At 31.0% G+C, this 72089-nt stretch overlaps 5 protein-coding genes and 1 long non-coding RNA gene across 9 annotated transcripts in view; 3 read left to right on the forward strand and 3 right to left on the reverse strand.

The window, feature by feature from the left end:
• The window catches only part of LOC125854423 (uncharacterized), a 24391-nt gene extending 18365 nt beyond the window's left edge, over positions 1-6026 (reverse strand). Inside the window, exon 1 of the long non-coding RNA XR_007445402.1 lies at positions 5903-6026. This is a non-coding gene — a long non-coding RNA (uncharacterized LOC125854423). The remainder of the gene's footprint in view (positions 1-5902) is intronic.
• A 10180-nt stretch (positions 6027-16206) lies between these two features.
• On the forward strand, positions 16207-23414 carry LOC125854420 (1-aminocyclopropane-1-carboxylate oxidase homolog 1-like). Of its 4 annotated transcripts, XM_049533962.1 has the most exons (4): positions 16245-16551; positions 19758-20032; positions 22078-22399; positions 22941-23414. In XM_049533962.1, exons 1-4 carry the CDS (start codon positions 16306-16308, stop codon positions 23202-23204), a joined length of 1107 nt encoding a protein of 368 aa, XP_049389919.1. In that variant the 5' UTR covers positions 16245-16305; the 3' UTR covers positions 23205-23414. The 4 variants fall into 4 exon arrangements, with proteins under 4 accessions (XP_049389921.1, XP_049389920.1, XP_049389919.1 ...); XM_049533964.1 differs by lacking the exons at positions 19758-20032; positions 22078-22399; positions 22941-23414 and adding exons at positions 17067-17388; positions 17719-18167 and having other exon boundaries at positions 16207-16826; XM_049533963.1 differs by lacking the exon at positions 19758-20032 and having other exon boundaries at positions 16243-16826.
• Positions 23415-23668: 254 nt separating this feature from the next.
• On the reverse strand, positions 23669-28030 carry LOC125854422 (uncharacterized). Its single transcript, XM_049533966.1, has 5 exons — positions 27912-28030; positions 24957-25029; positions 24797-24845; positions 24341-24464; positions 23669-23961 (listed from the first exon to the last, which is right to left on the reverse strand). The coding sequence occupies exons 1-5, from the start codon at positions 27912-27914 to the stop codon at positions 23857-23859; spliced, it is 354 nt and encodes a 117-aa protein (XP_049389923.1). The 5' UTR covers positions 27915-28030; the 3' UTR covers positions 23669-23856.
• An 854-nt stretch (positions 28031-28884) lies between these two features.
• On the forward strand, positions 28885-36478 carry LOC125854421 (SWR1 complex subunit 2). The gene is made up of 11 exons (XM_049533965.1): positions 28885-29084; positions 29227-29296; positions 30947-31018; positions 31185-31228; positions 31315-31573; positions 31839-31914; positions 32011-32130; positions 32877-32945; positions 33096-33138; positions 35088-35153; positions 36090-36478. Exons 1-11 carry the CDS (start codon positions 29017-29019, stop codon positions 36286-36288), a joined length of 1086 nt encoding a protein of 361 aa, XP_049389922.1. The 5' UTR covers positions 28885-29016; the 3' UTR covers positions 36289-36478.
• Positions 36479-46649: 10171 nt separating this feature from the next.
• On the reverse strand, positions 46650-52041 carry LOC125855141 (GRF1-interacting factor 1-like). The gene is made up of 4 exons (XM_049534823.1): positions 51629-52041; positions 48465-48541; positions 48082-48166; positions 46650-47312 (listed from the first exon to the last, which is right to left on the reverse strand). The coding sequence occupies exons 1-4, from the start codon at positions 51707-51709 to the stop codon at positions 46914-46916; spliced, it is 642 nt and encodes a 213-aa protein (XP_049390780.1). The 5' UTR covers positions 51710-52041; the 3' UTR covers positions 46650-46913.
• A 13728-nt stretch (positions 52042-65769) lies between these two features.
• Positions 65770-72089, forward strand: part of LOC125855607 (protein PELOTA 1) — an 8165-nt gene continuing 1845 nt past the window's right edge. Inside the window, exons 1-13 of the mRNA XM_049535345.1 lie at positions 65770-66001; positions 66137-66219; positions 67407-67482; positions 67938-68012; positions 68095-68151; positions 69865-69910; positions 70365-70440; positions 70650-70725; positions 70814-70846; positions 70923-70991; positions 71148-71254; positions 71554-71626; positions 71747-71785. Of these exons, the coding sequence (XP_049391302.1) occupies positions 65951-66001; positions 66137-66219; positions 67407-67482; positions 67938-68012; positions 68095-68151; positions 69865-69910; positions 70365-70440; positions 70650-70725; positions 70814-70846; positions 70923-70991; positions 71148-71254; positions 71554-71626; positions 71747-71785 (861 nt within the window). The 5' untranslated portion in view covers positions 65770-65950. The remainder of the gene's footprint in view (positions 66002-66136; positions 66220-67406; positions 67483-67937; positions 68013-68094; positions 68152-69864; positions 69911-70364; positions 70441-70649; positions 70726-70813; positions 70847-70922; positions 70992-71147; positions 71255-71553; positions 71627-71746; positions 71786-72089) is intronic.

Here is a 72089-nt window from a genome sequence, read left to right on the forward strand (position 1 = left end):
CACGTGTACAAGCCTCTAAGTATTACAATTGATTCAAAAGAAAAAACACAAGTCTCAAATGACCTTGTTTCTAGAATAGAACAAGATCATAAATAAGAGTAAGAAGATCTGCTGAGATGACAAACAACTACCTCACAAATCTCCAAGAAGCCTCGGAAAAGGAAGAGAATATATCACAAAGGTCCGGACTAGTAACCTACAAAAAAAATGTAGTAGCAAGGGGTGAGTACCAAACAACACGATACTCAGGAAGTAAACCTTTAAACACAAGCTAAGGGGATAGAATACGAGTACTCCTTACACCCCAACCGAACCTCCATAACTACAAACTGCATAAAACCAGCCCAGCCTAACAGTTCACAAGCACATATCTCAACAACAACATTCTAACAATCACATATTCTCAACAACAAGCTCAATATTCATCAATTACAACCTCCACAACTACAATCTGTATAAAATCAGTCAACTTAACAGTTCATAATTCACATAGGATACAACTCAATAACAACACTCTAACAATTACATATCTTCAACAACAAGCTCAATATTCATCAATCAAAGTTCCACAGAAAGGCACTCACAAGATCAACAAAACACAATATCAAGTTCACTAATGATAAATATGTGCAATGCAATGGAATGCAATGTCAAGTATAGTGATGCATATCTGACCTAGTGATACACACCCGCTGTCTCTCAGTCGGGGACCCATGGGGGACATATCGGTCCATGCATCCATCGCGGCGCACGATACGACCCTCGATAATAGTAACCATCGTGGCGCACGATAAGTCCCTCGAAATATAGTATCCATTGCGGCGCGCGATACGTCCCTCGAAATATAGTATCCATCGCGTCACGCGATACGTCCTTCGAAATATAGTATCCATCGCAGCGCGCGATACATCCCTCGAAATGGTACATCCTTTTTAATTTCTTATTCTTTCACAGTTCACATAACACTTGTCACAACCATGTCTCAGAACAATACAAATGACATGTTCACACAAATAAAGAGGAGATGACCATTTTCATAACATTGCACAATTCACTACAACACAATCATGATTCAACAAGTCTTTCAAACCATTATCAATTCTCAACACATCACACACAAACAATTATCACATTGCCTTTTATTACCCCTTTTTCATCATTAGAATTAATCAATGTAGACAAGTCCACCCATCACCAAGTCTCATTACCCCAAACACATATTACAAGGAAATACACAAATTTCATACACTTAACAAGGGTTTAGAAATCCACTTGCCTCAAATAACCGAACAATCACTCTGAGACTTAAGCCGTTGAGCTTCCAAATCAATGCAATCTATTCAAGTACTTATTCACAATAAGATTTAGAAACTAACAACACTCACATTACTATAGGTTTAGCCTAGACCCAAAAACTCACCCAAATTCATAATCAAGTTTCTGAGTTTCAAGCCTAGGGTTAAGCTTCAACTTCTCCAATATCATAAGTCTAATGATATTTATATAGTTCGGTATCCCAATATTTAATTACCTATCTCAATATATTAAATATATAATTTATAATATGATACTTAAAATAAGAACAACTAACTATGAAATCTAATCGGTCACTCAAATTCATGGCAGAACCATGAAAACTCACGAAATCCCAACAAATTATCCATTCCTGACAATGATTGAATACTGCCATTAATAACAATCACACTCACCATATTTTCACTTCAAATTTCCCTTCTGTTAAACCCCAATAACGTATTGACAACTATTCAATTCTCACCCTTTTGATTTATTTATTTAATTTATGTTTTCAACCCAATTAACAAAACTATACTACATGTTCTATTCCATTTCAATCCCACTATAGAATATAATAACCTAAATTGTAATGTAACAATAAGAAAGAAAATAAAAGAAGAATCTAGAATCGATGATTTACGAAAAAATAAAGTAATTTGCAGACCTACTAGTCTGCATCCAAATTTTCTAATGTATATTGGATCATATCCCCAGGCAATCATAGCCCATGATTAGATTTTTAAAGCAACCAAATAATTATAAAATAACAAATAATCCTAAAGTAGGTAAATCAATTAATTTCATGACTTCAAATCAATTCCTCTTTCTCTTGCTACCCATCATATACTAACATTCCTATATATATATATATATATATATATATATAATAAAAGGGAGTTTAGGCCCAAGTATAATATATACAAGATCGGGACTTTTCCCAATCTTGAATATTATTTAATATACTTGTGGGACTTTTAAAAGGAAGTTTATACCCAAGTATAATATATAATATTCAAGATTGGGGCTTTCTTGAATATTATATATTATATTTATTATATAGTAGAACTTGGGCATAAACTCCCTTTTAAAATAATATAGAATGTATATATATATATAAATGGAAAAGTCTCAATCAAGGAAGCAACATATATCATTTACAAATGACTTTAAAAGCTTTAAAATATTTAAAAGCTATATAATAAAATACACATATCATTTTAATATTACCAAAAAAGTATTATAAATAATAATAATTAACAACTTAAAATATCTGAAAGACATTTTAAAAGGGTTAATTTTGTAATTTTATCCATATCACATAAATTAGGATAAAGTGAATAGTAATGTACATTATTTCAAAGTTACATAAAAATATTATAAATCACAATAATTAATAACTTCAAACATTTTTAAAAAAATATGAAAATTTGGATGACTCTTCAAATTTCATTTGTGTCACATAAATTGAGACAACAAAAATAACATATATTGGGTCCATTTTAATTTATTTGTCTTATTTTTTTTATATTTAAAAATTGTATAAAAATACTATAAATCATGATAATTGACAACATAAAATATGTTTTGATAAAAAAGACAAAAAATTCCACTGATTCTTGAAGTGAATCTATCGTAAAAATACTATAAATCATGATAATTGACAACATAAAATATTTCAAAAGTGTTGTATGTGGGTAGTCTTATTATGCCTTAAATAGCGTCAAAGAAAGTACAGGTTTGTGATAAAAAAACTTATTCCTTTATCCACACAAACAATCGCTTCAAAAACTCGGTTATTAGCCTCAAAATATACCATTTATATTATTGGGCCCGTGCATAGCACGGGCAACATTATCTAGTATATTTATAATATTGAGTGTTCATGCAGGTAATCAATCAACAATTTTCCATTTATGAGAATCTCATACCTGCACTCGTTCGTTGACGCCGCCACAGGTCAGTTTTCTTTCCGCTCCTCTTTTATGTATTAAAAGTAACATTCCTATTCACCTATTTTAATATTTCAGATTGGGTCACTGGGGTCAGGAGTGGGTGGTTGGGAGGATTGAGTGGTTATGAGGTGGGGGTTGGAGCCGTTTGTTAGACACTCAATGTTGATCCTGTGCAATATGGATTAATTAACTATATATCGAGCTTCTTCAACTTCAAACAACATATATTATTTTTATTAACATTTTGGTTGGTAGCGCTATCTCTACTGCAGTAACTCTATCGCTTAATTTTGAAGAAATAAATTCGTTAAAATGGATTTTTCTCGAAATCGACTCATCTAACATGTTCATTACGTAGGATCGAGCTTCCAACGAATTATCTAATTAGGCTTTGGTGATAATAACAATGTTGGTACATTTTATTTTTAATTCTTGTTCAAAAGTTATTTTTAAAAACAAAAGAATCGTGATACATAATAAATTCACTCACAATAATCCTGAATCCATCCAACCACAACCAAATCTAAGACTCGCAAAAAAAAAACATATAAAGGGAGACTCGCTCTAACTTATATATAGTGATTGCGAACGTGGTGCTTATGCGAGTGGAGTTACATCTCTTACAAATCACTAATTTTCAACCCTTCTACATTTGTATTTAAAAAATTAATCTAGAACAAAAATCTACCTTTTTCAGAATTCAAAATTTATAAATTCAAAATTCTAGTTTCACTAATCCCTGTCAACTCATGTTCAACTTATCGGTGTTGATGTTGGTGGTGGTAATGGTATTTGCGGAGATAGTGGTGATGATGGCGGTGGAATTGGTGGTGGGGGCTTCATAGGAGAGGCCGGACGCATATGAGATTGCTTATTAGATTGTGGTGGTGACAATATTGTTATTTTGCCTCTAATTAAACCAAAACCTCTTAGCTCTCTAGCAATCTTGATTTGAGAAAATAATTCCTTGTAGGAATTATTATATTGTTGCATGGATCTTGATGCTACTAATTTCACACAAACTAATTCATGAATAATAAAAAATATTATAAGAAATGAAATTATACTTACTCTCCTCATTTTCTTTCAAATAGTAGTTTTATGAAAACTAGGTCATCACAAAATGCCTATTTATATTACTTTTGTGCATTTTCTATGATTTTTTTTAAGTATTGATAAAATAATACGCTAGCTAATCGTGACTCGTGAGTCAAAAAGGGTCAAGAAAATCAATGTCATAGACTCATAGTTATATTCTTGAACAACTAAGAATGTAAAATAATTAGTGCGTTATATACTAGGTTAAATCCACTAACAATTTAATTTATATTTAATTGTTCCATAGTTCCAACTTGTTGAATATTTTTATAGACGATGAATAATAAAATATATTTTTTATGCTATAGTCCTATCACTTTCCTGAATTAATTAAATGATTTAGTCAGAACCCGTGACTTTTATTAGCAACTTGTTTTTTGAAAAGTTGACTCTAAAGTTTTTGTCATTTTGCTTGTTGAATAAAAAGGAAAAAAATATGACTTTTGAATTTAACTTCTTTCAAGGGAAAATAAATTAAAATAATTTATTGTAACACACTTAAACCTTACGGGGTTTTATGAGCCCATGGATTACAAATCAAATCTTTGGTCTCTCATTTGTGATTTGTACACACACATTGATCAAAAGGCAAAACGACAAAGAAATTTTATCATTATCACTTTCTATTCTTCGAACAAAAAAAATTGAAAGTGTAAAAATAGATGTCGTGTGCGTCTGATTATTATTATTTTTGCTAAAAATAATGCACTTTTTCTTCAAATATCATGTAACGGTTTTTCTACTAAAAATCGCTCTCATATTATTGGTGTTGATATCACTTGTTAGAATCAAACGCTTAACTAAGTCTGTCCATAAGCATCATATTCGATTAAAAGTCCGACTAGAGCCATGCCAGGCATCATATTCGATTAAAAGTCCGACTAGAGCCATGCCAACACCCTCGTGAGCGTTGTCATAGATAGAATGTTTGTATACATTACCCAAAAGCAACTACGTTATCTCATCCTCAATCTTTTTTATTACAAAATATATGAGTTTATGTTAATAGTACAAAATACTAAGATCAACTCCAGTAAAATAATTACATAAACATAAAAAAAAAAAAACACACACACACACAAAAGCACATGCTTTATGAAACTAGCCTTTGGGTGGTCATGGAGGATAATTAGGCTTTGATGGTAACAACATTTATTATATTTTGCTTGTTCATAAGTAATACATTTAAAACAAAACAAAAAGATGAATCAAAATACATAATGTAATAATAATCCTCTTACAAGCATCCTTAATCTTTTATTACAAATCCAAGTATTTTATATTAAATACAAATTCAATAAGTAAAATTTAGAATTCATAAATTCAAAATTCTAGTTTTGCCCGTGTAAGCTCATGAATAACTTGCTGGTACTTTTGATGGTGATAGTGGTGGTGGTGATTTATAACGATAAGCAGGAGGGACAAGCATATGACTTGCCCTAGTAGGATCTGGTGGTGGTGATGGCGCTTTTTTGCCTTTTAAACCTCTTAGCTCTCTAGCAACTTTAAATTGAGAAAATAATTCCTTGTAGGAATTATCAAATTGTTGCATGGACCTTGCTTTTGCTTCATGGATGATCAAAAATATTAGAAGAAATGAAATTATACATATTGCCCTCATTGTTTCAAATTCTCAAATAGTAATGAGTTTTCTTGAAAATTAAGCTATCATAACATCCCAATTTATACTCCCTATATTTCAATTTAGTTGTCTTGTATTGACTAATAAATACAGAATTTAATAAAGTAAAAAAAAATTGAATCTTGTGATTTTTAAAGTGAAGTTATATGTATAAATGTACCAAAATGTCTTTTAATCTTGTGGTCTTAGATAAATTACATTGAAAATCAAAATTAAAGAATTGTCAAACAAAAATAGTAGGACAAATAAATTGAAACAAAAGAAATCTTACTTTTTTGCTCATTTTCTAACAAATATTTGAAGATCGACTAAGTGTTGCGTTATTCTTTTGTTCTTATTTTATTTTTTTTCCCTTTGTAAGATGGTGAAATAATAATTCAAACGATTTTTCAAAATAACTGTTGAAATTAAATTAAATCAATTAAGTTAATTTTTTATCGAAAAAAGATTACAAATCAAATTCAACATTAAAAATAAAGAATTGAATTGCTATAAATGCAATCTAGATTTACAAATCAAGAGTGCAAAGTGCAAACTATTAATATATATATGTAGTAAAATTTTAAATTCATCATATATGTATATGTAATTATAATTTTTAACTGGGTATTTATATTGTTGGGTTGAATCATTTTTTTTCAGTTTTTTTGCTAATCAAAACCAAATTAAAAAAGTGTAAGGAGTTTTTCTTTTATCAGTTTTCCTAGAACACCGCTAAGTTAAAAGTACTTGCTTCACCCCCTTGCATTATTAACACGAATGAGTTGTGGTCCCTCTAAAATGGTGAGGAAACTAACACTACAAACAAATAAAAAGGCTAGCTACAAACTTTATCGTTAAATTACTGGTAGCTAAACAATTTTATATTAATCCATCACAAATTAACCATAAATTTTATTTTTTACAACAAAATCTTACTGACATTGCTTCTTCTTTTTTATTTTATTTTTAGTATAACTTCCAACAAATAGCTGCCATAATAAAAGTGAGCGAAAATCTAGAAGTATTTGTCTTACGTCTTTGAACTATTTTATATATGAATGAATTAAAATTCAACTAAGTCGGTAAGAAAATTAACTTTGAAAAAACAATTTTTGCCTCGAAAATTACCTAACGAAAAAGTGTTGATGCAACGCGAAAAAACACCAGACAAACTCACCAAACTTTTAGATTTTTTAGTATATATATATCTATTCTAGTCTAAATTAATCCAAATAGCGTACATCTAGAAGTATTTGCCTTACTTCCTTGAATTATTTTATCTATGAATGAATTAAAATTCAACTAAGTCGGTGAGAAAATTAACTTTGAAAAAAAAATATTTACCTCAAAAATTACCTAACGAAAAAAGTCGATACAACGTGAAAAAACACCAGACAAACTCACCAAACTTTTAGACTTTTTAGTATATACATCTATTCTAGTCTAAATTAATCCAAATACTATTAGCAACTCCTTTTCTGAAAAGTTGACTATTTGACTCTTCAAAGTCTTCGTCACTCTGCTTATTGAAAATAAAATCTTCACCAACTTTTTCTCTTTAATTGATCTTTAAACTTATATATTTAAAGTTACACATAAGTTTTAAATTAAATATAAGTTTTCGTGAACGTTTGATTATGAAAATTTTTAAAAAAATACTTTATTTAAAATTTCAAACTCAAATTCATAAAGTTCACAATTTGAATTTACCTCATACTTTGCAAGATAAAAAAAAATAAACTACCCTCTCAAACTAGTAGTGGTGGAGGTGTTGGTGCTGGTGGTGATAATGATAGTGGCGGCATAGATATGAAATTATACTTGCACACTCACTACTATGTGGAACTAAATGAGTTTTTTATTATAAATAAGTGAGAATTATATATGATTGGTGTTTGGAGTGGAAAAAATAAGGATGCGGATTTCGAATTTAAAATTTATAAAGTTTTATATTAATTTTAAATTAATGCAATATTATTAGATTCTGGTGAACCTATATATTGTATTTTAAATGCACTTCCGGAAAAAAAATTGGAAGGGAAATATACTAGAATACTTGCAATTAAGAAGTAAATATGGGTTTGAAAATTCTATTATTTGAATTAGTCATGAAATATAACATAAGTTAAACTAAGAAATTATATGTATATTGAGGTATGTAATCATCCTATGTAGAAGTCTAATAGTTAGATATATACGAGTGATGTAACAAAATTTACAAGAAAAAATGCGCAAGACATAAGTTATGTCTGATAAGATGTAAATTCAGTTTCAGAACATTATGTTTTAGAATTTTCTCTAAATTTATGTCTTGCAAATTTGATATTACACACCTTATGTCGAACAAGACATCACAATTAGATATAGTTAAGAGTACTTTGACTCATAAATTTTTATTAAATAAAAATTAAGGGCAAAAAAAAATTAAAGATCACCCCAAAATAGAAATCGGTCATGCAAAAACATGATATAAGTACATATTACAAAGGAAAACGACTGATCCAACTATAGACAAATCCAAGCATAAACATAATATTACCACATAGCGCGGTCTAAAATGTTGCCTTTGGCCAATCATATCATGGTGGATAACTTTTTGATGATGTCAGTGATGGCGGTGATGGTTTTGGTGGTGGCTCAATAGGCTTCCACGAACGAGTTCGTCTCAAATTAGGATTTGGTGGTGATGGTGTTGGTACACTTCCTCCACCCTTACTCCTATCCAAATATTTTAGCCCTCCGGCTACGTCCACCTTGTCTTGAGAATTAAACAATTCATCGTAGGAAAATCATGGTAGGGACCTTGGTTCTACACTATGGATGACTAATTCATGGATGAACAAAAATATTAATAGACATGAAATTATATGTGCCTTCATATTTGTGAGAATTATTGTAAAATTAAAGGAATGTTCCTTTGCTCACTTTTTTGTCATTTTAATTAGTTTATTACAACTTGTGAATATATAGTGGACTCTAATATTATTTTTTCATTTTCCAGAGGATTATTTAATTCATAATGGAAATGTCAAAATAACGCGTTAACAAATTTCTTTGCTTCTTTACTTGTTATAGTCATGGTAGATTTCACACTAAAATTTTGGAAAAACTTGACAATCAAGAGAGGGATGGAGGGACATAAATGTTGAAGAGTCACGTTTTGAACGTTCGATGAAAAAGGGATGGATGGTTTTGTCTTGGACAATTTCTTCCTTTCAAGTTGAGTTAAATTCGAGATTTACTTTTTTAACAAGAACTAATTATCGATGAACTATCTAGAGTGTGTTTGTATGGAGGAAATTTCTTTTAAAAAATGATTTCCAATTTTCACTTTTGTTTTAAAGATAAAATAAGTTCTTTAAAATTCAGGAAAACGACTTTATTAGTCAAAATAAAAAAATAATTTTAATAAATGACATTCTGCATTAATTGTCTTGTTCCCACGCCCCCACCCAACCCACCCCGTCCTGACCCCAAAACCAACCCCAACCCTCCCGCTCATAGTGTTTCCCTATAATGTTTAAATGTTTTTGGGATAAAATTCTATACATATTTTTCAATTTGTACCAAGTTTTATGGGAGTATTTCAAAGTCATGGAATATATTAATTAATTTAATTTTCGAAAAACAAAACATAACAATTATGTTGGAGAAAAAGAAATATCATGGTTTTAAGGGACCTAGCTACCTCTTGAATATTGACAAAGACCTCAATTTCAACAAAAGAATGGCAAAGACGTTATAGCCAAACAATCAATGTACAAAATCGTATGTAAAAATACCTTTGAAAATATTGATCATCTCAATTAATATTACAAATTATATATCTCACTCCCATTGTAGGAAAATTGGCTTGCTTCCACATAAAGGCTACTAGATGATTTGTCCACCATGACTAATAATTCATCATAGATGAACAAAGATATTAGTTGACATAAAATAATTAGATGTATCTTCATCCTTCCAAATATTATGAACTACTAAAGGAATAGAATGTCCCTTTGCTACAACTTGTGAATATATATAATTAGTCTATCATACTTTTGTTCATTTAATGGAAAATTAGTCAAAATACGCGTTAACAAAATTCTTTGATTTTGACCTTATTACTTGTTAGTATTGTAAGACACTCTTGTTTGTCATAGTTTATTTCACACCTTAATAGATTGGACAAAATTTTCAATAGAGTGATATAACTATCAAGATAGGAAGGGTCCGGGTGTTTGGTACGATAAAAAATATTTATTTTTTAAAAATTTGTTTTATGATGTTTAGTAAGTAGCAAAAGAAATATTTTCTTTAGGAATATTTATACGTAATCTAGAAAAAATAAATATGAAAGTGGGTTGAGGAGTGGAATGGCGGATCAGGAATGGGACGATGGTGTGGTTTGAAGGGGGTAGGAGGAGACAATGAGCATAAAATGTTGTTTATGCGACTTTTTATTATTTATTTATTTTATTAAATAATTATTTTTTAATTTTTTAAAGAAATTTATTTTCCTAAAAGTAAAAACCAATCAAATATAAAATAAAAAATAGAAATGGCACATGCTAGAGAGACATAAGTTAATTTTAAAATTTTGACTTTGATATCGTATAAATAGTATCATCAGACACTAGTTTAATTTGTCACTGTGACTTCCTAAATAATCAAGTGTTAATTTATTCACCACTAAGGAGTAAGGACTATTCTAAATATAATTATGTTCTATATCAAGAGACCAAAGTATAACATACATTTTTATAAACTGATAAAAAATAGAATTTATCGATAACTAAAAATTGAAAGTTTTATTACAAACGCATCCTCCAAAAATCAAAATACAAGCACTCATACAAAAAGAAACAAAACAAAACCAATTAATAGCTACTAAAAAAACACAATAATTGAACCTACAAGCTTCAAATCCTGATTTCACCTCTCTGAATCATGGGACTATTAACAGCATAGTGACGACAATCATGGTGGACTATGGGTAGCATCTTGTTGAAGCTACCTTAGTTACTGAAATCACAATTAAATAATTATACACATGTTCAATATACTATCTAATACAAATACAATATCTTAACAAAACTATTGAGTTCATTTGAATCTGTACCTAATATTGTATCTCCGACCCTGGTGGTGGATGTTGATCAAGAGGAGGAGGGGGACTCCAATGAATTTCCACATTAGGTTTTGGTGGTGATGGTGTTGGTATGATTCTTCTCTTTAAACCTCTTAGTTCTCTAGCCACCATGTGTTGATGAGATTTAAACAATTCATTGTAGGAAGAATATTGAAGGGACCTTGCTTCACCACAAAGGCTACTAGAAAATTCATGGATGAACAAAAATATCAATAGACATGAAACTATAATATTTGGCCTCATAATTCTTTCAAAAAAATTGTAGTGTGAAACTAATGAGTTTTCTGAAAATTATAAGTGAGAATTATGTATTGGTGTTTGGTGAAAAGAATTATGGATCACTTATTGCATTTTCTTTTCTCTTTAGCCTTTTTANCACAAAGGCTACTAGAAAATTCATGGATGAACAAAAATATCAATAGACATGAAACTATAATATTTGGCCTCATAATTCTTTCAAAAAAATTGTAGTGTGAAACTAATGAGTTTTCTGAAAATTATAAGTGAGAATTATGTATTGGTGTTTGGTGAAAAGAATTATGGATCACTAATTGCATTTTCTTTTCACTTTAGCCTTTTTATTATTTAATTACAACTTGTAAATATAATTGTCTATATTTTTGTTTGTTTTCATGTGGATATTTCAAGATAGTCAATATATTCCGCGTTATTACTTCTTGATATTAAAGGAATATTTAAATTAGTCCAACAAAGTTTTATTGTATTTGACTTCTCTTTTTTTACTTATATGAGTGTGTTTGGTACTCCTATTAATTTGATATATAAACATAAAATATTGTCTTTAACAGTATCAATATATATTTTTGATGTATATTCAGTATATAACAAATAAAAAAAATTGCGATAATTATTTAACAACAGTAATAAATATGAATATTTTATATAAATGTCAACAAGAACGTTAGCGACTTCAGATATGATGACATAATTTAATTGTTGTTGCTAAATATTTTTACGACAATCAATATTATCGCTAAAAAGAAATATTATTGCCACTAAATATCTCTTTTGTTGTAATTAATGACTATACAAATAGAGTGAGGCGATATTGGAATTGGAGATGACGCCAGGTTATATAAACATATATAGAAATGACTGATTCATCTGAATTCATAACTCTCTACTAGAAATAGAAATATATATCTAAAAAAAAATATTACAATTTACATTTGTCGAGTCTTACCAGAGTTGTTTAATTTTCGTTGCATACGTAGTAAACTGAAATTTTTGGCCACATAATGGATAGTCAAATTCTAATAAAGTTTTCAACCTTTGCGGCATATAAAAAGAAAAATACAATTTGGAGTATAGTACATTTTTCAAAGGAAATTTTAATTAAAGTAGAGAAATTCTAGGTCAAAAGTAGACTTTGGAACATTGAACATATTCATCATTAATTTTATTTTTATTTAATAATAATTTTCAAAAATATTTATTAGATAAAGTTTGGGGCTAATATTAACAACTTCTTCTTTTTTATAGTTTTTTTTTTTAATTTAATTTTCTTTTCTTTTTTTTTTCTTCCTTTTTCCTTTTTTTTTTACCCTCCCTAGGAGCTCCCACCCATTTTGCTCTCTTGGTGACTTGAACTCGCAACTTTCGGATTGGAAGTGAAGGGTGCTTACCATCCGAACAACTCCCTCCCGTCTCTTCTTTTTTATAGTTAAAGTTAATATAATATCTCTTTTTTATAATATTTTTAAATCTAGCGAGTTTGACTTACAAGAGCAGAAAAAATTGTTTTTATTAACACTGCTATTAATTTCCACCTCACCTAACTTCCAACTATAAAGCTCATGACATATCTTCTAAGCTAATTTGTCAACATTATTCTCATAGTTTATCTTCTCGTGTTTGAAGGTGAAATTAAGATTTGAAGTTTATGAATTTTATATTTATTATGAAATTTAAATTTTATTTTGGTTAACTATTGTTGAAAAGTATGTGATTATCTCATTTCAAAGCAAGTTTATATCAGAGTAGGTAGAAGTTCTGAAACCAAATTTCACGGATACTTATTATCAAAAAGAATTTTTCCTTGTTTAGCTCATGAAAAAAAAATCAAACATGTATCTGGAACGTATTGAGAATATAATTAAGTAAATAAAAGTGCTCTTGCTTACATCCTCAAGTATATAGATCTAGGTCTTGCGATCAAATCTCATTGCCCCGATACTCATTATCAAAACGAATTTCAAATGTTTGACCCATGAAAAAAAAATCAAGTCGGCACTTGATGGCCTATATTAAGAATATAATTAAGTAGAGAGAGGTTTTGAAAATACCCTTGAACTTGACGCAAATTATTAGTTTCGTCCCCGAACTATTGACAGTCTTAAAAACACTCCTCTACTCAACTAACTAAATTTAGATACACTGTCGATCTGCCACTTGACATAGCAAGTGGTCACAAACTCTCGTAGGAGCATGAGACTCTTAATAAATAAAAAAATAGAGAGAAGTGTTGAAAACACCCTTAAACTTGTCGAGAATTTGAGGATGTATTTCACTCATGTTGCAAGATTGAGGGTTTATTTAAGTTTAATTAGTCGAGTAAAAGAGTGTTTATAAGGCTGTCAATAGTTCGAAAATGAAACTAGTAATTTACGCCGAATTTAAGGATATTTTCAATGCTTCTTCTCTTAAGTAAATAAAAACATGATCTCTCTAATAGTTTATTCTAATATAAATAATATATCTAAACAAAAGTTATTGAATTCCTACGTATCCTTACCTAATATTATAGCTCCACCTCTTCTAGTAGGTCACTATGAAAATAGCTCTCCACTTTATTTTGCTTCTTTTGATTCAAGATTTTTCTTCCTCATGGAAATTGTGCAACATAAACAAGAAACCCTTGGGTCCTGCAGTTGTGTTTGGCCGTCCACCACCTTACCGGCCACCACCGTCTCCGAAACGTAATCCGCCAATACGTACTTATAAGCCACCACCATCACCGCTGCCTCCACCACCACCACCGTTGTGTTCACTCGTAACGCCACCGGCACCTTATCCCTAGCTAGGTCATCTTTACTATGATTACTTAATCGTGTATGTATATGATCATACACTAGNCCTACGTATCCTTACCTAATATTATAGCTCCACCTCTTCTAGTAGTCACTATGAAAATAGCTCTCCACTTTATTTTGCTTCTTTTGATTCAAGATTTTTCTTCCTCATGGAAATTGTGCAACATAAACAAGAAGCCCTTGGGTCCTGCAGTTGTGTTTGGCCGTCGACCACCTTACCGGCCACCACCGTCTCCGAAGCCTAATCCACCAATACGTCCTTATAAGCCACCACCATCACCGCTGCCTCCACCACCACCACCACTATATTCGCTCGTAACGCCACCGGCACCTTATCCCTAGCTAGGTCATCTTTAATATGATTACTTAATCGTGTATATATGATCATACACTAGTTATTGTTTTGCTATTTAAATTTGAATAAACTAATGTGTATGTCGATCTGTTTATGAGATAAGATCAAAAATAAAGATTTCAGGGCTTTGTTATATTATGATGAGAATTATTTGTATTTTTTCTCAATTTGTATTATTGTGTATCGATTGTACGTCTCAAAATGTTATATACTATTTGTTGCTGATATTTATTTTTTAAAATCATATAGCTGAAATGGAGGTGTACGTTATCGATGTTATATATATGATAGAACTTAGAAGCATACTTATCAAAGTGAAAGATAAGTTATATTGAACAATTATAAGATGAATTATATATATGGTGGTTAATTGTTAGGTTACAATGTAAAGATACGAATGCTAAAATAGATATCCTTTCATACAAAATTAGATAACTAAGATTAAAATGATTACATTCTCAGGAAGCTATAAGTAGCACACATTGAATCTAAAATATGAGTGATCGTCATTTGAATATTCTGAACATGTCTTGTGTCGACCTACAAACTGATTCATAACTATGAAAATTGTAAGTGAACGATCAAGGTGTTAAAAAGGAGATAGAATAAAGCTATAATCACGTAAAAGAAAATTGTCTCGAAAGACCTATAAATAATTGTTATCAATGCAAGACTTAAATATAACGATAAAAAAAATAAAAAAAAAATAAAAAATCCACATAGGTGCATGTGATATCTACTCATTATTAATTGGTGTACTTCTAATAATTATTACAAGGATTTCGTAATAGGTGTCTCATTTGAGTAATTGAGTCAATGTCACTAAAATAATTATTAGTGACATATTTGTCCCTTTTGTAGTCTATTATCTTCTACTCCTATTTTACGTCTACAAAAAAGTCAAAATTAAAGCTTAACCACTAGATTCAACATCTCTCTTTTTAACAAAAATGGGTGACTATGATCGAGCAAAAGAGCTCAAGGCCTTCGATGACACAAAAGCCGGCGAAAAAGGACTAGTCGATTTGGAAACAGATCATATTCCCGATATCTTTGTTATACCAATACTTAAAATAGAAATGAGTTCAATGCTAAGAATTTTAATTTACGTTCAAATATAGTCAAACATTCAAATCCCGATTATATATGTCGAGGATATAAATGGAGACAATTTTCGAGTAGGAGAATTGTTGAAGAGGTAGGTGAAGTAGGTAAGAAAAAGATATAGGAACTCCTAGAAAGTGATAAAAAGAAATTGAAAAAAAAAACTATTATTTTAATATAACCTTAGGTCTAATTAAACAATCTCACATTTAATTATCCTTTTTCCAACTAATCAAACGACCCCTTAATTAAATACTCCCCCTTTCATTTCATCCAAAACCCTTTTCTTTTAACTCCGTCCAATAAAAATGTCACCTTATTATAATTAGAAGAAAAAAAAAACTTTAAAAATTCTCTTTTTTTACTTTGAAATGATTTACAATCTCACAAATATGTAAGAATTGTTTCAAATCATAAATTTCAAAGATCTTTTTTTTTTAATATTATGTCAAATCAAACGTTGCCACATCAATGAAACCTTAGAAATTTTTGCTTGGCCAACAAGTCCAAAGAGCTCAAATAATTTTAAAATATGCTACATGTGTCTCATTCGAATCAACGTGTAAAAAGAAAATTTGACACATGCTTGTCCTTTTTGTCTTCCCTTATCTTATACTCCTATTTTTAGATCTACATCTACAAAATAATTAAAAGCTTAATATATTCACTAACTTTTTGGAAGAAAAAAAATGGTAGACAATAATCGAGCAAAAGAGCTCAAGGCCTTCGATGATACAAAGGCCGGTGTAAAAGGACTAGTCGATTCAGGGATAGTTCATATTCCCAAGATCTTTGTTACACCGGCCTTAACAGAAAATGAGTTCAGTGCTAAGAATCTTGATTCAGACTCAAACATAGTCAACGTTCAAATCCCAGTTATAGATCTAAAGGGTATAAATGAAGACGATTTTCGACGTAGGAGAATTGTTGAAGAGGTAGGTGAGGCATGTAAGACTTGGGGATTTTTTCAAGTTGTGAATCATGGTGTACCTCAACATGTTATGGATGAGATGATTGGTGGAATTAGAAGTTTTCATGAGCAACCAAATGATATAAAGAGGGAGTTTTACTCAATGGATCCTATGAAGAAGGTGATGTTTAATAGTAATTTTGATCTTTATCAAGCTAAGGTTGCAAATTGGAGGGATACTCTAGCTTGTCTCATGGCTCCTAATCCTCCTACTAATGATGAATTACCACAAGCATGCAGGTAATTTTCTACTAATTATACCTTCTTTGATATTTATCGTAATATCAATAGTCAACGTGAGATATTTTGTGCATTGACTGTATTTTCTGGGGTGAAACTTCCGCAAAAATGTTTATTTTTTGGAACTTCTAAGGAAATTCGTAGTTACTATTCTTTGGATACATATTGGATAAACGTAAACCCCTCTTGTGCAATAGCTCGCAACCCATACATTTCTCACTTTTTTTGTCCTTTTGTTAGGGAAGAATTACTTCAATATTCTCAACATGTTAGAAAGTTGGGTCATACAATATTTGAGTTACTAGCAGAGGCACTTGGGCTTAAGCCCAATCACTTATTGGACATGGACTGTGCAAAAGGCCAATTCATAATTAGTCATTACTATCCACCTTGTCCTGAGCCCAATAAGACTCTTGGAATCACTAAACATACTGACCCAGATTTCTTCACAATTCTCCTACAAGATCAAATTGGTGGCCTTCAAATTAATCACCAAAATCAATGGATTGATATTCATCCTGTGACTGGAGCTCTAGTTATCAACCTTGGTGACCTTTTGCAGGCAAGTATATCTAGTCGGACAGATTTACTGTTTACTTTTTTAAGTTGGTATACATAGATATACATACATATTATACATGAATTATACATTCACTGACTTTTTTACAGGTAGTATATCTAAAACAAATTACATATAGATCACTAGTGACATGGACTGATTCTAGAGTGTTGGTAGTGAGCTCGATTTGACGTATTATTTCTAGCACACGCTATAAGTATATATGCGATAAATCGTGAATAATAGTATATACTATAAGGATATCTCTTCTATGGCTTAATGGTATAAGAAAACTATATTGAACGATATATATAACTTAAACTCATTTTGCAGCTTCTATCGAATGACAAGTTCAAAAGTGCAGAGCATAGAGTATTGGCAAAACATATTGGGCCAAGGATTTCAATTGCATGTTTTTTCACAACTCAACTTTTGCCATTTGATACACTTTATGGCCCAATAAAGGAATTGTTGTCTGATGAAAATAGTGCTTTGTACAAAGAAACAACAATAAAAGATTATGTGTTATATTACAACTCCAAAGGACTTGGTGCTCTTCCTTCACTTCTTCATTTAAAGCTCTAGGATGGAAAAGTGGATATTATTTTCACTTGCAAGGCTACCATGTCTAATTCGAGTTTTTAGGGTTCGTTTGGACATGATTTGTAATAGAATACGATTTGAGATATGACGAGCTTTAATTAAGTTATCTTGTAAGTTTTTAAGATATCGTATTTAATAAAAAATTATGTCCTTGAAGGACTAGACTGCATGATTTAGTACTCCATGATTTGAAATGAATGTTGAAATTGCTAAATTGGATAAGTCTTGAACTTTGCTAAAATATTTATGATTCTTATATGACTCCTTAACTACTTGTGAACCGCAGCACCAGGCTCACAGAAATCTCATATGTTTACGGGCGAATTACATTATATTCTGAAAGTTTCTTCAATTACACAAATTCTGAATTTTTCATCGCTATATGATGAATACATTCATTGATTGTCCGATACAATGCAAATGATACATTACTTAATGGGAGGGATGTATTCGAGAGGGAATATGGATGTATCAGAGAGGGGACTTTTGTAAAAAAAAATGATAGAGAATTTTAGAGATTATGATATCTTAAGTTATGTATTTATGTAATTTTTCCATATTGAAATGTTTCTTATAAAATGTTGATTATAAAATTCAAGACATGTTTTCAATGATTATATTGTAACTCTTTTCTTTTGATTTTACACGAGACAAATTGAGATAAACTTTTATTTTGAATGGATAAAAGGGAATTGTTCAGATGATATACACCTCTCATTTTTAATCTTAAGATTATGAATTCGAGTCATCAAAAAGTGAAATCCCGAGTAAAAAAATATTTAAATAAAGCTTATATTTTAATATATAATAAATTAAATAAAGTTTTGATCTAATCAAACAATTCACATTTAATCTCAAAATTAGTATTCTTTGTCCCACTAATCAAAAGACCCCTTAATTAAATACTACTCTTTACCGGATTACAAAGTAGATGCTTCATTTTTAAGTCAATATGACTAAATAAATTAGTCATATATTTGTCTTTTATGTCATCCCTTATATTATACTCCAATTTTAAATTAACAAAAATAAAGTTAGAGATATGGTTACGTGAGAGTAAACTAAAAATATAATTACATGAATATAATATTCTTTGTCTCAAAAATTGTTATATTTTGTTTTTTCGAAGGGTCAAACAAAAATAAATTTTGATCGATATTTTAAAATATATTTTTTCAGTAAATTGACATGAAAAAAAAATTATAACAAAAAGTATTTTTTGTTTAAATTTGAATATATAAATTCTAATATCAAATATTAAATTAATTTTATTTCAAAAAGTATTAATTTTCGAAAAGCAAAATACGACAACTAATTTGATTCGAGATACAATAATTTTATGAGAATTACAATATGAGGAATCGAACCTTTACAAACAACTAAAATTGAATCAATTACGTGTGTATAAATAAGACACATGCTTTGTCCATTTTGTCATCCCTTATCTCCTAATAGATCTACAAAATAATCAAAAGCTTAACATATTCTAAAACTCTCTTCTTACCAAAAAATAAAAATAAAAAATGGCAAACTATGATCGAGCAAAAGATCTCAAGGCCTTCGATGACACAAAGGCCGGTGTAAAAGGACTAGTCGATTCAGGGATAGTTCATATTCCCGAGATCTTTGTTACACCAGCCTTAACAGAAAATGAGTTCAATGCTAAGAATCTTGATTCAGACTCAAACATAGTCAACGTTCAAATCCCAGTTATAGATCTAAAGGGTATGAATGGAGACGATTTTCGACGTAGAAGAATTGTTGAAGAGGTTGGTGAGGCATGTAAGACTTGGGGATTTTTTCAAGTTGTGAACCATAGTGTGCCACAACATGTTATGGATGAGATGATTAGTGGAGTTAAAAGTTTTAATGAGCAATCAAGTGAGAAAAAGATGGAGTTTTATTCAAGGGATAATTTGAAGAAAGTGAAATTTAATAGTAATTTTGATCTTTATTCATCTAAAGCTGCAAATTGGAGGGATAGTTTAACTTGTGTTATGGCTCCTAATCCTCCTACTCAAGATGAATTACCAGAAGCATGCAGGTAATTTTCAGCTAAAACCCTCTTTGATGATATGATGTTGGTTGTTCTAAAAGAGGAATATAATTTTACTTCTCCGTCTCAATTTACGTGATATTGTTTGATTTTCAAAATTTAAACCATGTGAGCTTTAATTGATATATTATGATGGCGGAAAGAAGCTAGCAAATAAAAGAGTCTTTCCCTCCTTGATTATGGGTTTTCACATTGATATGAGCAAACTTATAATTTTTATATATATATTATTATTATTTTTTCAAAAATATTTATTTAATTTTGAAGATTGAATAAATTACTTCTCGATAATCAAAAAATGTACTCAAATTCAAATGGGAAGAGTCTAAACTCTAAGCTGTGCCACTTAGGTTTCCTTTTTTAATTAATTAATTAGTGGAGAAAGACAAAGTGGTTCTTTTTTTCTCCTTTTGTGGCCTACCTCTTAGTAAAATGATTAAATAAATAATTGGTCTCATCACGATAAAAAGGAGCTATCTACTTTATTAATGGTTATATATATATATACTAGATACGACCCCTTGTCAACACGTGCCTAATATATATAATTGGAAAAACTATATAAATAAGTCATAAAATTCAAAATAATTACCAAACGTTCATACCCAAATCCAAAGTAATTTCTGAAATACTCATTCTCGCAAAAATAATTATAGCTCATATCCCCAGTCATTAAGACTGATAACTTTCGATAACTGATACTAAATTAGTATCATATAATGTATTGGTATCATTAAGGCTGATAATTTCGCTTAACTGATACTAAATTAGTATATATATAATGTATTGGTATCATTAAGGTTTCTTGTTCAGAAATTACTCATTAGTCAATGATACTATAAGAGTATATGTATATTGTTATGACATCATTAAGATTTCTTGTTCAGAAATTACTCATTAGTCAATGATACTATATGATTATATATATACTCTTATAATATCATTGACTAATGAGTAATTTCTGAACAAGAAACCTTAATGATATCAATACATGCAATATATATATTGATCTAGTATCAATTGAGCGAAATTATCAGCCTTAATGATATCAATACAGTATATAATATTGGTTTAGTATCAGTTAAGCAAAATCATCGGTCTTAATGATACAAATACAATATATGATACTGATTTAGTATCAGTTAAGTGAAACTAGTTGGGGGTATATAGTGTAATTATTTAGTGGGGGTATGAATGTAAAGAGGTATATGTTTGTAAGTATTTTACTTTTATGGGGTATTTGCTTAGTTTCTCCTTATTTTTTTTTATCCTAATTAATGTGATACAGATGGAACTTGAGAAGTTATTTAAATTTTAATATGCTTTTTAAAAATATTTTAAGTTATTAATTATTATGATTTATAATTATTATTATTTATATAACTTTGAAATAATATATATTATTTCGTTGTCCCAATTTATGCGGTACGACTAGAATTTCAAAAACTAATCATTTATATGTATTTTAAATATTTCAAGTTGTTAATTATTGTAATTTGTAGTATCTTTTACTTTTTATGTCCCAATTTATGTGACATTGATATATTTTAGAGAGTCGACCAAATTTTTTATGCCTTTTGAAATTCTTAAGTCATTAATTATTTTAAATTTTATTAGTTTATTAAATTTTACATGAAAATAATATATTTTTTCTTCAAACGCAACAACAAAGAAAGCCCAAAATAAGTGAGTATAATATTACAAAACATTACATCTGATAGAACGTGTAGGTCCGAGTAAGTCTTAACATCACCAATATGCCTTTTTAGGCATTGAAAAAAGGGCTCAAATTTCAATATATTTACTAATGCAAATTACCCCAGACATGTTGACGAACAACTGCTTCCTAGACTCTTCTATATATATATATATATATATATATATATATATATATATATATATAAAGAAAGGTGAGGTGAGGTTGGAAATTTAAGTTTCTTTTAAGTTCGTTTTAAAAGAATGTCTTTTATCTTTTTTCGTAACAATTCTTTAATTCTAACTATTTATTGTTTTTTTTTTTGTTCTTTTGTTAGGGAGGAACTACTTCAATATTCTGAGCATGTAAGAAAGTTGGGCCATACAATATTTGAGTTACTAGCAGAGGCACTTGGGCTTAAGCCCAATCACTTATTGGACATGGACTGTGCAAAAGGCCAATTCATTATTAGTCATTACTATCCACCTTGTCCTGAGCCCAATAAGACTCTTGGAATCACTAAACATACTGACCCAGATTTCTTCACAATTCTCCTACAAGATCAAATTGGTGGCCTTCAAATTAATCACCAAAATCAATGGATTGATATACATCCTGTTACTGGAGCCCTAGTTATCAATCTTGGTGACCTTTTGCAGGCAAGTATATCTAGTCGGTCAGATTTACTGTTTACGTTTTAAAGATATACATACATATTATACATGAATTATACATTCACTGACTATTTTAAATGATTGGATGGACGATTGTTTAAGTTAATTCTTCTAAAATTAGATTTACATGTGTCTAGTCACTAGTGATTTTGATCAGAGGTGAATCTAAAGTGTAAGGATAGGTTATATTGGACACATTGTTTTTAGTGTATTAATATATGCATAGATATACATACATAATATACATGAACTATACATTCACTAACTTTTTTAAATGACTAGTTGGACGATTATTTAAGTTAATTCTTCTAAAATTAGATTACATGTTTCTAGTCACTAGTGACTTCGATCAAAGGGGAATCTAAAGTGTTAGGATAGGTTATACTTGACACATCGTTTTCAGTATATTAATCTATATGTGAAAGATCATGAGAAAGACTTACCGGAAGATATCTCTTGCGTGACCTGATGGTGTAAGAAAATTATATTGAACGATGTATATATATAACTTAAACTCATTTTGCAGCTTCTATCAAATGACAAGTTCAAAAGTGCTGAGCATAGAGTATTGTCAAAACAAATTGGGCCAAGGATTTCAATTGCATGTTTTTTCACAACTCAATTTCAGCCATTTGATACACTTTATGGCCCAATAAAAGAATTGTTGTCTGATGAAAATCATGCTTTGTACAAAGAAACAACAGTGAGAGATTATGTATCTTATTACAACTCTAGAGGACTTGGGGCTCACCCTTCCCTTCTTCATTTAAGGCTCAATCCGTCCATTTGACACGTCTAATATATGCTCGAAATATTGGACATGTATCTGCTCCTTCATGATTTGGTTTTCGACTCGTGGAATTATCATGTTTGTAGATTGTGTTTCAATCTCCATTTCAAATGAGTGTAAACAAAGAAGTGAAGAAGGATTTATTTAGTCAAATCTTATTTGAGACTGATGCGTAGTTATTTTTAATTTAAGTAATTGCAATGATTGGAAGGGGTTACTTTTGACAAGAATGACACATGAATCGAAAATTTTATTTCTTTTGAACCCTAAGAATACGATGTGATTGTTATGAGAAATGTGTTTGAGTGTTAGTAATATGAAGCAACACCATTAGGTCATTTGCAAAGGCGAGCCAAAATTTGAAGTTTATGATTCTTGATTCTAGCCTCTCTGATCATTTGGTCAATGAGGTAAAAAATTATGTATAATCCCAAGATAAATTGTGGGGTGAAAAAGTAACTTGTACGCGAATCAACTCCACGACATCGAAGCCATGTACAATATATTACTCAAGAATTAGAAGATGGTATCCGAGAAATAGTTGTAGACACGTGATTTTTGACCTATCGTCATTACATATCAAACTTCCTTTTAAAAAAATGAGATTACAACAGCTTCAGTATTCAAAAGAATTGAAGTCTTTAAGGCATTTTTAACACTTTACTACATCTGTATTGAGTTCTTCATCATGAGTATTTCCTACATCAAGCTCCTTATTAGCTGATGCTTCTACTTGTGTGTGTTTCAATTCCTCCAACTGCAACAACAATAAAATTATACAACGTTAACACAACGATTACTATGTCTAAGTTCAAACATATCAGAGTCGGCTACATGAATCCTCACTTCTCCGTTTAAGCTCAACTCATTGTCATCATTGTACCAAACAAGACTAAAATCTATTCTCAGCTAGTAGATATGACTAATATGGATCTTTCTAGTTCATTGTGCCTCGTCTTTGGCTAAGTCTGCATTAATTTCAAGAAATTGTATATCTTTCGAGACAAGTTCCTTTTATGTGATTTCAGGTCTACCTCATCCTCATCCTATGGACTGGTGCATTTGTAGATCGACGCAACAAAAACAATCATCTGAACTTCTAGAGAGCTTAGATATTACAGTGAACCAAGTCATACCTCTCTGCATCTTTCTTGGTTTTCTTTTATAAGTTCATTATACTTGATTTGCAGATCTGATAACTCGGCTTGTAGCTTTTCATATTCAGACAGTGATGGACCACCTAATTTTTGCTGGACAAATCTGAGAGATCAGAAACCAAACGATCGTTTAATATAAGTTCTCTAACAAAGAAAGACCATAAAGCAATAATCAGCACAACCGTGAGATGATAAGAAGACACTCGAGTAAAAGCTTTGTGCCTATTAATATGCATGTCTATTTTTAAGATGACACCATGATATGATCAGTTTTCCAGCCAACCTGAACATTATAGTTACAAGATATGTTATTAATCATCTACAACATTTTGCTTTGAAGGACAATTTTCACACAGACACAGTCCAAATCGGAAACAACATGCACCTTGTATCATGGGATGTGACAGAGTTTGGTACTTTTTTAAGAATACTTACTCAAGAGCTGAAGAAGGTTTGTCATTCTGCTCGTATAGTGCAACAAGGACTACAATGACAGGAAAAACATATAAAATGAGGTCAAACTCTTTCCAATGAAAACAAAACGAAGATAAAAAGGTGAGCATTCACACTAACTTAGGAAGTAATTAGAGACCACCTTTGGTTAGAGCATCAAGAACTCCACTGGCCTCCAGATACTTCCTGAAACCTTCTTTCTTTGCTTCCTTTTCCTGTCCAAAGCACCAGATAAGTTAATTCAACACAGGAAAGGGAGGCGTCTATAAGATAACGGCACATAGCAGATAAGGTAACAAATAGCACGGAATTTCAAGGTTAAATACTAGACAGGCTTTGTTACTTAAGCTCTTTGAATCACCATTATTCTAAATTGTCCATATCCTCTATGTAGATTTCTTCACATATATGTGCACTTGGGGAGGTTGTGGGAGGGAGTGTCAAATTTGCAAAAATGGATAGAATAAGTCGCTCTCCCGTTCTCCGTTGTTACACCAAGAGTTTAGTCTCATTATGTGAATATGATAGCAAAAAAGCTCAAGTTCAAAGGGCACCTGTACCACATATCTCATGCACCAACAATTTTTGTGAGCCAGATGTTACCTATCAAGTCATCAGTCCGCATTTTTCTCAAATTGATATCATCAATCTATATCACCCAGAATGTCAAGTTAGTATTCATCTTCCCTAAACAACACCATGTCATTGTTAGTCAGCACTATGGTATAGTCACATCATCACCTCGTCAGCACCAAGTTAGTGCAACGTGATTAGGTGCAACTGGAAACATGCACGTCTTAGTCAACAGTCTAATCAAACCACGGGACATGCATGTCCTCAATTTCATTGACGTTAATATCAAATTTTGGAGTATGAGTTTTAGAGGAAGGAAGTTGAGCTCAAATCTTTGCATATTGACACTGGATGTTCAACATGGGTGGTTAGCCAATGGATAGTACTACCACTCTCAAATATTTTGATCTATATGGACATAAGTACATTAACCACATAATAGTCAGACTAGCTCCTATTAACATGGTTAAAACAAACTCTTTGAACTCTAGACGCAACATGGTAATCATTCTATCACTATGTTAATATAGAGGTGGTTTCAAAAATAAATATTTTATTGATATATGATACTCAAATTGATAAAATGATTTGAACCACTTATTGTAAAAACGAGGATTTTACCCCCTTTATCCAATACTGAATCAATGACTTATTCTAAGTAACCAGAGCTTTCTGGATTTGAAAAAAAAAACTTTGCTGACAATTACATACGGAGTATTTTATATTTTGTCAGAAGAATCCTCCAAATATTTTGGCTCTTACATTAGTTTTGATATCTTTTTGGAATATGAACAAGGAAGAGAATATAGGCTAATTAAATTCATTAAAAAAGATATGAGAATTTTACCTTAAGCAATTGAGCGTGAGAGCCAAATAAATGAAAGATTCATGTCTGGTTCGGGAACTTGAAAATGGAAAAATTATTTATCCACTCGCAAGAGAAGGATGAAATTTGGAAGGAAGAGCAGTTACTGCTTTTAACCAAGTCAAAACGATTGTTACAACTTAAAACTCAATCAACTAACCACCTTTCAATGGAGTGTGGAGCAAATGACAGTCGGTTTTCGTGAACTTAAAAGGTTATCCGGCATGGCAAGATGAGTAAAGGAGATTGCTTAGTGAACAATAACTACTACACAGATTTTTCTTATACATAGAGTGGACACCCTCCTTCCAACAGAATACATCTACACATTTTGTCATATCTTTTTTGTTCATCTATGGATTGAGTAACAGATATGTTTGTGTACCAGACTAATCAATCCAATCGTAGACCTTAAGTTGGGTATGCAGAACTGCAGCTAAACATGCAGCGAACTTCACTGAATAAGCCCAATCCCAGAATAGCAGCTATCTACAGTGTTGAAACACTAATCAAACCTAAGAGAAAGACCATACAGGCATCTACCCTTTTTCCAGCTGATGCTGCTGGAACGATATACTTTTTGATAAATGCAGCTGGATTACATACAAATATATAGCTAAAAAGTTTACACAGTTATACTACTTCATGTCCCAATGTCACAAGAGTAGCAGGTGTAGTTTTGCACTCACTCCTTTCAAACCTTGAATTTGTCTCTGAGTTATTAGATAGACAACAATTATGTAATTTCATCAACGGATCGGTCTCTCCATCTTTATCAGAATATCCTTGAATATGTCCCATTTGCGGTAACATTTCTATATGTTCCCTAAAACCCATGACACTCACTTAAAAATATTTTTTTCCTCTTTTAGTCTTGAGTACAAATATGCACATTGACCATCCTCAAGAACACAAATTTAAGTAGGCGCCGAGTACCATTACACACACTATGATGATGGGCAATAACCTGCTATAAATACATAGACTTATCAAAACTGAATCTTTTTTAAACTTCCCAATCAGGCAAAGAACTCCATTGTAGCTGACTATTACAGTGAAAAAGAAGCATTCTTTTCTGAACTAAGAACCAGAAATGGGAGGTTATGCTAAGTTGTTAACAACAATGTCAAGCAGTACAAAGAAACCAAAGCTTACTCATCTCTTCTTTTATTCTTGAGTACAAATATTCACATTGACAATGAACAAGAACACAAATTAAAGTAAGCAGTTTCCAAGTACCATTACACACACTTGGTATAAATACATATACAATAACAACAACACACCCTATGTAATCCCACGAGCGGAATCTGGTGAGGATGGGATATACACAGCCTTACCCCTGCCTTATGAAGGTAGAGAGTTGTTTTCGATAAACACTCAGACTCAAATAAAACATAAGTATGTAAAACAAACACAAAACTGTAGCAACAACAAAATAATAGGATACTTGAAGCAAAGTATTGGTATAAATACATAAGACTTATAAAAATTGAATCTTTTTTACTTCCCAATTAGAGGAAGAGCTCCACTGCATTATAACTGACATTTTACCGTGAAAAAGAAGCAATTTTTTTTATGAATCAAGAACCAAAAATGGAAGATAATTTCCAAGTTTTTAACAACAATGTCAAAGATTACAAAGAAAATGAAGCTTACCATTCCTTTAATTCTTCTTTTTCAATGGGATTTCAACTTCCAAGCTACTTCAATGGTGAATTTCGTTTACCCCTTTTAGGTAACAGAGTTAGATCCGGGTTTTTTTTTCTCTCTTTTTTAATTTAAACTTTTGAGAGTTTTTCCATGGCATATTAATGACGGGATGTACCTAATCTTACTCCTACCTCGAAATATTACCATCCTAATATTCATAAATATATCCTTCACTTCCCAAACATATATTTTTACATTAATATTAAGTACTAATTATAATTCTTAAATATCCTTTTTGTCTAATAATAGTTATCCACTATTAATTTGACATATTCTTAAAAAATAATAAATAATAGGGGTAATATTGCTATACTATCTTTTGACTTTATTAAATTTAACGCTTTGATAAATACATATTTAATAGCAAGGGTAAAATAGATACAAAAAGTAATTTATCTCTTAATTTTTTAAATTGAATAAATATTGTTGAACAACTATTTTTAATATAATGAAGACTCAACTATTATTTGATGGAAGGAGTATATATTTATTTCACATATAAAAGGTTTAAATTCAAGTGAAGGGAAAAATACTTTTTGTTTTTTTTACTTATCTAAACTTTAGTGGATAAATTTATCTCATACATTACTGAAAAATAATAGGTACCTTATAAAATTAAGAAAAGTATTGAAAACATTTTGTTTTCAAACTATTAACAACGTTGGAAACATCCCTTTACGTGACTAACTAAACATAGACACACCTCCAATCTCACTCATGTTGTAAGATCGAAAATATATTTAAGTTCAATTAATCAAATAAAGAGATATTTGAGTGTTTTCAATGCTTTTCTCGGATCTCTTTTGAAAAAACTTGGATACATATAAGAAACAAAATTCACAATTAAGTTCTCTTACTTTTATTAATTTTCCATTCTGGTCTAATGTATAAATAAAGGGAAGAGACAGAATTTTTATTTATTTTTTCTTTACTATTAGTAGTTTAGTACTTGTGATTGTTTAACGAACACCAACTGTTCGACAAATTGTCTCTGTAAAAGATTGTAACTTTATATAACCAAAATCAAGATTTTGAAATCTGATCAGCAGATATGGAGACCAGTAAAGAGGGAAATGCCGCTTTTCTCGATCGTACTTCTCGTGCTACTAGAGGCAAACGGTAAATCAAGAAACCCAATTTTAATCAGTTCTTAATTTTTTGTTTTATTTTTGGTTTGGGGATTGTTTGTTGTGTGTATAATTTTGTGGGTTGAGCTTAATTTAACTTTATTTCTTGTAAAAATGGGATTTTTATATGACAGGATGACTAAATTGTTGGATGATGAGGTAGAAGAGGATGAACTTTTCTGGAATCAGGAAGCTCTTAAAGATGTATGTTGTTTTTTCAATAACATGTTACTACATTATTGTGTTTATTGTAATTGTAGTTAGTAGGTAGCAACTTAAGCTTAATGTTTGTATAGAATTGGGATCTGACGAGAGTAGAGTATATGCAGACCTTACTACTACATACCTCAGAGGTAGAGAGGTTGTTTCTGATAGAACCTCGGCTCAAGAAGGAACAAATTTATAGAGAAAAGAACATCTTTTTGAAACTTTATGGAAAAAAAGATCATTTTTTTCTATCCTGGATGGTTTTTTCGTGAGGGGTTGGGGGCAGAGGTGGAGCAGGGGTTTGAAACTTATGGGTTTGGGATTCTTGTCTTTTTAAGCTTTGGGTTCTAAAATTAATAATTTGTACTTATTCGATGAGTTTTTAATACAAATACAGGGTTTGGACCAAAGTTGGGGGGGTGTTGTCAGGAGAAAAATATGCATTGACCATGTTAAGTTTATATCAGTTGATGGATGGTAAGGGGAAATGATAGGTCAACTATGTCTAATTTAGGTTTAAGAAGTTCAAATAAAGTTGGGAAGAATTGCCCCAAACCATGTATGCCTGAGCCTTTCAAGTTGCAGAACATTTCATCAATTACTGCACCCTTCATCTGTCTCTTTGTGCCTAGGTATCCACTGTAAGTTTCAGAATAGAATGGAGAATATTCATAAAGTTGATCATTAGGAGCCTTACAACGAGTTTGGATAGGCATGTTCAGTGGAAACAAGAAGGGATTCGTTAGCTTGTTATTTAGTAGGAAACAGTGAAATGGATTCTGGGTTGGAAAGTTTGTGAACTAAGAAACCGGAAGCTTTAGTATCCGATGCGTGTTTAATGTGGATTATTGAGGCAGATTGAAGTGCAACTGCTACTGGCTTTTTAGAGATTCACGTTTCTTTGCTTTCTCTGGCAAGTCCAAAAATAGCATAAGAGCTCAAAGAAAATGATATTTCTTTTTTGATAAAGGAACACCAAGAAAATGATGAAAACTGATGTTTCTCAAATATGGACGTAATTGTGCTTCTACGGAGAATATAACAAAGGAAAGTTTGTACTGTGAGGTCTTAGGTTCAAATCCTATCAGAGACAAAAAACATTAGGTGATTTCTTGAGACAAAAACATTAGGTGATTTCTTGAGACAAAAACATTAGGTGATTTCTTACCATCTATCTATCCTAGCTTTGGTGGACAGAGTTACCTGATACTTACCTGATACCTGCTTGTGGTGGGAGGTGACTGGTATCTGATAGAACTAGTCGAGGTGTGCGTAAGCTAGCCCACACACCATGGTTATCAAAAAAGAAAAGTTTCTCTGGAATAACTGCTGCCTCTTTACTTTACTTGTCTAAAATAATGATGATAATTATAACAACACAGCCTCTATTATTCCCAGCAGCACTAGTTTGAGTGAAAATGACTGCTGCCTCCATTATTCCTAGCAGTAGTAGTTGGAGTGCAATCTTTTACTCAAACCATAGGCCTTGACATCTCGTATCCATGGTTGTAACCGGGCCTGAATGTTTTGATATTTTAATTGGTTTGGTGATCCAGAGCCACCAACCTTCCGTAAAATATTTGGTTTGTGCTTGTTTGGCAAATTTGCTAATTGAATTTAATGAGCTTTTGCTTGGATGCAAATCAGGAAGAGAATGACATTGAATATGAAGAGGAAGGGGAAGCTGTGGATGTTTTTGACAGTGACTTTGATGAAGATGTAAGTTCTAAGTGTTCCATTTCTCATCACTGAACCTTTCATTTCTCAAATTTTAGTGATGGATTGGTTACTTGTACTGGAAGTTCTAGCTTGGAAGGGTATGTTATTCGATAATTCTGTTCTCGTATGACCTATGTTAAAAATGACTTCCCTAATATTGTTTCAGGAACCCGAACCTGATGAAGAAGGAGAAAATGAACCAGATGACAGGTTTGACACATTCAAGTTGATGGGAAGTGTCCTTTTAGCTCCATATGGATAGTCCTTAGATTATACTCTTCTCTTTTCTATGGCAGGACACGGACCAAAAAGCGATTGGTCTATCCAGGAAGACCACCTGCAAAGAAGAAAAAGAAAATGAAAACCCTTACCAAGACAGAAAAGGCACACCAAGAAAATGAAGAAGCTCCAGATCCGTCCACCCCTTCTGAACATCATGATGCTCATGATGATACTGAAGCAGAAAGAACAATTAGGAAATCAACAAGAACGGCTGTCGTTGTAAAACAAGCTGAAAGGGAAGCCATTCGTGCAGCCTTGCAGGCAACAACAAAGGTTTGGTGTTTGCACTATAATGCTATTTTTCACGATAGTACAACTAACAAACTATAATTTCTTACATGGCAGACTTCTTTATTTTCTGGATTTAGGACACAACCCTTTTATTCTTGTTTATTTATTTAGTTTGTAATCCTGTGCGTGTGCTGGTTTTTCTTGATTTCAGAAAACATTACTTGGACACTGAAATTAGAATTTGTTTTTATTTTCTACCACAATTCTGTTGCATCACTATCTTCTGATTATGCTTCTGATTCTTCAGCCTATAAAAAGAAAAAAGGAAGGGGAGGAAAAGAAGATGACTCAAGAAGAGATGCTTCTTGAAGCAGCTCAAACAGGTTTGGGTTCATTTCTTTACTCTATAAAATTGCTTTCAGTTCCTATCTGTGCACTTTTCACTATGATATGTAACCTGTCTTTGACAAAATTGGCAGAGGTCATGAATCTGAGGAATTTGGAGCGGGTTCTAGCAAGGGAAGAAGAAGTCAAGAAAAAGGCCATCGTGCATAAAGCAGTTTACAATGGTCCTCAGATACGATACATATCCAAAAACGGCAAGTTCCTTACTATAATTTGGGACCCCTAAAGCTTGTACCCTCTTCTCTATATCATAAAACATTGAGTTAATGGTCAAATACACACATAAACAATCACTTTTTCATGAGTTTCATACCTCAACTATCCATTGTTTGCTTTACCTACCTAAACTTATCACTCCTTTTGTATCTAAACACACCTCGATATTGAGTTGGCCAAATGCTTGTTCCCAATCGACAACAGGCGCATGTAGGCCAACTGAGCATCGAAGTGTGTTTTAATACAAAGGAAGTGATAGTTTGGCTAGGTAAATTGAACAATAGATAGTTGAGGTATGAAACATGCGAATAGGTGATAGTTTAGGTGTACCCTTCGGGGTGGCCCAGTGGTTTGGGCTTGGGACTTCCATGTTGGAGGTCTCAAGTTCGAAACCCCTTGCCAGCGAAAGCAAGGGGTTTGCCTTCTGGGTTGAGCTCGTCGCACCAGGCTTGCCTAGTGCGGGTTACCTCTCCTATGTGGTTTGCGAGCTATTGCATAGGAGTGGGGGTTTTACCCTATGCACACCCAAAGGGTAGCGGCTGCGTGTTTCCCTTGTCATCAAAAAAAAAAAAAGGTGATAATTTAGGTGACCATTAACTCTAAAACATTCATATGCTACAGTTGCTATCACTTGAAATGCTTTTTTGTTTGATATTCTTGTGAAAATTCAGTTGTTTTCCATCATTCCAAACCATGCATGTTAGTGGTATCTTGCTCTCTGCAGGTTCTTCCTACCTAGAATTTGTCAATGGAGCATCTTTCGGTTCACAGATCTCAACAACATCCACTCCATGTAATTACAAGTCTTGATATATCCCGTTCCTCTCAGTTACATTTCCCTAACAATCAGTTTCATAGGCATGGCTGATTCCACATTGTTAAAGTATTTTCAGATGTTTATTGACTGGCCACTTATGATTATTGACTGGTTTCATCTTTACAGACCCCCAGAAGGCAGTGTGTGCGGTTACTGGGTTGCCCGCACGGTAACATGCTCTTTCCACATTCTCGTACTGTTTTTTGTTTTTAGTGAATGCTAGCAATCATGCTCTCTAAAACTTGTAGTTCTAGCCTATTTTCTTATAAGATTCATCCCGTAGAAGGCACCAAGCTGGTGCACAATATTTACAAAATACAAAAGCTCAAACTCCGTTTTAATAAGAATCTGTCAATTCTCGAGGTATTCCGGAACCGTTGAACCAATAAGTCTAACTCCGAGCAGGGCAGTATCCATCAGAGCTAGTCTTTTGAGAGAGAGATCTTATTGCAACTGAATGTTCTGCTCTGGTTAGTGGTTACTCCTCCCTTCTCTTACCTGTCAGTTTAAAATCTCCACCCTAATAACCTCTAGTAGCAGCCAGTTGAAACCACAGGTATCTTCTCTGGCTCCTTCGTTAGAGCTGTAGACCCCCAAGAAGATCCATGTAAATCCATTGTTGGCACTTCACCTTCTTTGGAGAAGTGGAGAACATAAATGGAAATTTGCATTTCCAGATCCTCTTATCCCAGATAAAAGTAATGTCTATTTTTCTTCCTTCAGCCTGTTTAAAAGTGTTTTTGGCCCATCTACTAGTCCATTTTCCTAACTCCAGCGGGTTCCCAAGACACCTTTTTGTCTCTAAATAGACTGTATATCTCAGCTCTCCATTGCAGCATGAACATTTGACAAGTTTGCGCAAGTCTGTTATTGAGCCCTCGTACATACTAACTGATCATATTGAGCTTCATTTATCCTCAGTTCATTGACATTTAGTTCACCATCTCCCAGGTATGTGCTTGCCTGTCATATAATCTCTATGGTTTCTGGGATGTTTTGAATTTTGTCAGAGAACCTTCCATCCAAACATTTCTCCAGGGTGTTAGTGTTTATTCTGCTGTCTTCTTCTCCATGCAGATTCTGGTCCTGTCGATGACTAATTCTTGTATTCAAATCTGTGAGGTTGGCCATTCAGTTGGTCCAGCGAACTCAGCATAACACTTCGATCTTAATGTTTGAGAAGGTGATGGTGGATAGCTGATGCTTTTCTTTATGAACCTCTGGATTTTACATGCGATAGCTGACCATCCTCCCGGTGTCATTTGTGCTCTGCGACCTCAGACACTTCTTTCATAGTGTTGAAATCCCATAACTACGATTTTCCTTCAATTCCTGTCTTGTTTAGAGAGCTTCTCCTCCTTTCAGTCCAGATGAATATTACTGCATCTCTTTCAACTTTGCAACAACGTCCAAGATCTTTCTTAGGATTTTGGCATATTTAGAATAAAATACTATTTCTACAAGTGTGCTCTAGAACAAATCTCTCTATACCAACTAATATCCCGATTTTTAACCAAAAATATTCGAAGTGTACATCTATTCTAGTCTTCAAAGTTACTGTAAGGTCTCCAGAAAAAAAATATGTGATGTAGCCTGTTCTGGCTTGATCCATTTGTTTCCGCTCAATCTGTTACCTGTCTTACGTTAGTACAGACACGGGTCAAGTCACACCTCCATTTTGGCTCTTCCAAACAATACCTTCCTTGTTTCTTCTTACTTTGACTCTCTCTCGTCCTCTCTCACACAGAGAGACACATGCACAATCCAATATTGGAGCTCTATACTGCTTAGTTGCGTGGACTCTCCACTTTTGATGCCGCACCCGTCTCGGATTCTCCAAAAATACACTACTTTTGGCGAATCCGACACGCACCCGTTGGCATTTTTGAAGAGTCCGAGCAACATAGCTATATTGTGTTCCCTTGGACAATATTTCTGTGTTTCTGTAAGCTTCCTTTATTTTATTGCCTAAAAAGAGAGATTACATGTGTACATGACCTGTTATGTGTCCTAGATGTATTGTCATCAAGGTCCTTATCTTTCTTTGTAGAATAGTTTTAATTTGGATGTCTATTGTACTATTGACTAAGTGTTGTTTTCATCATTGATATTTTTTAGGTATCGTGATCCAAAGACTGGGCTTCCTTATGCAACTAAAGAAGCATTTAAGATCATACGCGAACGGTAAGAATTTTTAGTCAACTCAATATTGGATGATGATGAATGAAAAACTGTCGTATTATTTCATGGTTCCTGCCTCTTGGTATGATGTGCTGTGATTGTAGTTAGGAGTTGAGTCATTGCAGGCCATACTTGCTGTATGAAGTAACTTATGACTTGGCTTTTACCATAGAATCGGCTTTTCTAGCAAGATCGTGTACGGGGAGAAATTCTATCGTATTGGTTTTATGAATTCTTTTGCATTCTTTGCTTACATGAACAATATTTTTGGCTTTCTTTGTTCGTGCTATTGGAATTGAAAAAACTAAAGTAAAGAAAAGATAGGAGGTGGAGTTTATGAAGAAAGTAAACGGAGAAAATGGCAAAAGACTATGATGCTTGCTGTCCTCCTCAACTTTCCTCTTCCTATGCCATTGACTTCTACTTTACTTTCAGATAAGATATTTCTGTAGTTTTCATTGAATCGTGATTTCTAAAGAGAACGGACTATCTCTACACGATGACCGGAGAATGAATTATTAGTCAATAAGTCCTACATTGATAAGAGCCCCATAACTTCTCACTTATGGTTTCTGTGTAAAATAAGAATACACCACGTGAACTCGGATTAAGTTATGAAAAAGGTGTGTCTGTGCTGTCTTTCCAAAGGTTCAGTTCTTTTAGAACAAGTAGCTGGATTCATATTTGATCCCACCTTACATAATCAGGGGCGGAGAAAGGATGACAGAAGGGGGTCATCCGAACCCCTTTGTCGGAAAAGAACACTCTATATGTAAGGTCAAATCTGATATTTGTGTGTATATATTGCATATTAAACCCCCTTGACACAAGCAAGAACTATTTCGAACACCCTTGATGAAAATCCTGCCTTTACCACTGTGTACATTACGAAAATCAAGTTCCATGTCATTCATAAAGTTACTATTCCTCATCTTACAGGTTTGCTGAGGAAAGTAGCAGGGCTCGGGAGGAAAAGCATATGGACGAGTTGTCTCAGGCAATTTCTGGGCTAGGATTTACCTCGAAACGAAAGAGGTCAATAATTTCAAATAGTAGAAAAACGTCATATACCCCGCGAGTATTTGCTCGTTGCCGCAAGTTTCCTGCTGATGACTCCATGTCTGAGGATTCAGAGTAGACACTATGTACAATTTGATCCTCTTTATTTCTAGACTAGGTTTGTAGAAATGCAGAAAGTAGCATTTTTTTTACTTGATTAGCTTGTATAATCAGTTTGTCTTAAGAGTTTTAAATGACATTTATATGGTACGAGTTGTAAAAGCGTAAGAGCTATTTATATAGAACCACCTTCAGTCATTCTCACATCTTCCGATCCTCTACTTAGTTGTCTTGATTACATTGAAAAATGAAGGAACACATGGCATGTAACACATCTATCAAGCTAGAGCTTACTCCCTATGTTGCATTTTATGAGTAGGTGTTTGATTGACCACAGAGTATAAAGAAGAAAAAAAAATACTTTTGGAACTTGTGATCTGAAAAATAGAATGAAAAAGAATCTTTATTTTGTAATTCGTTCTTAACAAATAAATTTTCGAACTTTTAGTTTCTCGAAAGGAAGTTGTCTGAAAGGACTTAAAATTTTATTTTTATTGTATATTATAATAGTTTCAAATGAGTTTCAATAGAGTAACAATGATTAGTAAAAGTTTATATAATCAACCTAAATTTATTTGAGATTGAAACATTGTTATTGTTGTAATGTAACACTCCTTACCTATTAATTTACTATGACAGCTTCTCAAAAAATATCTTAATTTGGGGTGAAAAATATCTTATTTTCTGTTTTTTAAAAAAGAGAATAAAATGAGACTTCTCTTCAACAAAAGGTCAATTTTAATTGTGACATTTTTCATACCTTCTAAATTTCAACTTTTTTGGTCAATATATCAAGGCCCTACTTTCTCCATAGGTAATAATTACAAGTTCTATCACCTTGATAGAATTATTTGATACTGATATCATTGATGTCCTCATTATTTCGGGACGGACCTAGTTTAAAAGTTATGAATTACATATATATAAAAAAAAAATTACTAAAACATTTAAAATAGTTGATTATAAATTCAGTTATTAACTTGAAACTACGATAAGAATTTATAAACTTTAAATTTTAAATTCGATTCTGATTGTCGGTATAAATTTTTAGATTTTTGCAAGCTACTTCCTACTACTTTCCTAATAAATTCTCCAACTTTTTATTTAAATTTAGAGGCAGGCAGTCAAAATTATGGACTGTTGAATTGACACGTAAACCACATATTTTTGGAGGCTGTGGAATTTTTTTCTCCAGCATGCACTTAAAAGTCTACTACAAAAAAAGAAAAGAAAAAAGCAAATGTGTGGATTATATATTTTTGCATATTAACTACCAAAGAATTTATTGACAATATTCGTTATATACCACGTGCATGTTTAGTGGGGTCGAGGTCATGGCGGCTCAACATAAATAAAGGTCTAAAATAAAATTTTAATTAAAGACATATATTAAAATTAAAATTTATAAATTTTTATAATGATCTCAAGTTAATATCATAATAAAATAATTGATACATAATCAAATATTATATTCACGTAAATGGGTGATCGAAGTTTGTGCGGTTAGAAAGATAGCCCGAGACAAAATCTGAAATTTTGAATTTTAAATACTTAAAGCTATTAAATTTTAAATTAGTAATCACTACATATTCAATAGATTTTTAAAACAAATAAAATTTAAACTAAAACTATAAAGTTCGACGAATCAATGACCCATAGTGCCATACTTTAACTACATCCAAATTAGAAAGATTATATTTTTATTTATTTAATTGTATCTTCAACGACAATTTAAAAGGCTAATATATAATACACCTACTTCTTGACCAAGATTTATTTTATTTATTTTTTTAAAAAAACAATAATGTTGAGTTGTCCCATATATGTGAGATGTGAAATATTTGGTCTTTTTATATTATTAATTTTGAGTAAGATATTTGGATAAAGTTAAGCTCAAAATCATATTTTTACTGGTCATCAGAACAGGTAGAGTTTTAGGTTGGAGTTTCAATATCATCTATCATTAAAAAAAAAGAAGTTACATACTAATTGACAAATAAAACATGAGAAAATAATTAAATAAATAAAAATATGTTTTCTTTAATTGGATGTTATTTATTTAACCACTCTTTTATAATTTTGAATAATTCCTACTTAGCTTTTGAATTTGAATTAGTCGAACTACATATATTTGCACACAGATTCACTAGTTCACATAACTTTTGTGGCTTTTTAAAATTAAGGCAGGACAAATATTCCACAATATATAAGCAATCAATGGATACTGTAGGAACTTTTATTTGGTCAACACACTTTGAGAGATTGATACTAACACCTCTTTATTTACTATGTATCAAGGTTTGAATAAAATGAATAAGCATAGATGAGTCTAGAATTTAAAATTTTAATAATGATATCTAATTTAACTAGAATAAATGATGGGTTTAATTCAACCATAAGAACTAAATTTTAAAGGGGCAAATTACAAAAATCACATACTTTTAAGGCAAAATTACAATTTATCCCTTAAAAGTTTAGAAATCTCTCATATTCGCGCATCAGATTAGTGTATCAGCGCTTATATTATTGTATCTCGCGCATCATATTAATGTATCAGCGCTTATATTATTGTATCTCGCGCATCATATTAATGTATCAGCGCTTATATTATTGTATCACGCATCAGATTAATGTATCAGTGCTTATATTATTGTATATCGCCCATGTATCAGCACTTGTATAGCTCTGATACATTAATCTGATGCGCGAGATACAATAATATAAGCGTTGATACATTAATCTGATGCGTGAGATACAATAATATAAGTGCTGATACACTAATCTGATGCGCGAAAATGAGGGATTTTGGAGATTTGTAAAACTTATAGGGAATAATGATAATAAGTAAACTAAAATGTGGGATTTCTATAATTTTTCATTTTTATTAAAGTTGAGTTAAGTCCAAGATTCAATTTTTTAGGGAATTATTATTTTTCGATATTGACCCCCATATTATATTGTCCACTCTCCATATATTTGATATGAAGAATCCCACATCAAATATTGTTTAGGGGATGTGTATTTAATATGGCTTAGACATGAATCCTCACCTCTAACTTTTGGGGTTGACTATTGAGTCATGCCTAAGATCTATTCCCTCCGTCTCATATTAGTTAATCATTTTTTATTTTGCACGATGCTTAAGACATCATAAATTAGAAGATAATTAATTTACTAATTCATCCCTTAAAAAACTTTTGGAGAATTTTACAAACAAATATGAACACTTTCAAAAAATGGAATTAATTGCAAGGGTATAATATAGAAAAAATTTGATAAATACTTTCTTGATTTAATAAGGTGGACAACTATTTTTAATATTTATGATCGACTAATATGGAACGGGGGAGTATTATTGCTAATAGTTATGCCCTCGCCATCTTCAACTCTTGGGTCCGTCTTTGATTCAAGTTAGTCCGAACACCAATATAGATACCAGACAAACAAAACAAAAAAATCTATGTTTCCTCATGCATGGTCATGTCACAATCTTAATTCCCTTGACTATACTTCATTCAAACAGTAGAAGCTACCTTCCTCTTTCTTTCTTGGAAATTTCTTCAATATCCTATATGTATAAATAGCATGCTTTCAAGATTTTCACTTAGACACAATATTTAAGCACAAATACAAATATCCAAAGATATAAGAGTGTGTGTGTGTTTTAAACTTCATGGATGAGCCAAATCAAAGAAGAGAGCCTATAAAAGTGAAGTATATAGATAGTCCAGTGATGGTAAATGCCAAAAATGCAACTGAGTTTAGGAACATTGTTCAACAACTCACTGGAAAAACACCACAAAAAATGTCTAGTGGTGGCACAACAATTGAGTGTTCAAGTGTCAAAGCACATAGTATTAGTAATAATAATAATAATAATAAGAATGTAGATGAGTTACTATGGAAAGAACTTTCACAAGGCATATCCATATATCACTACTTAGATTACTAGTGTTTTATGGTTCTTTCTTCTTCTTTTTTTCTCGGGATGCGGTTCTTTCTCGAATCATGTTAACCTGGGATGTGGTTCTTTCTCGAATCTTGTTAATCTGGGATGCTTTTGTATAATGGAGAATCAAAGTGATGAATAAATTCATCAAGTGTATTCTAGCAATTATAAATTTCTTTGTTTTCCATTTTACTTTACGTATGATCAATTTCAATTTATATGTCTAACTTCGATTAAGCTAGCATGGAGTTTGTTAAACTTTATTTCTAGGCTCGATCCTGGATCCATTCAACATTTTCTCATTGTCCCTTCATTATCATTCGTTCATCTGGACAAGAGCGATTTTTACCCCATACAAATAACAATAATTAATATTTTTTTAATATAATCATCCTCGCATAGTACAAAAATTCTCGTCAGAACATGTGTCTTTTTCTATGTATATAAAGAATTCAAAAATTATGGATCTTTACTAAAATATATCAAAAGGGGAACAAAAATCTACGACGATATTTTTGACTCTTCTCATCACAAGTCATCAACAACGACCATGAGGATATTTTTATATATTTATTTATTTTATTTGGACTTGCAGATCATATTATATAATAGAGTTTCCATCTTCCATTTTTTTTAAATATTTTTTTTGATAAAGATAAAGAGATAAAACTTAGTTATACATCATCTTTACATGATGATATCATTCATGATGTACGTTATACAAATAATTTGAAATCCTACTTATATTATCAATTTTTAAAATATAAATTTTTCCTATTCTTTGATAATTAAAGCTACGTATGTGGTTGGAATATGCATGATAGAAACATTTATCAGACAAATATATTTATACCAAAATAATAAATATATATTTATATCGAGAAATTTTAAAATTAATCATGACTAATTAAGATATATTATACTCTCACCTTATTATGCAAAAAATAATAATTAATATCTTTATGATATCATAATATAACACAAGTTATGACTTAGAAGACATAATAAGTTATATGCAGTTAATTAATTCCTACCTAAGTCATTTGAGGCATAAGATTAGTTTATAACTAACAAATAAGGCATATTTATGTTGATAGTTTCGGAATGTTATGTCTTAAGAAGTTCATAAATTTTAATATCATATTTTTTTGTAAAATATCTCGTGAACTTCATACCTAATAAAATTATTTCGAACTGAAATAAATATAATATTAAATAAGTCACATAATTCCAATAAGAGAACGTGATTATAGGTCAAATGAGAACTTTAAAACTATTAAATTACTAAATATAAAAAGATGACATTATTCTTAAAATAAAACAAGAAAAGCTATTATATATGTTGACATGCCAGGGTTAATATAAATTTTTGATAGTCAGTTAGTCAAATTAAAACAATGAACTTTTGAATTTATATGTAAAATCACATATATTTGAAGTCGTTGTGTAATTTTGTCAATTATATCCACTTCAAAGTCTACTGATCACTATTAAAAAAATACAAAAGCATTTTCTTTATAAAATTTCATCATGAATGATGATAGCATATATATATATATATATATATATATATATATATATATATATATATTTATCATGGGAACTTGAGGTGTGTTCGGTATAAAAGAAAATATTTCGATGAAAAGTATTTGACCAGCGAAAAAAATTAGAAATTTAAAATCATAGTGAACATATTCTAAAGAAAATAGGAAAAATATGTTTTACGAGTAACATTTCACGTTAAAATTGCGTCATCATATTCTAGAGGCTAATTAATAATATATAAATAATATATTGTACTACATATATAGTATTGTACCTTTTTTTTTCTTGACCAAGCTTTTTTCTTTTTTTTTTCTAAAAAAAAAACTTGATTATTGACAAAATTGGTTCACTAGAATTGAAAGTCACGTCTATTATCAATTGTCTCTTTATTAGTAGTAATTAATTCTTGATTATATATTTTTAAATATGAAGGACTATCAGATGAAGCTTCTAATTAAAGTAATTTGGATAAAATATTCATTCAATTAAAACTATATATATGTAAGCAATCAATGATGTCAGACATCAGGTTACTGTAGGGATTTTGTGTGCTCTTGTTTGATTAGATACTAAATTTAGGACGAAGGAAGACTATTAAAAATTGTGATTTATATGTCTGAGTTTTCACATTGATGATTATTTAGACATCAGTAATCGTCACATCATGATCATATTTTTGGGGTAGAGTTAGATCTTCTTCTTTTTTATCATATAGTAGTAGAGTCAGATTCATCTCAATTTATAATTTTACTCGATGTGAGGCTCTCCATCTGATATTATCCACGCTTCAGATGTTCAGTCCTGCCACGTCATTGACTGATAGATTATTTGGTCTCCTTATATAGTACTATATTGGTTTATATAGTTATTGGACAATTCCCATCATATGAACTAAACTTTTGATTGCGTTAGACACAAAATTTATTTTCTAACACTATAAATCATCTTATTAAAAGTAAACTGAAAATAATTTCAACATTAACGTGTTTCTGAATATAAAAGTACATCTTTTTCTTTACGTACTAACACAACTCTTTTAAAATACAATCTTTCTCTAGATACTTTGCATGAATACGTAATGTTTTGTACATCGATCTGCTACCTATAAAGAAAGGTGTAAAATGTCAAAATGTTCCCTTGACTAACCATTAGCTATTCATTCAACTCATGATTCAAACATATGTCATTTCATACTAGAAGCTACTTGTGTCCATTTATTTCCTACCTTAGTTTATTTCTTGGAAATTTCCTCAATCCAATGTATAAATACCAATGTTATTTCAAGATTCACCAAGCCAAAAATAAGTACACACACACACACACACACATATATATATACAAAAACTTTCAAGATTTATTTGTGTGTACATTATATTCATGGACATGCAAAAGCAAAACCTTAAAATTAGAGAGCCCATCAAAGTGAAGTATATAGATAGTCCATTGATGGTTAATGCCAAAAATGCAACTGAGTTTAGGACAATTGTTCAAAAACTCACTGGAAAAACCCCTAAGAAAATGGCCACAAATGGCATAGTTCATGAGTGTTCAAGTGTCAAAGCACATGAGATTGATAACAATAACATTGTTGATGAGTTAATGTGGAAAGAACTTTCACAAGGCATATCTATATATAACTACCTATAGATTAATTATGCCTTCAACTCTTTCGTCGGAAAATTATATTGTATATACATAAACTTATTTCATATTTTTATAGTAGATGTTGATCATTCTCATGACTTCTTCTATCATGTTTACTTACTATATATTTTGAATTTTCTGAGTAAAAATTCTGAATTCAGCGCAATTGATCCTAATAGACATCTTATGTCTATAACCTTCACATGTTGGCATGTTGTTCTAATTATTATCCATTGTGCATGAATTGTACTCACTCTGTTTCAATTTATTCATTGTGCATGAATTGTACTCACTCTGTTTCAATTTATCCATTGTGCATGAATTGTACTCACTCTGTTTCAATTTATGTGACATATATTCTTTTCCTTTTAATATGTTCTAGAAAAAAAGACCTCATCTTTCTATAATCAGAAATAACTAACTTCAATATTTTCGGCCCCATTTACTCTTAATGACACAAATCTCTAAAACACTCACTAATATACACACACATTTTCTTTAGTTGGACTATTCGCTTCCCAAAATATTTAGGATTAATTGAACTTCATTATGAATATTAGATATCGAATTGAAAGACTAAAAAAAAAAAACTATATCTTGTTACCAAAATATTGTCAAAACTGTTGTGCTGAGAAAGTGAGAGGCAATTCAGACTCTTTTGGAATTAATTTAGGCAGCTTTAGACTTCTTGAAAAATCATGCAACTGATTGTTGTTTTTGTCGAACTTATTGAAAATATGAAAAAAGAAAAAAGGTTGTGATTTACTTTACGATTACTTTCTCTGTCTCAAACTATTTATCGTAATTTTTAAAAATAATTATCCTAAATTATTTATCAAAGTTAATGGTTATTCTCCAAATATCGTCATTACTTTTTTTTCGAGATTTCTTTTTTTAAATTTTCAAAACAAAATTAATTTATTTCCCCTCATTCTTGAAGAGAACATACAAACACCTTAATTATGAAAAGGTGACATATAAATATAATAAATAAAGTAAATAATCAATGCAGAGAGAATATTATAAGACATAAACAAGGATTAAATAATTTGAAAAAGTTTTTATAATTAATATATTTTTAAAGACGTGTAAAAAAAATACTATCAATAATTTGAGAATGGAATATCATTGATTAGATGACAATATCTTTGATGATTCACACAATCTTTGGCATTATTGTGCACTTTGAATATTAAAGTCATATATTTGTTTGTGTTCACACTGTGTTCGAACAAATTAAATTGATATCAAGGTAACTAAATTGTAACAAACTTGTAATTAATTATTTCTCCTCTTAGATTTGTTAATTTGAAAATTGTTTTACATTATAAATACATTAAAAAAATTATGACCCTACGAGTAAGAAATTAATATATCATCACATCATTTTCATATATTATAATAGAAATTCGTTTTCTTTCTTTTTTTAATTTCAAATCTCATATTTTAAGAAAATTTATCAGAGATATTATTTGAATCATCATTTGATAGTATAAATCTTTTTCACACGGACATTATATAAAACTTAACTCATCTAAGCAATCGTCGTTGTAAAATTATATTATATGTGTAAATACTGAATTAACTACATTATATTTTGAGAAAACAATTATTCTATCAATTATGAAAAAGGTTGAAAAAATTACCACAATGGGTCTATTTTAAATGTTATTTTAGTCGAAACAAATTTGGTCCCATCGCTTTAGAAAAACAAGGACGCATTGAATATTATTTTTTTCACACTACTATAATAATTGATCGGTAAATACAATTTTCCGGAAGTCTTTCAATAATTATTAAAGTACTTATTTTGAGATATATACAAAGGGTAATTTAGTCAGACATTTTTTATGATTATACTAATCAATGATTTTCTTAGAGGGTATATCAACTATTCAATATCAACTATTCAATGATTATATTATTTTTTTACAATTGAAAAGAATTGTCAACTTTAGCTTTAAATTCTTCAAAATGATAATTATTTTGCATCAATCTCCTTTAATAAAACAACAGTTAAAATAAAACGACGGAATAATGACGATATTGATACACCATTAATGACTCAAAAATAAGTGCTTTTGTGGTCGACATTCCCTCCTTTTCATATTAATATATTATATAGCCCTTGTTAATCTAGTATATCTCTTTAAAAATATTAATTAAATATGTATTTTATTAAACTAATCTTAATAATGATGTTTTGAAATTTTAAATTTGACATGAAAGATATATTTTTTTTCTTAAACTGATGGATCAAGTTTTATATTTTAAAAAATTTAAACCACAAATTTAAAATTGAAATTTTACCTCGTAGGTTAATTCAGAATTTGAAATTAAAATTTTAACTTGAAGTCAAAGTTTTATTCAAATATCATAAACAAATACAAATTTCAAATTAAAACATCAGAGAAGTAATCCAACATTTAAATTTGATAAATTCATATAAGATTTTAAATATTTAATGCATTGTACAGGTTGTGTGATGCTATGTTATCTCAATTTCAATTCAATTTAAATGAAGCCAATAAAACTATAAAATTTACTGCGTTCTGACGTTTATATCAAGCTAATAAATAAAAAATACATAATTTTCAAATATATATACATTGTTCAACTTTTTACCTATAAATATTAAATTGTTTGATTTGACGTAACTTGTGATCATCAATAAAGTGTACAGGAGCTCGAAATTCTTACTCGTGTAACTCGAATTTATAAAATTGAAACTCCATCAGCAGTATCAAACTACAAGAATGTTCTATTTGATGTAAACATCAAATGCTTGATTTGATGTAAATAATCGATTGCAACTAAGTATTAGGCACAAATATCTTTTAGTACAATGCCTTTTCTGAAGAATTCTCCTTTCCTTTATACTTGCAAGCAAACCAAATACCCTAACAAACTCATCAAAAGTCATCAAGAACAACAAAATACCCGGTGTATTCATACAAGGTTCAGATAGGGTAGAATGAACGCAAACCTTACTCCTACCTCATGTAAATAGAGAAGTTATTTCCAAGAGACCCTCGACTCTCAACTCAAGCACTCAACACATTAGAAGTGTGATTTGAAGAGGGTAAAGTGAATGCTAATCTTATGATGAATTCTCACAAGTGGAGTTGAGAAAGGATAAAGTAAACATAAACCTTACCGTTACCCCTACCTCATGGATATAGAGAGGCTATTATCAACAAACCTTCAACTCAAGCAACACATCAGAAGTGGCAAAAAAAGCAATTCATAATCAAAATAACTTAACACATGTACATGACCACATACAATAACCAGAAGCTACAAATTCTCTTGCATTACAAATACTAAAAAGTAGGAACCATATGTTAAAACAACATAGATCACAATTCTTAAAGCACAATTCCTTCAAAATTCTTGCCCAACTTAATCTTGTTCCTAATTAGTTGACAAGAAAAAACTAGAACCTCCTCCTCCTCCCTATCATTACTACTACCACTACCTTAAAATTACTAGTAAAACCTTAATTTTCAATCCTCAGAAGCTTTCAGATAAAGATTCTCACCACCATCACCACCTGAGCTTCCGCCGCGCCCTTCAGCAGACATACTACTCCCAATGTCTTGCTTATTTGCGCGGCCGAAGTCATGAGAGAAACCACCACCATGAGGTGATGATTCACTTTGAAGCAAGTGATGAAGTCCAGTGCTTCCACCACTGCCAGAGCTCATGCCAAGTTGGCTACTATGCAAGCCTTGTTGAAATTGTGATAACTGAGACTGCTGCTGCTGCTGCTGTTGTCCATAGAGCATTGATGAGGATCTTGCAGCCATGAGTTGTTGTGTTGCCATTTGTTGCGCTTGTTGTTGCTGCTGCTGCTGCTGCAGGTAACTGTGTGTCCCTGGCTGCATCATCCCACCAGAAGAGAACTACACAAAGTACATTTTAACAGTTATTTCAAACATAACTTGGATTTAAACAAGAGTTAATGGTAAATAAACCGCCTAAACTATCGTCTTCTCGCAAGTTTCATACCATAACTATCTATTGCTCTATTTACTTAACAAAACTATTATCTTTTCATGAGTTTCATACCTCAACTATCAGTATCTTTGTATTAAAACATACATCGATGTTGAGTTGCCTTACACGCGCTTGTTGTCAATTGGGAACAAATAATTGGCCAACTCAACATCGAGATATGTTTAAATACAAAGAGAGTGATAGTTTAAGTAGTTAAAGAGAATAATGGATAGTTGAGGTATGAAACTTTTAAAGGTGATCGATTAGATGTATTTTTTATCATCAACTCTTTAAATAATATACACCTGTTGTACAAGGATAACATATCAAATTTCAATATTTCAAATTCCATTTACCAAGGAAACTTAATTGTAGTTATCATTTAAATGACCTGATAGTGTAAAAAATTATTTACATCGATGATCAGATCAATCAATTAAGAGATAATTACAAGTAACTCTATTTAATAAGCATTGATTGGTAACCTATAACAAATGGTATATAGAAATAGTTACACAGTCATTATATATACTTAAATCCTCAAGGAAACAATGAAACATTGGATACTTAACCCAAAAAAAGCCAAGTGACAAGGTGAGCATCGTCCAAAACAATATAAAAAGACTACAATTCATTCTCTCAACCAATATAAGACTGACAAGATGACTTTGTTACCTGAGAATGCATGCTAGAAGGCTGAGGTTGTGAATCAGCAATAGCAGCAAGGTACATCAGATTCCTCTGAAGCCTAGCTTGGTTCCTGCCACAACAGAAATTAACCAAGTAAAATATAGTTACTCAAGGGGTTTCAAAGAAACAAAAAGTCGAGTGTTTATCAGAAACGACTTCTCAACCTTCAAAACAACAAACAAAAACACTCAATCTAATCCCACAAGTGGGGTCTGGGAAGGGTAGGATATACGCATACCTTACCTCTATCTGCACAAGGTAGGGATAAGGTTTGCGTACACACCACCCTCCCCAAACTCCACGTGTGGTTACACTAGATATGTTGTTGATGTTGTTCGAAGAAACAAAAAAAAATGCACTTTACTTACTCTGCACATTCACTGAGTTTTCCAGAGTTCTGGCTCTCAACAATTTTCAGAATGAGTGATTTGTTCTCATCCAAGTACTAACATAGAAAAGAAATAAAACAGTATAAGCAAATATTATAATAACATCATATGTAATGCCCGAAGTCTAATAAAACAACCGTTAAATCAGCAATAGCTACCCTACCAACTATTCAGATAGGAAATGTAAGCTATTCATTATTAGGTACTTTTCAGACAAATCATATATCTTTTGCTTAGATCATGTATTTGTGTTAAGAAATTCGATAAATATGTATTGTGAAGCACTTTACCTTTACTTATTAACATTGCACAAGGGCTTTTATAGGTGCAATAAGTGATTCTCAAACTTTAGTTACATAAGTGATCTTAAGATTGAAGATAATAGAGAGTACACAAATCTCATCCCTACCCCGAGGAGGTAAAGATGTTTTAGAATGACCCTCAGCTCGAGTAACGGATATCAGATTTACTTACATAAAGCATTACTTAATTAACCATCTTGAATAATAAAAAAACATGCACTTCAGTCACCTAGATAACACCACCAAATGTACCAAGTATTATCCAAAAAAATTCAAATCACTTTTCAACAAGAATATATGGCCTTCTTTCAAAACATTATATTATTCAGACTGTTAAAAAGTTAGGACTTTTTAAAAGCCTGCAATTATTATTAAAAATTCAAAAGGGAATTTTGACGGTCTTATTATGACCAATTCTGGAAACTGACTAACTGCATCCATAACCCAAACAAAAAAGCACCTTTGAGAATCTGACAATGAAAACTGAACAACAAAGTCCCCTTTACTGTGGAGGCATATTCATGCAAGACTAATGGATGTATTATCTAGAGGAAATAATCTTTTACAAATTCAATAGAAGAAAATGTCTTTTTCGAATCTCTTACGTGTTAAAATGAAGTTCTCTCGTAAAAAGGCGATAAAACTAAAAACAAGCTTGTAAAGATACAAACACCATTTTGTAGCAGTCTGCAAACTGCATTTCAAAGTGGTTTCTTTTCAGCTAAAAGTTTGCTCTACTATTTAGGTGACATCTGACATCAACAAAAGAAACTCAAAAGCTTCTGATATTTATCTCTTCAGTCAATAAGCAAAAGTTGTTCAAAAAGTCCAGGAAAGACTAGAACCATACCATACATACCCTTTGGCATTTACAGCATAAAAAGAGAAGATTACAACTACTAAAAAACCAAGAATAAGCAATCAAAGTAATCCCCTAGCTACCACATCAAAAATAACTGCACTAGTATATGTTGAAGTGTCAGCAAAACCTTTAAGAAGATACCTTTTTTTAAGTAGATTAATAAAACAACATAAAAAATGATTACAATTACAAAAAGGCAAGAATAAGTAACCAAAGTATCCCCTAGCTACCACCTCAAAACTAAATGTAGTTATGTGATAATCTCGTATAAAAGCTTAAGCTATTAGAGAAAATAGTTTCACACACACAATGAACTTGTGCGCCTGCGAATCATCAAATCCATGCACCTAGATATCCAAATAGTAATATGAATAGGACTATGTTGTTCTAAAGAACACACTTTTATTTGCTTAATCATCTCATAAAAGCATCTTACTTTAACAAATGCAAAAGAGAGGGAAGAAGAGGAATAAAAAGATTATAAAATATAGAATCCCTTTAAGCAAATCTTATTAAATATCATAAAATAAGAGGAAGATTCCAATTTCCAACTACTAAAAGCCAAGAATAAACAACACAAGGAACCCTAGCTACCTACCACCTCAAAAATAATTACACTAGTACTAAATCCTTTTCATGATTTCATGGCTCAGCCCTTTGAATTCTTTTTGATACTATAAGAGAGACTCTACTATAAGATGACGGTGTGACTTGATCACACAGTTTTATCTTCTATGTGTATAACCATTACAACAAGAAACTTTAACTGTTATAAAGATCACATTTTATTTGCCTAATCATCTCTTCCCCAGTAAACTGTATACATAAAAGCATCTCACAGTAACAAAAGCAACATAGGGGTAAGAAAAAAGATAATAAAATATAGATACCCTTTTAGCAGTACTTATCAAACAGCATAAAAAAGTTCACAACTATTTAAAAAATCAAGAATAAACAACCCAAGAAACCCTAACTACCTACCCCTCAAAAATAACTATACTAGTATATCCTTTTCATGTTATATCATGGCTCATCACACAAAACGATGTTTTTATCTTTCTCTGTATGAAATCATACATCAAGAAGCTTCAACTGTTACAAAGAACACAAAATTCTTTTTATTTGCTTAATCATCTCTTCCCCAGTATACATCAAAGTATCTCAGATTAACAAAAGCAATAGAGGGGGAAGACAAAGATAATAAAATATAGATACCCTTTTACCAGTACTTATCAAACAACATACAAAAGAAGATCACAGCGTACAAAAAGCCAAAGAACAAACAACCAAAGTATCTTTTCCATGTAATCATGGCTCATCACAAAAAGAAGTTTTATCTTTTGTATGTTTAACCATTTCATCTAGAAGCTGTATAAGCTATAAAAACACATTTTTATTTGCTTATAATCATCTCTTCCTTAGTATACATAAAAGTATCTCACATTAACAAAAGAACCAGAGGGGTAAGCAAAAGATTACAAAATACAGGTACCCTTTAACCAGAACTTATCAAACAAAATAAAGAAAAAAGATCACAACCTACTAAAAGCCAAGAATAAACATCTCAAGGAACCCTACCTACCTATCACCTCAAAAATAACTACACTAGCATATCCTTTTCTTGATCATAGCTCATCATAGAAAGAAGTTATATCTTCTCACAGTACAACCATTTCATCAAGAAGCTTCAACTGTTATAAAGAACACAAACATATATAGATACCCTTTTAGCAGTAGTTATCAAACAACATAAAAAAAAAAAAAGGATCAATCAAAACCTACTAAAAGCCAAGAATACACAACCAAACTAAAGAAGTTTTATCTTCTGTTTGTGCAAACCACTTCATCTAGAAGCTGTAAAAGTCATAAAGATCACACTTTTATTTGATTACTCATCTCTGCACAACAGTCTACTGTACACACAAGAAAAGCATCAACAGGGTAAATAGCAGAATTTCAAGAATTGAAAAAAAAAAGACCTGTTGAATATGGTCAGTAGTGACGTTCGTTGGATAGTAAGCTGCCATCATGGGCTGCATCTGCATCAGGTGCTGCTGCATATTTTTTGCTCCTCTTTTTATACCCTCCAAACAAAAAACACACACTAAAACACACACACTAGGGGGGTTTTAAATGCAAAGTTTCAATCTTTATCTGCTTTTCTGTGACGAGTGCAGAGATATCAAGGCAAAGTGCAAAAAGGAAATGGACCCTCTTTTTTTTTTTTTTTTCTTCTTCTGTTCACAACTTCACTTCACTTGTATAGTGACACTCAAATACACAGCAATGGCAATTAATGGGATATTGACAGTACGTAGGAAGAAGAAAAAAAAAAAAGCAGAGCTATGGGGTACATCAGTTTTGTACTCACTGTGTGGGGGTGTGGGGTGAGGGAAAAGAGAATCTCAATTCTTGTGGGTAAGAAGCCATTATAAGGCTTGTAAGTAAGTAAAATGTTTTGCCAACACCAACCTGAGTCGGTGACGAAGTAATAAGTATTCATTCATTCTTAATTAAAAGTTTTGATTATTTTTGAGAATGTTTTGCCTACACCAATCAGAGTTATGGTCGAGTAATAAGTACTCATTCATTCTTAATCAGAGGTTTCGAGTTCGAATCTTTTTTAATACATGGTTAATTTTACTAGAGAATGTTTCGCCTCCAATATAAATTTTTCCGCATTAATCTGAATTTAATCTGACGCTAATGTAAATCAAAGATTGTGGTGTAGTGATAAATATTTCTTCATCATTAATTAAAGGTCTCGAGTTTGAATATTCTTGAATATTGAATCGAGTTGATTTTATTAGGGAGTATTTTATCTTTGATGTGAACTTTTTCATGTAAATCTGAATTTAACCGAGCTTTAATATAAATAATCGGATATGAGTGAAAAAACTATAAAAAAAAAATATAGGTAAATGTTTTACCTGCATTGGGGTTTGGATCAATTTTATTGTTTTTAAACTTTTATCAGCAGTCACTACCATTAATTTAATGTGGGCAAAAACCAGGTACTACTTTCTTGATTTTATGTGATTTGTGTGTCACCTTGCAAATCTCGTATTATTTGTCATATAAAATGCGCATCTACTTATTTAATTTTATAATAATTTAAATATATTTTTATGTATATTCAAAGTTAAAGGATATAAACGTCAGTTAATATCAAGTTAAAAGATATATTTATATATTATCCCTAAGCAATTCAATGAAAGCTTTTGTTTTTGCCATAAATTTAATTTTTTTTATAGATTTTAAAAAATATATTTATGTTTAAGCATATGTTTTAATAAGAATAAATTGTGAGTAAAGGTCCCGAAAATCTTTTTTAAAAAAATAGAATTGTTTGAGTCAATTTATGAGAATTTGAAAATCTAATCAAATTTCACGATCAAATAAATATTTAAAAATAATTTCTTTTAATTTTACTTACAAAATCAATATTCAAATGCTAACTAAATTTAAAATTTTGATATAATAAACATTATTTTAAATATTTTTGTTAGTTTGATAGCTAAGTTACTTTTATTTAATCACAGAGTGAATGTGAATTATTCAGATGATAAATATAATTCAAGTTAACTCATATTAAAGTTACTAGTCGATAGAGTTGTTCTTTCTTTTATTAGGGATATCGAACTCGAATCATATCAAGAAGCTTTCCTATTCAAAAGGAATCTTACCTAATGAAAGTTAACTTCAATATAACTATCGAACACGAAATGAAAAATTCTTCGGAAAAAATAAAAATTACCCCACCCCCTTGTCACCACCCCCTAGGTTGAAAAAGTTAGGTCACGTGACAGATGATGATAAATAAAAGGTTGTACACGATTATCTATGAAGAGGGACAGAGAGACAATTCCTCCTTTGTACATTGGGCTTTGGGCCCATCTACCGCTCCGCTCCAAACTCTCTGCCCTATTGGCCCACAGCCCACTTATTTTATTACACAACTCACGTCATCCCTTCCTATATTCGAGAAATTCTCTTCTCACTACATCGTTTGACTTGGTGCGGTATTTATAAAAAAAAAAAATTAAAACAGATTTTTATATCGATATACTATATTATTTTAATGAATATAATGTTTAGATAGATTGTATCATTTTTCATTATTATATAATTTTAAACCAACAATTTAAATTACAAATCTACGAAAAAATAAAGTATAAGATAGAATTACTATTAAAAGGTAGGATAAAAAATAAAAAAATAAATAATATATTAAAATAATAGAATAAAAGATAAACGGAAAAGGGTCAAAATTGCCCCGAACTATATGAAATAGACTATTTATACCCTTCGTTATATTTTGGGATCAAAAATGCCTCTGCTGTTATCCTAAGAGACCACAAATACCCTCAAGAGTTAACACCCCAAATTTTTGTTGACGTGGACTAATCCTTCCACCTAAGCGTTGCCAACTAGGATTCACTACAAAAGAACTAGACCTTTAGCGGCAACAACAATTGCCACAAAAGCCCAGAAAATCGTCACTAAAAGTTTTTAACATTAAATTCTAATTTTGTGTTTTTTTCTTCATTGTTTTTAAAAAACCAAATATGATATCGATTAAGTAGGAGTTTGAAGACACTATATGTTTTATTTTTATGTCATATGTAAATGTATAAAATGTACAATGATGCATTATATATATATAGTAGGAGATTTGAATCGAGAAGTAATTTTGATTATTTTTCGTAATAATATTGGATGTTTTTAATATGGATATTGCAAGTTATTTATTTTAGAAAATTAGGTCGCAATTGAAAATCAATTATCATATTTTTTTGTTGAAAAAATAGGTTTTACTAGCGAATGGTTATTGGAGTCTTAGTCGCCACTAAAAATCACTCATAACCTTTAGGGGCAATATTTTGGGATTTTGTGGCGACAAAGTCAAGTTCTTTTGTAATGAATTTTAGTTGGCAATGCTTAGGTGGAGGGATTAGTCCCATGTGGCTTGCCACGTCACTAAAAAATTGGGATGTTAACTCTTGAGGGTATTTGTGGTCTCCTGGGATAACTGCGGGGGTATTTTTGATCCCAAAATGTAATGGAGGGTATAAGTGGTCTATTTCGCATAGTTCAGGAGCAATTTTGACCCATATCCGAAAGATAAAATATGATTAAAATATATATCATATATATTACAATGCAACTAATAACAACCGTCAAACAAGGTTTGAGGGGAAAATACTATTCTATATTTACTCCTCATGGATCTTACCCTATCTATCATTTGAAAAAAAATATATAAATATTCCCCCTTCTAGCATTCCTTATCAATATTTCTTAATATAAATGAACTTGAAATTAAAAAAAAAAAAAATTAAAAAAATTATTTTAGAAATATCTTTTTGAAAAAACTATAGTAATATTTTCTCTTATAGTATGAGAGGGAGTTTTGGAAACTAAAGTAGGTGTTTCAGTAAGGACATTTTTTTAAAAAAGAAGAAAAAATTGATTTTATTTTAATTTAGTTAGTATACTATTTTTTTTTGAATTATGGGATCCATTCAAGCTTTGACTTTTTTCTTTAAATTCACATAATTTAGATGTAATTTTATTATTTTGAATGTTGCTAATACTTATGTAAAATTTATAACTACTTGAATAAAAAATCAACAATTGATTAGAAAATATATTTTAATTATGAACATCCCACTAAAATATAATAAAGTAAAATTCATTTATTTTAGAGAATTTTTTTAAATGATTTAATCAATATCACTTAAAATTTATCAATATTAATAGTACTTATCATATATTTATTTTACACTTGATAAAATTATTTAATTAATATCACTAAAATATAGTTTTATGAATAAATATTAAGTCTGTGCATCACACGATCTTTTTATAACTAGTAGTATAACTTAAGGTCGGACAAGATAAAAGAAAAAGTTCAAAATTATGACTTTCCTTCTTTCTTTTTTTTCCTCGCTCTAGCTTATAAATAGATCATAATATTTTATTTTTTTTAAAGTTGGGGGCAGTGGAAAGGAAATGGAGAGGGAATTACAATGTGGAGAATGGAACATTCACCAGATGAGAATTCAGATAGTTAATCAACTGAGCGATTAAAATTTTTATGTGAATAAGAGAAATCAAAATTGGGAGTGGGGGAGGCCGGGAGGAGATTATAATATTGAGGATCAAATTTTCAATAATAAAATAAAAGTTCAGATAGTCAATCAATTAAGTTACTGAGATTCTTCGAAGAAGAAAAGAAAAAAAAATGAGGAGGAGCATAGGATTTAAACCAATGTACCACTTAGTTTTTATATAAGAAATTGTCACAGAGAGTAAAATAAAAGTACTTATCAAATGTAGAAAGGTAGCATGTGCCATGTGGTTAGATAAACTACAAATGGTAATAGAGTAATAGGTTGAACCAATCATAAGGCCACTAAAATAATAATTTAGAGACAAATTATGTAGTATCAAATTTGAAAAAATAAATAAATAAGAAATGTAATATTTTTCTTACTTTTTAATGCAGGATAGTAGTTACAATAATTGAGAAGTAAAATACTTTTTAGGTGATTGTAGTATCCTTACAATATATTTTTTTATATGACTACTTATTTTGTTGTTTTGTTATATCCTAGCAATTAACATAAACCATAGTAATATTTTTATATTTCCTCTTTCACTATGCTTATTCTACTACTCTATTATTCGATTTTGAAGTCTTTCAACAATCAAAAATTTTGCGTTCTGTAGAATCTATGGTTGTTTAATTATAAAAAATTAAAATCTCTTTGGTGTCTTCTATTATAACATCATACATGATATATTTAATATCACAAAATAAAAAAATAAAAAATTAATATATTAAATATATTTTGAATTTAAGAGATTCAAAAAAAAGTTGTTTTTTGTTAAATGCATGGAGTCAATGACGGAGCCAACTTATGTTAGGAGGTTCATCTGAATCCTTCTTCGTTGGAAAATTATACTATTTATATATAGTTAAATATTTTATATATATATAGACGTTGAACCACCTCCAACTAGTCCATGTGTTTACTTCTTTAAATTTTGAACTTCTTAGTGAAAATTTTGATCGTCTCTATTTGAAGTATTTGAGGTCATTTTTATGTTTGTTTTGAGGTTGATGTTAAGACATGTGTTCCAAGGTTTGCTCTGTGAGTATTTTGCATGATGTTAAGACATGTGTTCCAAGTTATGCACTGTAGGGCTATTTTGAGTCGGAAAAAGGCTCAAAAACATCCTTAACGTATTAGAAATGGTTCAAAAATGTCCTCTTTCACTCCATTTATTGGTTGATAGGATATGGACCAATGTGAAATGACCACTTAGTCAATTTCCATGTCATATTTCTGTTAACTAATTGACATTTTTAAACCAAAAAAAAGGGTAAGGATATTTTTAAGTTAATAGGTGGAAGAAGGATATTTTTAAATTATTTTTAATACGCTAACAACATTTTTAAACTTTTTTTACATTTTAAGTCATAGGGAAAATGCATAAGTATATATCCTCCCAAATTTATGATCATATTTTTAGGAATTAATGATTGAAAACACATTTAAATTACTCATGTTGTTATAAGTTTTATATTTTAACTATTGACTATTTCATATATTTATTTAAATTATCGCTTTTTTTATATTAAAACATACCTCAATGCTCGAGTTAACCTTCATGCAATGATTTTAAATATTTGGTCAAAAATTATATATTTTTTTATACTTCTCCAAAAATTGATTAGAAGAGCTACTGCATATGTCTTTCTTTTTTTTTTTTTATAACTCAATAATTTCAAATAATTAAAATTCCACTTGTAAATTTTAAATCTTAATTATACCTTGGAAAAAAAGTCCATTCTACCCTTCTTATTAACCTTTTGATCATTTGGTCAAGTGAATGGTGACAATCCAACACTTGGTCAAAAAAATTGATAGTACATGTCAACCTTATGATGAATAATGCATTAGCTTGTTGGGTGTTAGGTGGTAGTATTTGGTCTTGCCTTGATGAGAGGATCTTTGTTTGGATTTTACCAACATATCATGTCTCTCACTTTGTTTTCAAATATGCCAATGGATGGTGGGGGATATATATGTGTAGGGTCTATATTCTTATCAATTATGAAAGAATGTTAAAGGGGGTTAATCTTTAAGTTCACACATGTTATCGATTTCAAGCTTAAATAAATAGAAAGATCGCATGCATTAGTGATTTCAAGCTTAAATAAATAGAAAGATCGCATGCATTAGTCTGATAACTAGTATCGTGAATCACGTCTCTCTTATAACATCAAGCTAATTAGATTAATAGTGGTTGGGGTGTCTTAATCACTCTTTATATGTCTTTTATTTTAATCATTCAATGATATTCGAAATTGATTTTACTTATCTGAACTTATTCAAATCACCGTACATCAATTTTGAGTTTCAATAAAGGAGGAAGGTTGGAGTACAATGACAATCAACATAAGACTTGTAAATTTTGGAATTCAGTAATCTGATTAATTAAAAATTTGTACGATGAAAAATTTACTTTCGTGTTTTATTTTGGTTGACATTATTTTCTTATTAGTTTGTTAAAAAAAATGACAATTTTTTTTCTCATTTTTACAACCACACAAATGTGTGTGATTTTTGGTAGAAAATCTACTTTCTTTGTTAAATTTTAGGCCAAATCCATCGGTAGCTCCCTAAAGTTGGCACAAAATTTCACTTAGACACCTCAACTAGCTAATGTTAATTTTAGACACCTCAGGTAGGATTCCACTGTGTCATTTTGATACTTTTTGCTGACATGTCATGGTAAGTATAATGCACCCAAAATCAGCGCGTGAAGGGACTCTTTTTCAGACCAAAAAAATAATAATTAAAAGGTCAAAACTATTCTTCTTCCTCATTCTCTCCTCCACCACACACCATCCATTCACCAATGCTGCCACCATCGCTATTAATACAATCAAATTAATTTTTTAATTTTTTCAGTTTCGAAAATCATCACCACAACCATCGTCATCTTCTCTTCTCATTCTTATTCTTTAGATCCAACAATTACAACTTTTATTGCAATCTTTCAAGTTCAGTGTTGCACACCATTGTACATCTATCACACCCATCAAGTTAATATATGCAGATATTCATTCTAAACGGGAGGGACTACAACGTACAAATAATACATAGCATTCGTATATGTGCTCCTTTTATAGTTTATTCCTTTTGGAGGCATTGTAATATTAGATACACAATTAAAAAGCATGAAATTGATAACATACAAATTAAATCTACAACAAAAAAAATAAAATGAAAATCTGAATTTAATAAAAACCCCAAAAAGAAATTAGGGGTAAAGAGGAGGCGCCGAAAAAGTTCGGAAGAATGAGGAAGAAGGGGTGGGATAGTTTGGTGGGGTTTTAGAAACTAAATGCTTTTATTTATTATTTTTGGCTGAAAATTAATTTTTCCTTATAATGTATTTTTAAAGTGTTATTTTGTACTTAAATATCACATGTCTTTCCTTAATTAGCCATTATATTACATTATTCGCGAGTGTGTTACACGCGCAATGTAATTTTAGTGGATTGTCAAAAAAGTGTCAAACTGACACAACGGGATCCTACATGAGGTGTCTAAAATGAACATCGTCCAGTTGGGGTGTCTAAGTGAAATTTCATGCCAACTTTAGGAGGTCACCGATGAGTTTGGCCTAAATTTATACTAACAAAGAAAGTGAAACAAATATAGAGTACAGAGTATGTGATTTTAACACTCTCAATATCAAAACTCGAACTCAAGACTTTAATTGAGATTTTTTTTACTAATCCACACCTTTTGATAGTTATTTGATATGTGAGATAAAGATAATTTTGAAATAAAATTTGAGATTAACTTAATCCCATTTTTGGTGTAAGATATTAGCTAATCGATTAGGATTATTTTATCCCATCATTTATACTAAAATAACATAATTACTATCTCATATAAAAAGTGAGAAAAAATAAACTCTAAAAAAATCCTTATTTATCTCATCTCGCGTATTAAACGACCCCAATAATTTTTCCATTAACAATGTTTGGAACATTTTAGGATTTTATACTTTTGATCTATTATTTCGACTTTAATTTGAAATTTGAAAACTTTGTTAGAAAAATAGTTCAAGTGAAATGGAATTATTTATTTAATGTCTTTTTCTCCCTTCATTTATTTCTTCATGATTACTCTTTCAGTATGAATAATGTAACTCACTGTTTGTTTTTTATTTATTTAAAGAATATTGCCAGTTTCCCACTTGGCCAATTTTTTTAATGTTCAGAAAAGTACCCCATTAATTAGTTAGAGTGTGACAACAACTGATCAAAAATAAAAAAGTTGTTTGACCAAGGGAAAGGTATGTCACTGTCTTTAAAAATAAACTGATTAAAAAAAAAAAGTTGAAAAAAAATATTATAAAATTCAAATTGTGTTTGAATATATAATTTGAATAAGATAAAATATTGTAAGTGTAACATATGTGATTTGAAAAACTGATCAAAATCACTTTTTGGAAACTTAAAACTCATCTTTATAAAAAAAATAAAAAATAAAGGTCTGAAAAATACCTCAACTTTGATCGAATTTGCTGTTGCGATTAAATAGTCTAGGGAGGTAATAGGTCCTTATGAAAGTTTAGTATCGCAACAACAAATCCGATTAAAGTTGGGTATTTTTTAGACCCTTATCCCTAAAAAAAATCAAAAAGTTTAATCCATTTATAATTAAATAGTTTTTTTTATAGGAGCGTAGCACTTAGAATTAGAGGTGAATTCAGAATTTATAATAATAAATTATCAATATAATTTATAGGTAGAGTATGGAAAAGATATGATATAGGTAGATTTTATTTCTATCTTTGTAGGTACAAAGAATGTTTCGACGACTAGCTCTACAACTTTTAGTGCCATATCTTTCAAAATCAAGTTGTGTATCGTCCGATTTATAATCCCTACTACATTTGCTGTTACGATATTTAATATATTTCGTATGTTTCGAATATAGCAGGTTCCCTTTTCTTTTACTATATGAAATCCATATTTTGACACCTGAGATTCCGTAACGAGTAGGTATAGACACTCGATTAAAACAAGTATTTTTTAAGCTAAGTAGAATTACTAGAAAAATATGATAACAAATATAATAAATACAAAGCAAATGAAGCAAACAAATAATAATACACACTGAAAAATAAAAGATTACGTTATTACGAAGCAATACAACAGGAGGAGACTAGCACCTTACCTCCTCCATACAAAATGTATCAACACTTTCATATCTATCAATCTTCTACCGCCTTCAAATCATTCTATTTAGGGTCATATTCCTAATAAATTATAGTTGTGTGTACGTATTGTCTAATAATCTCTCAAGTTTATTTTTGATTTACCTGTGCGGCTGTGCCTTATCTAACTCTTACTATAACCAATCTCTCACATCTTCTTATTGACGCATGCATGTTCTTTTTACATGTTGAGATAATACATAAGCATGTCATTTTACTTGGCTTGAATGACATTTATATCTTCCAACTTTGAGCGTGTATAATTATGCACTTAATTTGTATAAAGTTAAACAAGTAGATATAAGCGTCCTATATGACAATTCATGTGAGATACATTCGAGTGAATTTGTATTACGTCATGTTGGATGCATATTAAGGTATATATGATGTATATGTTAATTTGTTCAATTTTATATAAATTTAAATGTATACTTATATACACTTAAAATTTAAAGATATAAATGTCATTTAATACTAAATTGAATGATACATTTATATATTACAACCTTATATGTTCGAACCATTTCAATTTTGTTTTTTTTTATCATATCCCACCACGTAAATTATCTCACCTGATTAATATTTGCTTAAAAATATATAATAAAAAATACGATAAATATTTTAAGACGGAGAAAATATGTGTGTGGGGTTCAAACATTGGGGTTGTATCTCATTGAAGTGGGTGCCAATTAAATGTGGCAAAAATTGAAAGAAAAGAGGAGTTAGAGGTTCTGAATCTGCAAAGCTCAAAAAATTGAGTTGACACTTGTGACAGCTAAGCGAAAAATTGATGAATTTTGGAAAGAAAATTGTATTCTTCCTCCCTCTCAAATTATTTCTGAGAAGAGCTGGAGCGTGTAGTTTTCAAGAACAATTATTATGAAGTGTAAAGTGAGCGAGGTAACTTGATAAATAAAATATCTCACATTAGTAAGGTGTGGAAAAGCGACACACCTAAATAATATGATATAGACGATAATCATAATGCTAGCATTAGTGTCCACTTATACGACTCAAATCGACGAGCTATATAATAAAATGAGAAAATAACACTCCTTTCATGAGCGAAGTAACTTGACACACTAAGTATCGCACATTAGTAGAATTCTGAGAAGGATCACACCCAAAAAGATATGATAGATATTCTATCATAATATAAACATTAATTTGAAGCAGAGCCAGGATTAAGAGTTTGCGGGTTCTAAATTTTAAGGATAGAAAGAGAAAAATATTGCAAAGAGAAAAGAGAAACTTTTGTTGATAGTGGGGTTCAAACCCACAACTCTAGTGTGGAAAGCATTTTCACGATCCCTTCCTTACCATCGAGTCGTCAATCAATTTTGTTAGAGATTCATAAGTTAATATACATATATATTTATTTAATTTTCTAATACAAGTATAAAGTCTACATAAAAGCTATTGCATTCATCCGAACCCCCACCTAGCTTTGCCCCTTTCTATTTTCACTCACGATTCAAAACAGTGTCTATATGGTAAAATGATATATATATATATATATATATATATATATAACGTATTAAAATATTTTTTAATCTTGTGATATAAAAGTTGAAATTAAATAAATAATTAATGTTATCAAAATAATTTGAAACGTGTAACTAAAATTTACGACAGATAATTTGAGTCGAAGAGAGTAGGTTTTGGTGGGGAGGAACATGACAAACTTCACATGTTCCTTTTATTCAAGTCTGATTGAGTAGTAATGTGTCAAATGGACTTTCTATTTTCATGTATGACTCATATGGCATTTTGCCCTTTCAGCCTGCCTTGTTATTGGCAAAATGTGTTTTGTGTACTTCTCTTGGTTCTTTAGAGCTCCCTCTGCATTTACCATGTGACTTGGTTTAAAACTTTTAAAAAAGAAGTGTCATTTCAATGTAGTACACTTCTTGTATAATGGACTTTCAAAGTTGTAGTACAAAGATCATACACATTTTTTCGTTCGGTATTTGATATTTACTTTAGAATTCAATTAATTAAGATTCACGTTTCATTTCAAAAGCGATCGAAAATTTCTACGACAAATTACTTCAAACCCTTTGAGTTGACAACGGATTAACACCCTACGACGTCCCCACACTATTGTGATAGGAGCATGACGACTTCATATTTGATATTTATAGCTAGTATTAATAAATTGAGGAGTATTTACAACCACATTTATTTTCTCCATAAATACTTTTTTTATATCTCATTCAATATTCATTTTGAGATTTGACTAATAAGAATTCACACAAAAAAATCCAACTATAAAGAATAAAAAGCTCTCTATCAAAGATCGCTTCCTCATTTTATAGTGAGCAATTCAACAAAGGAGGGGAATTTTGCATACTGATTGTGTGTATATACGTGAGTAGAGAGTTGTAACAAAAGTTATGGATTCGACAAAACTCAATAATTTTAGTTCAAATCAGGGACGTATCTGGAAGGGGGGGTAAGTTGTGGTTTACGTAAACCCATGCATGCTCCTCTCTCAAAATCATATATAGTAGTGTTATACTTTTTCTTTAAAAAAAATACTTAGTTATAAATGTGTTGTTGTTGTAGTACTTAAATATAAATGTGCAAACTCACATTCAAAGTATCATATAATGCGATGATAATTGAGTTCACCTCTCTAAGTGAGTTCAGAAATTAAGTCTTATATCTGCCTTATTTCTTCTAGTCTAAAATTGAGCTACACCTCTCCAAATAGTTATTGGTAACACTTTTGGCGTTTCAATTTTTTTGTTGTTGTTTTAATCTTTCAAAATTCTCAAATATGTCATATTGGTAATTCTTATATTTATTTTAGCACTGTAAATATATATATATATATATATATACGACTTATAATTTTAAAAATTTAACGGGTTCAATGTTAAGAATCTAAAGGTCAAACCAATCAAATTTATATCGTGGATCCATTTTTCAAAATAGTGCACTCATCCTTTCGAAATCCTAGATACTCTGATTTAGACCCTATATTTGTATTTTAAAAATTATGTTAATATGTATAAGTAGATAAATAATGTATTTCAAGCCTAATAAATTAAAAAATATATGATTGAAAATATATAAATTTAAACTTTTGAATCTATCACTAAATTATACACCATTCTTGAACATGAAAAAAAGACAACAAAACGAAATTCAAGTGAATATATGTGAACTGTGAAGTTATGGTTGGTCCAATGTCATGGTTGGCTCAATGTTAGGCCCAATGTCATGGTTGGCCTTCAAACTTCAAATGGCTTTCTCATAGGCCCAACATGGAACAAAACGAAAGAAAAACTAGAGGTTTATACTAGGAGAAGTCCTCTTTGCTAATTTACTTGTACTCAACGTAATCTCACGAGTGGAGTCTAAATAGAGTGATGTATACATAACCTTACCCTACCTTGTGAAGGTAGAGAGTTTGTTTTCGTTAAATCCTTTGTTGGCGTAGACATATTAAAAATCAAGTATATAAAGCAAAAACAATAGAGAAAAAAAGCATGCTAAAAATAACTAAAAAGAGAACAAGTAGCAACACTAAATAATATGATAATCGAAGCAAAGGAAATAACATATACTGATAAGAGAACTAGATAACACTCAACTACCTACTAACTTTATACCCTAATCCTCAACTTTTATGTCTTTGTATCTACGGTCATGTTCTCGGTAAGCTGCAGTGACATATTCAATCTAATTACCTCCCCCAAAAATCTTTCTGATCTACCTCCACCTCTCATGATACTCACTATAGCTTTCTCACACCTCCTCGCTAGGGTATCCATGCATCTTCTCTTCACATGCACAAACCTTCTTAGTCTCACCTCCCTCATCCTGTCCACCACATAAACCACTCTCACCTTGTCCCCAATAACTTCATTCTCGATCCTATTTCTTCTAAAATACACACACGTCCATCTCAATATCCTTATTTTTGCTACGTTCATTTTTTAGACATGTGAATTTTTTTGACTAACTAATACTAAGCTTTTAATGACACATTTTTATCACACAAGACTCAAGATGCAAACTTCTATTTCATCGACCCGCTTCAATACTAAGATAACATCATCATCAGTCTCCCTCCTAATTTTATAACTAAGTATGACATAAATTGATTTATTTTTTTCATTTGAATCAGGTCTGATCAAGTGGAAGAGGTAAAACAAAAATAGTTGTGATAATTTTTTTAAAGTCATATTACATTAAAAAATTACTTGAATGAATACCTTTTAATAAATAACTAATGATTTTAGCAATACTTATCATTTATTACTATTTATAGCAATATATAACAATACTATGATAAATGTAATATGTATTAAAAATGAATTATGTATGAAATACATATGTATTATAACTGTTTTAAAATATATTATGCTTGTTTGGTAAGACATTGACACATTATATTATAAGTGTATTAAAATGTGTGATAAATGTATTATCCATCAATAAAACTTGTATTATATGTGTTTTATAAATTGTTCTCTGTAATATGTATTAAAGCTGTATTATAAATGTACTAAAAATTATCAAGTAAAAAAATATTATTGCTATAAATGGTAAATATTTTCCTAATATAGTATATTTATGTAAGTTTCCCAAAAAAATACTCTTTTTTTTAAAAATTCAATAAATATAAATCTGTTAACGAAAAAGAAACTTCATATATAACACAACAAATATATATAAAACATTTTTAAAACAAAAATATATTTTTTTTAAATCGAAAATTGAGGGTATATTGGTCATTTTTCCAAAAAAAAAGAAAAAAACTCAAGTCCCTCTTCACCAAGGTTAGAAAAACCTAAACATAAAAGGTCTCTAAAAGGACACAAACCGTTAAAACCTGCAACTTCTCCATTGAACTGAAGCAAATCTCTTAAGAAAAAAAAAATCTATAAAAAGTTCTTTAAATTCCTCTTTTTTCCGCTATTTACATGCAAAATTATTGAATTTTCCATTAAGTTGATAAATTTGTTTCATTCAATATGAAGATTGTTCGTAGAGACTTTGTTCCTGATGGCCCTGGTAGCGTAAAGGTAATTTTTTTCTCTATAATTGTTTTTTAAATCTATAATTCGAGTAATTTTCGGTGATTTTTTGAAACCCCAGATGAAGAAAACGATCAAATTGATTTGGGTATTTTTTATTTTTTATTTTCATGTATTATACAGATAATTGCAGAAGAAGCTGATGATCTATGGGTTGCTTATAATCTGATAGCTGAAGGTGATACTGTATTAGCTGTTACTGTTAGGTATTGCAATTTTGCTCAATTTCATTACTGTGAGGTCTTAGCATTATTTTGGGATAAATATGTAATTTTTATTCGTGTGCGAAAGTTTGAGAATTTGTAGAAAAACATGTTTTTACTATAAGAAGCACCTTGTTTATACTACTTCCTCACTCCGTTACAATTTGTTTGTCTGGTTTTCAATTGCCATGAGTTTAAAAAAAAGAAGTAAATAACGACTTTTGAATCTCATGGTCGTAAACTAAAGATATGTGGGATGTACGAAAATGCCCTTCAGTCTTGTGGTCTTAAATATGCTAGGTGGAAAGTTGAATGAAAGAGTTGCCAAATAAGGAAAGAGACATCGTTTTTGGAACAGACTAAAAAGGAAAGTAAGATAAACAAATTGAAACGGGGAGGGGGGGGGGGGGGTATTTGGTATCTCATCGGTGCTACAAGAATTACTAAAAAGCTAGTGTCTTGCCTTCTTTTAAAAAAAAATAATTTTGATCATGAAAGATGGAATCTTTATCTTGAATATGGATGTCACTTGCTAATTAGAATCAAATTCTGTTCATTCGGAAGGTTGGAGCTTTTCACTTTGTTTGTAACTACTTAGTTGATTCTCGACACTTGTTAATTTGATGCATGTTTCTCATCCTGTTGAGTTGATTGAGAATTATGTTTTTTGGATAACATATTAATTGCTCTCGTTCTCCAAAATGTCTAATTTCTTTATTATTAGCTAATTCTTAGAAAATGTAGTGTTCTGTGATTTGCGAAAGTAATCTATAGATAGTTAGACTCTAATCACGGGTTGTGCTAACTTCTAGTTAAATTTGTCTAAATTGGCCTGAGATGAGTTTATATGAACTATGGAATTACATGGTCAGTGAGGATTCATATATACGACCTGAACTTGCTTGGACTTAGTTGTTGTTGTTATGTTGTATGCTGAAATTGTGCATGACAAGTAACTAGAAGGAAAATGGATTTTGAGCATAGTGTGAGTCTCTACTGATTGCACAGGTTGATAATAGTATAGTTATATTTGTTGCTTAAAGCTTAGGTGAAGACTCATTTTTAATGTTGAGAGCAACTTTCTTTTGCAAATTATGCTATGTGGGTCTTTGCTGATTGTTAACACGGTTTTGCTTATCACAACACAACCTACTGGAAGCTGGTTGATTTTTGCTTGTAATTTCTTGTAGGAAGGTCCTAAGGGAAGCTGCTTCTGGAGGAAGAGATGCTGAACGAGTGAAACTGAAATTGGAAATTAAAGTTGAGGTAAGGATATATTAGATATCCAGCATTATTCAGTTGTGGGGTGTGGGCCTTGGTTAGAACTTTGTCGTAGCTTCCAGCATAAGGTGTTTTAAGAGAAATTGAAAGATAAAACTTTGAAATCAATTAACTATAGAGAAGAATCTACTAAGGATAGAGAGGAGACTTTTCTTTGTCTTCCTTTTCCAATGTGGTCGAGATGAAGGATTTTTGGGCAGTTTGATGAATTTTGAGGATTTCAATACAACCTGTGTATGAAATATACATGATAGATTGTCACATAACAATGCTCCATTTCCAACGAATCTCAATAAATGCGACGATAATTTTGTTACCATAGTAATGATGACAATTGTAATGTGACCGGAAAGTACGAAATAGATAGCGCTTTTTCTAGGGTTTTTATTTGAGTATATTCCATTCCAATGTGGTATAATATAATTAATTTGGTATTTTAGAATGTGGAGTATGACAAAGAAGGTTCTGCCTTGCGTATTCGTGGGAAGAATATTCTGGAGAATGAACATGTAAAGGTGTGTATTCTTCAACTTAATCCTTTTGGATAAATTCCTAACATTGATGCTGCAACAAAAATCTCTAATTATTTTATTGCAGATAGGGGCCTTTCACACTCTGGAAATTGAGCAACACAGACCTTTTGTGCTAAGAAAGGTACAATGATGTGTTTTGATTCTTTTCCACCTATCACTCTGTTTTCTTTTAAAATTTTTGAGGTATATTATTTGCACTTCAAAAGCTATCAAGCTGGTGATATATGTTCTTTAGGATTGCAGCTCTAACCTATATTTCTCAGACTCTTCAAATATGTCAACGGCTGCATGTCGGATTCTCCAAAAATAGTGTATTTTGGAGTATCCGACACGGTGCGGCATTGAAAGTGAAGAGTCCACGCAATTTAGGCTCTAACAAAAAATCTGTAAAGTTATTCATGTAATTTACATTATTATTATAAAACCACCGGAAAAAAAAGAAGAAGAGAACAAATTACCTTACTTTTCTTTAATAACCTTGGTATCCGGGCTAGTTTGTGCACACCTCGACCTGTTCCACCAACACAGCTACCGCCTACCGGGTAACTCTTTCCATCAAGGTTTTGACAAATAAGAAGAAATTGTCTTAGTGTATTTCGCCTCTGGTTGGGTTTGAACCTAAGGTCTTATGACTCTTAACTCACTTCATTGACCGCTAGACCATACCCCTTGGGTGCAGCTACTTGCAACTAAATTTCATTTGTCCCGCTGCTGACACCCCTTTGAGGCATCTCGTGTTCCTGTCCTTTGACGAAGTTCACACCCTGCACAAAAGGTGTACATACGATACCTCCTTGCTGTCTCTAGATGGAACAACCCTTCTACATTAATGATGATTCCACCCTGGTTATCGTCATGTCCAATTCCATGCCAAATAAGCCAAGAAATAGCTACACATTTTTCAGCAGACACCAAAAAAGGAAACCCAAAGTATACTGTCATTGATTTCTCATAAACAAGTGTACAAAAGCTATTATTAACTCCTATGTTATACATTATGTGGACTTTGGTGAGAACAACAAATACCCAATGTACTGAGGGGGCTAGTTTCTTTTCTCAGCTTGTTTCTTTGTAGTTTGAAGGATCTATGCCCCCTAGTTCGTCTAACACAGGTAGGGCTGAGGCATGATAAGATATGTGACGGTTTGTGTAGCCTAGGTAATATATACTTAAGTGATGCAACAATCTAAATTCAGGTAGGGGAAATTCTTCTCGTATACATAGGAGTACATGAAATTTGGTATAATTTCCTGATTTTTTTTCTGCATCATACAAAGTTGCTGCATAGATCAAGTATAATGAAATAAGTGTCTTTTTATTAGAGGTTAAATGAGTCATAGAAAATGAATTAGGAGATAATCATTTGTAGTTGTAGCTAGAGGTTTCTATAGGAAATTGAGGAGTATTCCAATCGAAATATAAATGCCTATAAATGTCTGGGCTAAGAATTACAGGTGAACTTGAAATTATGTGGATCAGGTACAGGCCGAATGAAATTTTCCATAATTTCTTTTACTGCTAGATTTATTACTTAGAGGGTATACACTTATCAAAATAAAATTTCTTAGAAGGTATGCGTGCTTTTGTTTAAAACTTTTGTTTATGTATAATCCTATCTATGCATGTACACTAATTATTTTGAATTTCTTTGTTTAGTAGTAACTCAAAGTGATCGTTCTTTTCCTATGTCATCTTCCCTATTATTTTTGTATATTCTATTTGTTTAGCAAATTTATGAGCATCTTGTTGTTTCAATCTTAGTCTTACCTGAACAGAGTTGATTTATACGAAAGTTTACACATATATTAATTCTGACTTGCATTATCTAATTTAGGTGGTCTGGGACTCACTGGCACGGGAGGTTCTTCGTCAAGCTTCTGGTATTTTTCACAGTGCACTTTAACAAAGTTATATTTTTATTTGTTCAAGTGTTGCCATTAACATTATCTGCAATATTAGGCATTTTAGTTCATAGCCTGACTTTTCATCCATAACTTATCAAGTTTTATAACATGTAGATACTTCTTTTTACTACATTAACATGATTATGAAACCGCTTTATAGGTGCATTATTCTTAGATAGATTGTTTCAGTCTAGGTTTGTTTTAGCCCTTATTTTGCAGAGGTTTTCTTCTCCACTCGTACACTGCAGTGAGAACATGATTATTTGTGCAATTACATGTGTGTTGCAGAGTGCTGTTGAACTGATGAGAAGTTTCCCTATATAATTGCTGATATTCAGCTGTATTGCTTCCAACATGGATATGTGTTTGTACTGCTCTTAGATTTACCGTTTCAATATGCTGAATACGGTTTTCCATTTTGATGATTCAGATCCATCTGCAAGTGCTGATCTGGCTGTGGTTCTGATGCAAGAAGGATTGGCACACATTCTTCTTATTGGTAAAAGGTAAGCTTGACAATCTCGTAGTCCTATGAATACAAGTTTTAAACAAATCTTGAGCATCTCTTTTCTTGTATTTAAACAAGATGTAATAGTAAGTCAAATGTAAATGTCAGATTTTCTATTGCGGGCTTATATGTTGAGGCTGAGTTAAGTGTTAACTAGATCGTACGGCATAATTTAACCTTATGTACTTGTTACTGTTGACTGAACAGCGTGACTATTACCCGTTCTCGTATAGAGACTTCTATACCGCGCAAGCATGGACCAGCTATTGCAGGTTATGATAAGGTAAGTCTCCTTTTGTTTCAGCTTTGTATAATTTAATTATTTTGAACATGACGTCAAGGGAAATTGTGTTCTTAATTTTGATTTGCAGGCGTTAAATAAATTCTTTGACAATGTTCTACAGGTAGACTTTTGCCAACTTTCTTGATGTTGCTTAATGTCCATAAGCAATATGTTACAGGTTCTTATTTCTGTTGCAGGCCTTTGTCAAGCATGTTGATTTCAAAGTAGTTCGCTGTGCTGTGATTGCAAGTCCAGGATTCACCAAGGTATTTTTGGTTTCTTTTTTGTATAGTTACACTTCTTAGCTAGTCATACTTTTATGCTATGTTACAAGGGGAAGAGCATGCATATCTAATTATATCTGTACTATGCATATGTTAATTCAGTTGTGATATTCAACCTTTTTTGGGTTGAATGTGCAGGATCAGTTTCATCGTCACCTGTTGTTGGAAGCCGAGAGGAAGCAACTAAGACCTATAATAGAAAATAAGTCACGCATACTTCTTGTCCATACAACCTCGGGATACAAGTATGCCCTTCTTTCTCTTTCTCTCTCTCTCCTTGCCCTTCATCCCCTCATCTGACATCTCAAAACGATACTTTGTCAATACATTTTTGTGCAAACCATATGATGTTAGATGTGCGTGCTAGTCTAGAACTGACTAATATGTTGCAATTACATTTTTGTGTACACAATTCTCTCGTCAGTACTGCTATTTTAGTACAAATCACCTTTATTATGTGTCTATTTGTAGTTGATATGTAAGAGTTCAATTATTATCCAGCACGGGTGTTTAAGCCCGAGAGTTGTTTTTTCCTGGTTTACAGACATAGTTTGAAAGAGGTTATGGATGCCCCAAATGTAATGAGTATGATAAAAGATACAAAAGCTGCCAAAGAGGTACCTTATAACCCTTGCCCAACTTAATATGATCTTTAATCTTTATTCTTGTGTTTGTTCAAGTCTTTTTTCGTACTCTTTGAGAATAACAGTTTTCTTTTCTCTTCCAATCTTAATCAGGTTCAAGCCCTAAAGGATTTTTTCAACATGCTTTCAAATGTTAGGTTCTATCCTTGGTCTCAATGTTCTATTTATATTTTTCTTAATAACTTTGGATGTTTCAGATTTTTATCTATCATATGCTAAGAGTACACACAGATTGTTTGGTTTTGAATTTATTTGTTTGCTTTTTTCGGTGTTTATCTGTTATCTTGGGTTCTGTAAGAGGCCTGAGAGTTTCAAAAAAAAGTCGAGGTGTTTCACTATGCATGACGGATATCCCTGTTTAAGGAGATCAAGGTGGACTAATCTGAAATATTTCAAGATTAAGAACAGACACGTTGTGTTATGATGGGGAGCTGGT

The sequence above is a fragment of the Solanum stenotomum genome, chromosome 2, assembly GCF_019186545.1.
Source record: "Solanum stenotomum isolate F172 chromosome 2, ASM1918654v1, whole genome shotgun sequence".
In the NCBI taxonomy this organism is placed as follows: domain Eukaryota; kingdom Viridiplantae; phylum Streptophyta; class Magnoliopsida; order Solanales; family Solanaceae; genus Solanum; species Solanum stenotomum.

Excerpts from the sequence above, each read along its gene's own strand:
- LOC125854420 (XM_049533963.1), top strand. The coding sequence starts at position 16,306 with ATGGTAGACAATAATCGAGCAAAAGAGCTCAAGGCCTTCGATGATACA. Across the intron at positions 16,827-22,077 it reads GAATTACCACAAGCATGCAG|GGAGGAACTACTTCAATATT; the intron begins GTAATTTTCTAC and ends TTCTTTTGTTAG. Across the intron at positions 22,400-22,940 it reads ATCTTGGTGACCTTTTGCAG|CTTCTATCAAATGACAAGTT; the intron begins GCAAGTATATCT and ends CTCATTTTGCAG.
- LOC125854422 (XM_049533966.1), bottom strand. Across the intron at positions 24,846-24,956 it reads TCTTGATGCTCTAACCAAAG|TCCTTGTTGCACTATACGAG; the intron begins GTGGTCTCTAAT and ends CTGTCATTGTAG. Across the intron at positions 23,962-24,340 it reads ACCAAGAAAGATGCAGAGAG|TTGGAGGAATTGAAACACAC; the intron begins GTATGACTTGGT and ends TTGTTGTTGCAG.
- LOC125854421 (XM_049533965.1), top strand. The coding sequence starts at position 29,017 with ATGGAGACCAGTAAAGAGGGAAATGCCGCTTTTCTCGATCGTACTTCT. Across the intron at positions 31,229-31,314 it reads GAAAATGAACCAGATGACAG|GACACGGACCAAAAAGCGAT; the intron begins GTTTGACACATT and ends TTTCTATGGCAG. Across the intron at positions 31,574-31,838 it reads CCTTGCAGGCAACAACAAAG|CCTATAAAAAGAAAAAAGGA; the intron begins GTTTGGTGTTTG and ends CTGATTCTTCAG.
- LOC125855141 (XM_049534823.1), bottom strand. The coding sequence starts at position 51,709 with ATGCAGCAGCACCTGATGCAGATGCAGCCCATGATGGCAGCTTACTAT. Across the intron at positions 48,167-48,464 it reads AAACTCAGTGAATGTGCAGA|GAACCAAGCTAGGCTTCAGA; the intron begins GTAAGTAAAGTG and ends CTGTTGTGGCAG. Across the intron at positions 47,313-48,081 it reads CTTCTAGCATGCATTCTCAG|TTCTCTTCTGGTGGGATGAT; the intron begins GTAACAAAGTCA and ends TACTTTGTGTAG.